The following is a 72,089-nucleotide window of genomic DNA, read 5'->3' on the forward strand; positions in this document are numbered from 1 at the left end:
CAACAGGATCCCAAAAAAGCCCAGGAAACCATCAGCATCTGCAGTCTTTACACTGCAAAATGACTTTCGTGTCACCCCATCGCCTCTGTAGGGTCTCACTTCCCTTAACATCCAAAGTGACAGGGACAAGTAAGATGCATTTCCCCATGGAGGTTCCCATTGAGTGTTGGACCTTTGCTTTTAGTGTAGGGTTGAACCTCTCTAGCTGGCAGCCTCTGCAGACACTGGGCAATATGCAGGCAGCAAGGAGTCTGGGTTCAGTGTAAGTGCAATGCTGCCCATGTGCCTTGGTGGGATTTGCTGCTGGGATGAAGATATTTGGACAAAATCTGCAGGTCTCTGTGCAGTAATTTGTCCAGTTTGGAGTCTTGCCTTGAGGAAAGGGCAGAAGGGTGTTTAAGGGTGTTGAGAGAGGGCCAGCTCCACACATCACATCTCAGTATGCACTGTACATAAAAGTAAGAAACCAAAGATTGACTTTCCCTATGATTTGATTTCTTTTAAAGCAGAAAAAAAGAAAGGTGACATTCCCTGTGCTGTGCCTAGGAGCCTTTCACCTTCCTTTGATAGCCACCCTTAGCTAGATGTGCTGTAGGCACGTTCATGAAAGACTCCTAATGGGGTTTGAAGAAAGTGCTAATGTGGATGAGTTTCCATCCAGGACACATTCAGTTGCATTTTTCCACTCCTCAACTTCATATTCCTGTTCTTAGTCACTTGTCTTGAGACATCATACTTCACATCCAGACTTTGCCTCCATCACCTATACGTTTCCTGCCTCTGCTCACATCTTAATCTGACGATCACTCTTTGTGGCTCATTGATGTATGAAACGTGATAAAACCAGTGCCTGCAATATGTGGTCAAGTACATTTTGGATGATCTTCTGAATTGCAAAGCACTGTTTGTGTGAGCCTGGCTGAAGTGGGGCTGTCATGTCTCCAACCTCCCTGAGGTCCCCCAAGAGACCATGGTGTCCTCCTGAGGACAACTCACACTCTAGGGCTGTGAGCAGGGCAAAAATCCACCTTATTGACATTGCTTTTGACCATGCTAATGGACATAACCAAGGGCCATTGTTGATAGCCACCAAAGGCTTCGATGTATCAGCTATGTGGGAAGTCACTTTGGAGAAGAGTCATGAGCATGACCCTGATGCTGGAGAAGATCCATCTACATGAGGGAGCTCCAAGTGCACATCAGCTCCATTTTAGATGGGCAGTAGAGGGCTCAGACTGAGCCATCCCACCATTCCTGAGCCACAGAGCAGGCTGACTACAGACCTGAGAGAAGCCCCTGGGGTATGTCTTTATTCTGTGTTGTCTGAGAGAGACAGCAACAAGAGCAAGAAAGGGACAGAAAAGGTTGGGGATGACCAATACCAAAAGGAGCTGCTTTCTCTCTGTATCACAGACTGTTGTGCACTAGAGCAAGATGGGTTGCAAGTGTTTCAGTTGCAAGTGAAATGAGAAATGCATCACAGGTTGGAATTACAGAAGAGAGACCTGCACACCCATTGGCGTCAGTGTACACATCTGGACTGCTCCTCTGGCCTAAAACCAGGTTATGTGTAAGGGGCAAAGCTGTGGTCACTGCAAACAATGATGGGCAGAGAGTCAGGATACCCCATCCTGCTTGGGAATACCACAGTCTGCTTGTCCCCCAAAGCAAAGGCCTCTCCTGGAGGTCCTGTCCAACCCTGTAGACCTACAAGCTCCCAACCCATTATCTAGAGGATGAGCTGCCAGCTACTGCTCAGCAGTGTCCTTTCTGGGTGCTGCCTCTGGGTAGGAACATGACCCTATGTACTAAGGCAGGGTTGGCATCTTTTGGGGTTTGATCTTTCCATTAGATTTGATGGTGGTGTTTTTAAGGCAAAGGAGACATCCTGGTTTCCCTTCATAGTGCAGCTTCTTCCAGAGTGAAAGATAACCATCCACTGGAGGAAACAGCTCTTGTCCTAAGGCCATATCCACCCCACATCTTCCTCTCCCACTGCGGCTCGTTAAGATGGGATGTGCCACCGGCTCTTATTTGAGGAACCCATGATCCCACAGAAGGAGCTGACCTCTGCGTGGGGGATGCTTTGATAACCTTTGGGCAACTGCATTTTATACCTGATTGCTGCTTCAAGTCCACCTGGCAGACCCACAGATGGTATCCCTTCACCTTCCTGCTAGATACCTCCAAAGAAACCATCAAAAGCTGTCCCAGTGGCTTCAAATATCTGTTTCTCTCAGGCCGCAGCAGTCTGTTAAGTCATAGGTTTGATAGTCAATGGTTTCCGTGAAGTCATGAGGGATCCCAATGGAGACAGACTCCACCTCCGTTTTGTAGGTGGCTGTCACCCCCCCTTTGCTGGAGCCACCCCGGATTTTATTGGAAAGGCTGTTCATCTTCTCCTTCAGTTGGGTGGATGCTGGTTTCTGGAAAGGAGTGAGCATTTTCCAGCCCTTGAAGCTGAGTGTTCGCCTCTTACTGGGTCTCTCCTGCAAGGAGGAGTTAAATAGGAACGAGCTGTTCATGGTGTTAATCCTGGGCCTCAGGTCTGTCTCAGAGTCTTGCACTGAGCTGTTCATGGAGGCTCCTCTCCATTGATGGTCATAGACGCGCCATATGGGTCTTCTTCTGCGGTGGCATTGGCACTTGAGCAGCCTGATGAAAGCTCGCTTGAACTCTTTGCTGGAGCATGGGTAGATGATGGGGTTCACGCAGCTGTTGAAGTATCCCAGCCAGAAGATGACCTTGAAGACAACTTCTGAGGGCTTCAGAGAGGGGAAGAAAGAACCTTGGAAGAGATGACAAGAAATATGGTTAGAGGAAGGGAAGGGGATGATGGTGCAGGGTTTGGTCAGAGCAGTCTGGAAGAGGAGAGACCTGTGGAAAAGACGTGATTCTGACATTAGGTCCTTGCCTAACAATGCTGTTACAATCACAGTGAAGAGCTGGCCACTGCAGGACTGCAAGGCATCAACCCTAAGGTGATAAGAATGGGTAACACTAATGTCTTTGGCAGGAGCCTCCTAGTCCCCACTGTGAAAAACCTGCTAGCAATGGACCCAGCACCCTCAAACACATCTGTGAGCCATCATGGCAACCACATGGAGCTTGGAGGGAGGCTGGAGGAAGGCTGCACAAGTATGAGGGGTGGGGATGGAGGACTTTTCTCACACCTTCTCCAGACAACCACCCAGCTACCGCCCTCCCCAGTCCAACACATGCTGTGTTTTGAAGGGGATCCACTCTTGGGGAGAAGGTCCTGGTGCAGGACCCAACAGCCCCATGGCCAAAGTTGTTTGCATCACCATGGGCTCAGCCATCCCGCTCTGAACTGATGCAGGTTACTTGTACCCAAGAGATATCCTCCACGCCTATGTGCCAGGCTGCTTTCTGAGACCTTAGAGAAGGGGATGAGGGCATCACATTGGGGAACAGGTTTAGGGGTCCCCACACTTCCCTGGATTATCAGCACAAGGCCAGCAGGCCCCGTCCCGTTCCAGATAAGACAGATTCTTGGTAGCTGCTTTTCCTATCTGTTGCACTGCACAATTCACCCTGCAGTGGAAATGGGTGGATACAGCCCTGTCACCCTCACAGATGGAAGAGCAACACCTCTTCACCTCCTATATGTATTTTGGGTCATCAGTGTCACACAGCCTCTGTTCAAATTCCATACTGATGCTAATGTAGACTGTTAAAGTGGGCTTAGATCCACCACTCCAAGATCATACCTGCTACTTGTAAACTCTTGATCTGTTCCAACCCCTATTTATGCTTTAGTGCTGGAGGTTCCTGGTGGGTTTCCCTTGATGGAAAACCAGGAGGTGTTTCCTGCAGCCAGAAGATGTCAGTGTTGCTCCCGCATGGCCTCATTGCTCTCAGCATTCCCCACTCCCATCTGAAACAACTTTCTGACTCAGCCTTAATTCCTTGTAATTTTAGCTGGATGATGACAAATCGTGCTGCCATGTGACCGAGCGTTGATTTGTATTTTAGTAAATAACATTAGCTCTGGATATCGTTATTATTTGCCCTGCGCTCAAAAGCCTGGTGTCAAAACAGTAAAGCAAGTGCCAGGAACAAGAAATTCGGGACTGACACTGCATAAAAGCTCCCCAAGCTGACTGCTGCGGGAAAAACATCATCCAGGAAACCCAGAGCACTGGTTCCAGCAGAGCTTCCTTACACTCGTCCCTAAGAAGTGGCCAAATTGCAGCCAGACTCAGCATTAGTTATGTGGGTTACTCCATCATGGGGATGTGGGAGAAGATAGACAGATATCGGCATTTACTGATGGTTAGGAGGGAAAGCATAGATGGAGCCACACAGAATGTTGAAGGCCAACCTACATCTTAGGGCTGGAGTACACAGTGGGTGTCAATATGTGCTAAGGAGGCATTGGAGAAAGACAATAATCAGGAATGTTGTCTCTGTGCTAGCAAGCCCTAGGGCCCTCATGGAAATGAATGGTATTTGCAGTTAAATGAGCAGCCTCTGATGGTGTAGCTTGTGATTTTGAACAAAGCAATAGCGCTGGGGTTAGGTTTTGTAGAGGCAATGATCCCACCTTGGTTGTGTTTGATTAAAGGGGTTTATTCTTTCTGGTGCAGTGGTGAACTTTATAGGTTGGTGCAAGGCTGCTTGAATCACCACATCCAAAGCAGAAACAGCACCCCAGAGCATTTAACTAGGAGCTTTTAAACACCCCAGTGATGCTAGGGATAATCCCCCTTTGTGCTGCATATAGCATCTCCTCTGCTCTTCATCCACCCATGGCTTTGAGCCTCCCCAGTTCACAAACTGTCCCCAGCCCATCACCCTGGACCTACAAGCACCACCTGATGCTTTGGGCAATGAGGACCAATGGTGGCTTTCCAACCCTAGCATCAATTCCTTTCATCCATCTCTCCATTGTGAGGGTGATGACACACTGGAAAAGGGTACCCAATGAAACTGAATGCCCCATCCCTGGCAGTGCTCAAGGCCAGGTTGGACACAGGGGCTTGGAGCAACCTCTTCCAGTGAAGGTGTCCCTGCCCATGGCAGGGGTCGGAGCTGGAGGAGCTTTAAGTTCCCTTCCAACACAAACCACTCTATGATTCTATCTCAGGTCTTGGTAATAGTGGATGGGTCTGTTTCCCTGCTCAGACTCCTGCTCTCCATCCTGCCTGGGACCAGCCTCTACCCTGTGCTCTCTGCAAGGCAATCCCTGTCTCTCAGTCCTGACATTGTGTTGTCCCAGCTTGACCCTGCCATAGCTCGGTGTGATTGTTTGCAGCCAAAGCAGGTGAAGGACTTCATTAAGCACATAATCCTCTTCATTCCTTTGGCAGGGAGAGGTTTTGTGCCTCAGTTTCCCCCCTGGAAAATGATATTTATCCCCATAACCCCTTTCGCAGCGCTGCTGTGAGCCCTGCTTGCAGCACACACTGGGTTCTCAGAGGAGCTGCAGATTTATGTAGCATTTTTTCAACTTTCAGAGTGAGGAAAAGAAAACAAAAAGCTATGGTAACGAAGCAAATAAAAGAAGGGTCCCTTTAGAAATGAGACCGGTGATTACTGCTTGAGCCGGGCTACTTAAGAGATTGGTGCTTGCTTAAACAGCCCGATGGTTGCTAAAATAATAACACATCCAGTGTTTAGCAGCTCCTTGAAGTTTCTGTTGTAAGAGCTTTGTCCAGATAAAAACCACAAATTGAAAAGAATTAAAACCCAACTGCATGAATCCTCTGAAGTTCAGCTCTGGCTGGTTTTCACTGGCTAGAACCTTGTGTCCATCTGAAGACAAGGGGCTCATTGCCATCCTCATTACCATGCAAATAAGCGTGCCCCTTGGAAGAGACGTGTGCTGAGTGCGTCCATAGTTTTCCCATTCGATCACACTGGGATGAACAGAACTAGGCAGGGGGTCCCCCAGAACAGGTCCTTGGCTGCTAGCTTTGTATATGCTGGAGCATCTGACTCTTGATAGGCACTGGGAGGCTGCATGTAAGGAAGAGTTGAAAGGACTTATTTAGGGTATGAGTAAAGAATGGAAGAAATTAGCTTTTGATTTCATGCACACAATTATGTGACAGCATTTTGAGAGAGGGAGAGGTTTTGGACTGGGCTTTTTAACAGTTATTATGTGAAAGCATAGATACTATTAGGATTCATGAAAGGCTGTGTGGAGTAATGGGCACTTGAAGAGCTCAGGAGGAGTTGGATGAGTCCAAGGTCCAGAAATAGAAAATATGAGTAAAACCTCAGGTATAGGAGCGGAGACTGTTGCACCAGCACTAGATACCTCGGTGTAAGAGTAATTTTTGATGATCTGGTCCCAAAAGCATCAAAGCCAGAACAGGGCAGTATCAAAGAACAGGAAGAACAAATATTGTAGGACTGTGATATAACAAAGATTTGTGAAACCTGGTCTTGTTTCAAAGAGGAGCTCTTCCTGCTCGCTCATAATCAGCCCTCTGGACACCTCTCTTGAGCATCCAGCTCAACACGTGGACAAAGCTTGGTGTGCTCTCCAAAGGAGGAGGTGGTGACACTCACCTTGGGGACATCCACCCATGGGGTGGTCTTGGTGTGATGGACACTGACAACACATGCAGTATGTGTGCTGGGAAACAACAACCCCCTGCCGTGCTGGACCATCTGGGACCCCAGAGCCCTCACAGGGAGAAGACAACAGGGACTTGGCTTGTCTTTGCTCTGCTTCAACATCCAACCTAATCAAATTCACATGTTTAACATAGAGGCAGCCTGGGGAGCAGGGATAGACCCTCAGAGGTGAACCTTCTCCACCCTGACTGACCACCCAGTGATGCTTGTTCTCATGGTGGATAGAGGATCCTGGTTATATCTCAATGTAGAATACTATCATGTAGGATAGGACACAGAGCCTCATCCTTTACATTCTCCACTACCTTGTTCAGATGACTCCATGTTGGCTTATGAGATCCTGCTGAAGACTTTGTCTTCTAATAAACGACACGGTTTAGTGTTTGATGTCCCTGCCCATGACAGGGGATTGGATCTAGATGCTCTTAAGGTCCTTTCCAACGCTAACTATTCTATGATTCTATGATTCTAATACTGCTGAGGGCTTGAAAGTCAATTTGGAGCCTTTACAACTTTCATCAGTTTATAGAAGTTCATTCCACATCTTGCAAAGCCTGAATCCTAGTGAAAGAGCTGGGTCTGAGCATCAGCTGTGGGTCCTGTTGTAACCCTAGAGAATTACCCTCAAGATCACTAAGAAGTTAAGAAAGCTGCAGATGAGCTCAGGGAAAACCGTCCTGCATCGTGCAAAGAGACTGGACTCAGATCAAACATGAGCTGAAGATTGGATTTCATTCTCCTGGTGATGCCAAAGCTGAGCTGATAAAGTATGTGCTCTGAAGTGAAAGCAAAAGAGTGATTTATTTGCTGTCCTTACCGTGTGTGTGCACAGGACATATGTATTGATATGCTCTGTGTGTGCCTATGCATTTTGTCCCCTAGTTAATACCACTCTAACTCACATCTGGGGCAAAACCATCCAGGTACACATCTCTGAAGCCATGGAAATGGTCCCCACCACTGTTGCACCCTGCGTTGGCTGGGAATGGCTGCAGGATGCAATCTCCCCTCCACATATCCAAACACACATTCCATTTATTTTTTAGCTTGTTTGACTTAGCACAATCTCATGATCTTTCCTTGCCTGCCCTTCTCCACCCTGCCCTCCCCATGACTCACTCGAAGGTGATATCACTTGGATCGTTTGGAGAGTTGCTGGTCCCAGTGTTCAGCCCTCCAAAAAATAAAGCAAAACAAGAAGAAAAGACAAATGCACAAATGAAAATGGACCCAGTCCAAGCTAAATTCTGGCCCTGGCTCCCAGTACACAGCCAGAATCTGTGAGCAGGCTTGCTTTGTGCTGCAGTTGGCAAGGGCATCCTTGTTTTAAAAGGTCCCTGCTTTAGAGCATGTACTAGAGTCCATGGCACAGAAATGCTGCAGACGTGATAGCAGGTGGGAAAAACAACGTGCCATAGTCATGCCCCAAGGCTGTCCCATCAGGAATATGGGAAATGTGAGGACAAGCAGGATTGATCACACTGACAAGGGGCTTTGCTGTTGCTTGGGGTGGTCTCTGTATCAGGAACCCTTTATCCTTATCAGGATAGCTTTGTATCAGCCCCTGGACAAAAGTAGCTTATGGAGAGTTGGACCTTGCTGGTGTTGGTGGAATGCCATGGAGAAGGTAAATAGAAAGCTATTATTCACTGCCTTTCTACAGCAAGCAGCATCACAGGAGATGGAGACTACTGGTAGTAGGTTAAATGCAAAGAAGAAGAGAGAGTTCATCTCACAGCGTGTTGCTCAGCTGGGGATGTCCCTGCTGCTGAATGACTGTTGATGTTAAAAAATGATTGGCAAAACTCATGGAAAAGAGGAAAATCTACTCAAGGTGCAAACCATTCTGTTCTTGAGTAAGGAAGCTCCAGAAATTCATATGTAGGGTTAGGCCATAGGTGTTCCATCACCCAAGCTTCTCCTGGATTGGGCCTCAAAGGTCAGGAGGGCTCTGAGGACTCTCTCAGGATGTATTAGAGCAGTAAGTTAAGAGAATTTCAGCTGGCATAGGAAAAACCCTGGTGCAGGAGGTACTGTAGCTGCAGAAGCTCACAGTGGGCTCTCCTGGCCAAAGGAAGAGTCATTCTCTTTGTTCTTTTCTTCTGGTTCTCATAAAATAATTAAATCTGGTCCAAGGTAATCATAAGCTGCCACTTTAAGGTCATCATCCAGCTTGCATCCTTCCTTGCCAGCTCCTTCCCAGGCTCCCATGATGGCCAAGCTTCTTGATGCAGCTGCCAAGCTATGGGAGGATGGGCTGGACATTAGCATTGATTTTTGCCTATGTGTGGAAATGGGAGCCTGAGCTTCTGACCAGTCTTTCTTGACCTTCTCCTCCATCCGCTGTTGATTAGCTCCATCCCTGGCAGTGCTCAAGGCCAGGTTGGATGGGGCTTGGAGCAAGCTGCTCTAGTGGAAGGTGTCCCTGCCTATGGCAGGGGTTGGAACTGGAGGAGCTTTAAGGTCCCTTCCAACACAAATCGTTCCATGATTCTATGACCACCTCCACTGTACATGTCAGGGTCCCTAGAGGGTTAACACCTCCTTGCAGCTAATGGTGTGTCTTGGAGTGATGAGGGAGTTCACTGCCCTCCCAGGATGGATCCAAGGGCTGCTTGGCATGGGGAGGAGGACAGCATGTTCACAGTGACTCCAGCGTTTTCCCTGTGGGACGATGGTGTTGGGATGTCAGGCAGAATTCCTCAGGCCTGTGAGCCTTTCAGCTGACCACATAAACTGTGTCACAGATAAGTGACCCCTTCCATTATGCCAGTGAAAGCTGCAGAGAGCAGTCTGCGTGCCTCAATGTGCACAGAATGCCTGCTTAATCATAGAATTATAGAATCGTAGACTGGTTTGTGTTAGAAGTGACCTTAAAGCTCATCCAGTTCCAACCCCTACCACAGGCAGGGACCCCTTCCACTAGACCATCTTGCTCCAAGCCCCTTCAACCTGGCCTTGAACACTGCCAGGAATGGGGCACCCTGTTCCAGCACCTCAGCACCGTCACATGGAAGAGCTTCTTCCTTATCTCCAACCTGAACTTCCCCTGTTTCAATTTGAACCCATCACCCCTTGTCCTACCAGTTGGCTTGATCCAACTTCTGCACCTTGATTGGCCAAAACCAGGGGTAAACCATCCCTCCCTGCCTATTTCTGACCTTCCCAGCATTGTTGCATTGTCCCATGTTGATGGTTGGAGAGGCTTTCCCTGGCCATGCCAAAGCCCATGGTAGGGTGTGCATATCTGGAATGCATGGGCCTCGTGGGGAATGAGGGCAGCCTGTTGTGTGGTGCAGAGACCAGACTGGGAGGGGGTGAAGGGCTATGGAAAACACCAACACTCTCAAGCAGGATCTCAAAACTGAGGTCTGAATGTGGCTTGCCTGATAATGCAGTAGAGCCTTGTTTTGACCATTTACTGCTCTAATTCATGGTCCCCAAACCAAACTGGCCCCTAACCTCCAGGCAGTACAGTCCTAGTGATGTCTCCAAAGCTTTCCTCTAAGTTGCAGCACATCGGCAGGACTTGACTTAAACAGGGGAAGTTTAGACTGGATATACAGAGGAAATTCTTTCCTGTTAGGATGGTGAGGCACTGGAATGGGTTGTCCAGGGAGGTTGTGAATGCTCCATCCCTGGCAGTGTTCAAGGCCAGGTTGGACGAAGCCTTGGGTGATATGGTTTAGAGCGAGGTGTCGCTGCTCATGGCAGGGGGGTTGGAACTTGATGATCTTAAGGTCCTTTCCAACCCTAACTATTCTATGATTCTATGACTGAAATTGCTTTTCATTCCCCTGCACTTTATTCCCATTAAAGCTCACGTTAGAGCTTTCCTCAAAGCAACCCCATGAATCCGGACCCCTGATGGGAGTCATTGCCACGAGGATGTTTCTGAGGTATCAAACCCCTGAAAACTGTATCTTTTTTGTGAATCACCAGACTGAATTTAGGCATTTAAGGTCTCAGACTCCTGGCTCATGGGCATCCAAAGTTACTCTTGATGGATTTCACCCTTAATGTCATTGGTCTCTTCTCTTAGGAGGAGTTGACAAAACTTCTCATGCATCAGTTTCTCTCCTGTGCAGGATAGCACTTTCATCAGTGGAAGAGCTTTGTCACTGAGCCTGCCACAGTGGTGAAGAGTGACATAGTGAAGAGCCCCACAGGTACATCTACACTAATACCTAACAGAAACCTAGCTAGTCTTGGGTTGTGCACAGCTTAGCATGGTCCAGCTAGACCTCTCCAGATGAATTTGGCCCAGGGAACAGCTCACTTCAGAGACCATTCCCAAAAAGCCTTAAGGACCCAACTATGCAGCCCTCCGACATTGTCCCAGCACCCTTAATCACCTCCATATGCCCTCACACCACATCATAGGGCGTGCAATGCAAACCATGTGTTTCAGAGGGCAGATCCACTCCGGTGGGCTGCCACACAGCACCCCCTGCTCTTCCAGAGACTCCACCAGAGAGTAATTACGTTGTAGGACCATTGGGAGACTGCATGGGGCCCAAGAAACGCTTCGGGCCAGCTGCTATGAAGGAGTTACTCTGCTCCAGTCTGCTCTACAGCCCTTGCTCTGGGGGATCGTGACCATAAATTGGCTCTTTTGTTCTCTATTTCCTTGTTGCTGTTGTTTCAGCAATATAAGTAACCCCTAGAAGTTAGCTTGGCTCCTGAGCAAGCTGTAGCTAAACTCATTTGCTGGATACCACTGGGAATACGCTTATGTAGGTGGACGAGGGGACCCATAGAAGGTTAAATATGCCAGGATTCTTGGGAGGGCATTGACCTTTCAGTAGGGAACACAGTGCTGAAAGCAGTAGAGGTAAATCCCCAGAAGATCATTACATTTATTGTGCTTTCTTTCCAAGGACCTGAATGTCCCATGTTAGCACTACACACAAAGCTTCATTGCCTTGGGTATACTGAATATCTTTCACTCGGGATCTATAAAGGAGAAAGTTGTGCTCAAGATAATAAAGGAACCATTAAGGGATTGTGGCCTGCTAATGCAGAGGGGTTGATGTATATATATATAGAGCTCTGGGTCTGTAGAAGGGCCAAGAATGGATTCCCTTCAACTGTGCTCCCGTGGTGAATACCTCCTCCTGGCAACCCATGAAAGCAGGACTCTGCTTCAGTCTCTGCCCTCCAACATTAGTACCAAAACTAGACATGAAACTTTAGAAGCTGTAGACACCCATGAGCAAGGTCTGCAAGGAGAAACTGTCCCAGCAGCACACACTGATACCACCAAAAGGAGCAATGAGTGCTGGTAGTGGGTGACTCTGTATGGGCACTGAGATGCGCATCTGCTGGCCTGATGCGGAGTCATGGTAGGCATGCTGCCTTCCAGAAGCTACAGAGATCTCGCTGGGTACCACAGCTTGTCAAGGGTATAGACTACAGTTATCCATGGCTACTCCTTCATGTGGGTGTGAATGACAAGGTTTTGAAGATGGTTAAGGCAATGCTTTCATGAGAGAATGAAGAGAAGGACCAAATATCTCCTTTTCACATTGTGGAAGGCAATGGTGGCACATCAGCTTTCTCATGCCTGTTGTGAAGCCAGGACCTGGGCTCTGTCTAAGAACTGCTAATGACCATTAACTGTGGGCCACTCATCATCATGAGTGCTCTTCTTACTCTGTGGTGAAGAGCATGGCTCGTTCAGTGTTGACAGGAGACAGTATAGAAGGCTTGGGACCTCCAAGCTTGGTGTTAGACATTGCCTTCACCATGCCCTAAAACCAGGCTTGTCCTAAAAGCAACCCTGCCCTGCCCAGGTGTTGCTTTTTTAGCTGCTTGGTTCCTTCTCCAAGATGAAGGGCTGGGCAGTAGATTCAGGGCCACAGACAATGCTGAACACAGAAGGGTCAGTAAGGTGGGCTTTGGAGTCACAAAATGAAGATGTGAGCTTTTTTCATCTGGCTTTTAATGCAAACTCCCCTAAAGGTAGTATTTTTGCAGTGTTTCCTATGCTTGGGAAAGACACATGTGTATCCAACTGCCTATTCCTGAATAATTCACAGATTTTTGCGACTCTTACTCCAGATTTGGGGCCTGACTCCAGTCCCAAAGGGATTTTAAAACAAATCTTTAGATCATGAGACTCAGAAAAAAGACAGAAATAAAATTGGGAAAATAATAATAATAATAATAATCATCATCATCATAATCATAAAAGCCTGGAAGATCGGCCAATCTGTCAAATCCAAAGGAACATCTCAGGAAGGTTCTTATTTGCCAGACGCTAATGGAGAATAAGAGTCTCCTGAGAGAAGGAAAAAGTAATTGTATCCCAGTCGTGTGTCAAGAGCTCTGGTCTTGCTGTGTGAGCAGGAAGACTGGAATCCGTGTGCTATAGAGTGAGCACGGCAGAGACCACAGTGAGATTCTTCCCTGTGTAGCTCAACACAGGAAACACGCTGCGAAAAGAAACGTTCCATCTGGCTCGGGATGGGGATGAACACAATGGCCTTGTGGGGTTGCTGGGTTCCCTCCAGGGCAATGCACAAAGCAGCGTGTCAGTCAGAGAGGAGCATTCCCATGGCTTCCTGAGCGTGAAGGTCCTGCTGCATTTGAGGCTGAGAGTCTTCTCTGCAAGATGGCATCTCAGGCACACTGCTGGGTAATGCAGCCAGCATGACCAGCTCTTGGGGAAGGGAAGAATTTATGGGCAAGGGGACTAGCTGTTAACTGCAGCAGGAGTAAGCCATAGGTAGAATGTCTCATGGGCAGAAATCCAACCGTAGGCATAGGTTGTAAATAATAATAAGCAAAGATGTTTTGCTTACTGCAGGTCTCAACCTGGAGAAGAGAAATCTGCGTGGAGACCTCAGAGCAGCTTCCAGTATCTGAAGGGGGCTACAAGGATGCTGGAGAGGGACTCTTAATCGGGGACTGTACTGACAGGACAAGGGGTGATGGGTTTGAACTGAAACAGGGGAAGTTCAGGCTGGAGATAAGGAAGAAATTCTTTATTGTGAGGGTGCTGAGGCGCTGGCACAGGGTGCCCAGAGAAGCTGTGGCTGCCCCATCCCTGGCAGTGCTCAAGGCCAGGTTGGACACAGGGGCTTGGAGCAAGCTGCTCCAGTGGAAGGGGTCCCTGCCTGTGGCAGGAGTTGGAGCTGGAGGAGCTTTAAGCTCCCTTCAACCCAAACTGCTCTGGGATTCTACGTTGCTTCTTCAGGTCCTGTGTGAGATTGCCATTATGACACCAAACTATGTAAGTTCTTGGACTTGATTAACTTTGTCCGTTACTGCTGGCTTGCATAATGCTCTCTTTCGATTGGCAGTAACTCTTTGCAGTGGGAGACTATGTTTTTAGCTTCCTGATGCTTTGCATTCCTGTCCCACTGGTGCAACTTGGTTGGTTAAACACTGGAGGCTAGAGCCATGTTAGACCCCCCAGTGTATCTTCATCTACTGCTAATGTTTCACAAAGGGTGTGGGTCTTCTCTAAATTGCCTCGTATCAGCCAGATCTGTGCAGGTGACTCTGAGACCCTGGAGTGGTTCAAATGGCACTAGAGAGTGGTGTTTAGGATACTGAATTAAACCCTAGATGGGATCTCATTCAACTCGTGACAAACTACCTTGGGCTTTGACATACCCATCTCCCAGGCAAACCTGTGCAGTGCCAAGTCAGAGCTGGAGCCAAAACTGCCTTTAATCTGGTGCTTTTACGCACAGAGAAGCAGGGAAGATTGGCTGCTATTAGCTCCTTGCTTTGGAGTCTTGTTCCAATTGGATTGGGGGGTAGTGGATCACGCCCAAAAGTCTTCCTCTCCTTACTCTGTGACATGAAGAATTGCCTCAAGTGATCCCTTTTTAGGAGACCCAGTACAAGCCACCCAGCAACCCAGGACATCACTATCATCAGTGCCTGCCACAGGTTTCTGTTCTTTTCATGGTGGGCTGCAGGATTAGTTATAAAGTAAGTTCTTATGTGGGATTTCTCAGGAATGGAGGCAAAATTCATTGTAGGGTTGGTTAGGAATATAACCTTCACATCCCTGTCTGTCCAAAACCTCCTGTAGAAGGAGGTTTGCGGCTTATGGGAGAATTTCTACTTCTTTGAGGTCCCAACTAGCTCCTATTGGCAATCCAATGGATCTGAGATTCCATCTTTTGCCCAGGCACATCAATGGGTGACCAACCAGCTCAGACACTATCCTGATATACTCTGAAACCATCCTACAGGGTTTAGCTTTGAAAGCCTGGGATAAACAGAGGAAAGAATCAATGCTCCTGGTTGGATGGAGGTTGCAAGCTGTAGAAGGGACAAATGATGGGAGAGGTTTCCAATAGATGTTACATCAATGTAACATCTAATCAATATTAGGAAACATTGCATGACCTCTTTGTTAATGTTATTTCTGGGGACTACTCCTAAAAATCAATAAGAACTTCATGAACATCTGCATTATTATTTAGAGAGAAAAATATTGTATATAGAGGGCAGAGAACTTACTTAAATCCATGCTGAACTAAGAATAAACCCCAATAACCAGGGAAGAGAGGTGCTAAAAGGGACTTTGGAGGGTCAGTTGAAGATTCACCACAACAATCTACTTGAGAAAACCCTAGGTATTACAACAAGAGAAGCAATAACAAACTTCTAAGTAAGGTGGTAAGTTAGTAGAAGCACTCAGCCCTGTGATAACTCCTTTGACACATATATTTAATGTGATATCATCAAAGCTTCTTTTGCAAGCTAGCAAAAATGTTTCTTCAGCCCTTGCCACAAAAGCTCTCTGCTTCTGTGTCTATAAATACTGAATGGACATAGCACAAGGTATAAACCAGTGGTTCTCCAACTTTTCTGAACCAAAACCTGTTAATTCTCTTCATTTTCTTGCAGAATGGATTGATCCCTTATACTCAATAGTTTTCTGTGAACCGTTTACCAAGCCTTCATGGACCATCTAGATCTGGAGACCACTCTTCTAGCTCCTGGTTCTTGCATTCATTGGCAGAAAAAATGGCACTTTGTGGTGAACGCTGCAACTGGCTTCTTCTGTGCTACTCCTTTTGATAGCTTCCTTAAGCCTTCCCTTGCAAGTAATTGCTGTTCCTCTCTGGCTACTTCAAACATAAGCCTGCTTTCAACTCACCTCCAAAAGAAATGTCCCTTTCTATCAAGCTGTCTCCTCCACTCTGTTCAGAAGCATTGAGAATGTGTGTTTTTTCCAACTAAAGAGCAAGCTTGGGAAATCCTGTAGAAAAGGATGGAGGGGAATGATTCTCAAGCAAGTCATCCAAGACTTGGAAAAACCACTGTGTTTGCTGGGTCGGACCCAAGACTACTCTTTGTTTTTCCAACTCAGAAGTTCTTTTCTCTGCACTTGGTTTTCTAAGAATGTGAACTCACCCGCCCCGTCCTGTTTACAAGCTCGTAAATATGTCGATCAGATTTGGCTGCAGGGTAGGCCTTGGAAGGGCTGAATCCTGCTGGGAACACATGGCATTTTATGTACAGTGAGGCCAGATCTGAGCTGCACAAAAGAAAAAGGCAATTTTTCATTGGCCCAACCCAAATGAAGACAAAACTCTTCCCCAAAGTCAAATGCTTGAGTCTTGGCTTTAATTTACAGCGCAGGGTGAGAAGGACTCACTTTGAGTGCGTGAGCATTGCCAAGACCCAAGCAGGGATAACACCATTGATCTAGAGGAATGATGTTACAATGGAAGGTTTAGTTTAGCTCATTGCTGGCAATACTGGTGGCCCCCAATCTGGAGAACTTGCTAGTGGCAGGAGGCCAGCGTTTGGAAAACACGCTATCAAGCAGAGGTGTGGGAGCTTCCTCAGTGCGTTTCCACCGTGCCGGTCCCAAGGACATTCTGTTTATATCAGAACTGGTCAGACAGGACGTCACTGGCCGTGGAGCCTGGCACCGCAAGCACTGGCAGCCCATGCCCTGCTGCTGGCTGTGGAGGATGCTGAACAGCATCCTCAAGAGAGCCACACCACCGGGCTGGGGTGCTGCGATGTCGTGGAGGAAAGGGTGGAGAAGAAGGGATGGGGGAGGTTGATATTTTCAGCTCTGATGAAGGATTCAGGACCAGCTTTCGCAGGCTCAGGAGCGGTTATTCAAGACCAGCCAGCCAACTTCTTGTTTCTTTTCAAGCTCGGAGGGGAAAATCCTCCAACGCCTGCCCTGTTTCCGCACCCAGCTCCAAGGCACAGCCCTTCTGGCTTCAGCTTGCATGGAAAAATCTGCAGTTTCTCATCACTTACATTCTCTTTCTGGCTTTTTTTTTTTTTTTCTATGACAAGAAGGGAAACTTAAAATAAATTAGTATTTCCGTCTTCTCCCCCAACCTGGAATTATTCAGGGGAGATAGATAGCAAAGAGTTGCTGTGTCTCTCCTCAGCTCTGAAACCCAGCTTTCAGCTGATTACCAAGCTCTAAAACCATTGTACTTCAAAAAGAGACATTTCCCCCCTCTCAGAAAACAATGGGTCAATGTAACAGGGCTCCAAAAATATAACAGGAATGGTGAGATAACAACATCCTCATTGCTCCCAACAGTTCCTGAAGCCCTTAACTTGAAGGGATAACGTCTCCTGCTTAATGACGCATTGGTTGACTGCAAAGGATCCTTCTTAGTCCTTTCTCCCTTCTCCACGGGAAGGGTCATGTCCTCTGTCTGATGTGACCAGCTGTGCATCTCTTATCTGGTTGTTCAGCAGTGATGCACTTAAGCTGTATCTCTGTGGACGCAGTAAACAGGGACAGGATAAGGGACCAGATTTCGGCATCCAGGCTGTTAGCATGGACCCTGGCATAACTCTGGCCAGAACGTTGTGTAGTGGTAGCAGAGCCAATAGTTTTACCTGCATGTAGGTCTCTGTTTGGGAGTGTTCAGCTGTGGCAAAGCCAGGCACATGGCCAACAAATCAAAACTAATCCCTTGTATTTGCTAGTGGTGATGTGATGGGGGAAACTCCTTGTGTTTCATGGTGTGCAGTTGAAGACCAGTCCTCGAAAGGGGTGTTTGCCACCTAATGCTTAGCAGGGGGTTCCTGCACTTCTGCAGCACACACAAGGCTTGTACCCCACAGTTTGTGGTCCACAGCAATACATCTGGCAGCATGAATATGAAGGACTGCATGGGTAACACCACATCAGGAGAGAACCGAGCCTGCGATGCCCAGACTAGAGCAGTCTCCAGCAGAGCTGGTGGCATAATGCAACCATGCACAATGGTGTAAGGACCTGTCAGTGGGAAGGGTGGCAAGCACAGAAAACCCAAACTATAGACAGTTTTAGTGACCTGAGCAATCCATCTGGATGCTATGGCTAAATAGTAAAATGACACAAGTGGCAAAATTGCCTGCCTGGTTGTCTTAGCCATAGAACTGAGCCTAGAACAAGCATCAAAACAATGCTGGGAAAGATAAACATAGCAGCAGACCAACCATCATATCCTGGTGGTTTTGGATAAGCTTTACAGTTACATGCAGTTTTAAGGAGATATTTCAGGAGAGAGAACACCAGAAACTTGCTGCATTGCCTGGTTTAAATGCCTGCACAGGGCAATGGGATCTCTGCTGAGAAGAGATGAGTGTCTCAAAGAGCTTAGTTATGGTGATGAGGCTCATTCTCCACTGACATTCTCCACTGACTGCTCCATCTCTGCCCTACCTCTATTTCTTTTTTAGCCACTGATCCTGAAGGGAAAGGATGGAAATTAGCATTCAATTTTCCTGCCAATTTGAGTACCTCCCATGAGATATCTGCCTGCCTCTCTCTTGCCTTTTCATTAGGTAAACAAGCCTTTTTGCCTCCTGTGCTCTTCACTCACTGCTCAGAAGGAATATACATGTGATCTGGGGTGCACTCCCTGTCTTGACGTAGCCTTGACTCCTAATTAACTTTGGGATAAGCTAATTTTGCATATTCACTACTTGTTCGAGGGAAATGGCCCTAAGTGGACTTTCTGACCCTTCTTAGGGAAAGTGTTGGTTTTGTGGACAAGCCCTGTCAAGGCAGACATCATCCCAGGTAATTGTTATGTCATCTTCTTCTATCATCACTAACTAGTTTCTGACTTGCCCCCTCCCTTTTAAGAAACTTTGATGGGTCTTCATATCAAGGGAACAAGAAACTGTGGCATCTATGTCTGTCTATCTCTATATCTATCTCTATATCTATCTATCTGTCTGTCTATCTATCCATCTCTATATCTCATCTCTGTCTCTATCTCATCTCTATCTCTATCTCTATCTCTATCTCTATCTCTATCTCTATCTCTATCTCTATCTCTATCTATCTCTATCTCTATCTCTATCTCTATCTCTATCTCTATCTCTATCATCTCTATCTCTATCTCTATCTCTATCTCTATCTCTATCTCTATCTCTATCTCTATCTCTATCTCTATCTCTATCATCTCTATCATCTATCTACCTCTACCTCTACCTCTATCTATCTCTATCTCTGTCTGTATTTGTATCTCTGTATATGTATATATGGGTATATGTGTGTGTGTATGTGTATGTAGATGTAGATGTATATCTATATATTTATATCTATATATCATCTATATATATCTAATCATATATATATATAACTTGCTTTGCTTGTGCACTTCAACCAGCAGTGTTTTCTAAAGGAAGGTAGCGTGGGGGTCCAATGAGGGACTCCCAGTGGGTTCCCAGGATGTCTTGGTCAGTAGGTCTTCACGCAGAGATGTTCAGTCTTGTCTTGTGCAATGGATCTGTGGCTGGATAAAGAGATTCTATATTTGCTGTGAGACAGGACCCAGCTTTCCTACAATGCAGATCCCCTACAAATTGCCTCCAAATATTCAAAGCACCAAAAAGAGCAACTTCCCTGGCAACTGAAACCATCTGCCTCAGATGCCAGTGACACGCTTCTTCAAGACTATCAATTAGCTTTCAACTAGAGATAGATATCTTGTAATATTGGGTGAAGCTAAACCATCTGATGATCCCTCACATAAATGTCAAGGAACAGATTTTAAAGGTAGTTACACATTGAATTCTCATTAAACTCATGGGCATTACGCATGAAAATATCTTCTCAACACAAGGATGCCCAGTATCAATCCCAGCATTGCATACATTAGCAATGCTGGCAGTTCTGGATCAGCATTTGTGTACTCCCTGAATAGTAGCATATGGGAACATTCTGGTGAAATGGTTCATTACAGGAATATCTTCCCTTCCTGTTACAGCTGATTAATTGCTCTTACAGATACCTCCCTCACAAAAAAGCTGTGAAGGCTACTGGCAAAAAGGCATCCGTGTTCTACCTAGGTAGTTATGGCACAAGCTCAGATCATAAGAAAGCCAAGAACAGAAACAGAGGATCTAGACCAAGGAAGACTGAAAAATGGAGGTTGCTCATATGGAAAATTGCCTCCCATGTTGGTGCCCACAGTGCAGAAAATAAGCCAAAGATACAAGAAATGCTCCAAGGAGCTCTACAAGACAGCACAAGGGACTGGTAAGCTTGACTTTATAGAGCATGAGATTAAAGGATCTTGATCTATTGGCATTATCTGGGAGAAACTGAAGCAACCTGCTCATTCATTGTGGTGAAATACAGGGGAAGCTGTTTCTGACAGCAAACATATCTTTCACCTAGCCAAGGAAGGCAGAAAAAATTAATGACTTGAAGCTATAGCTGCATAAATTTACTCTGGGAAGAAAGCATCATTTTTTAATAGCAAAGATAACTAGGGACATGGTTTCTCTGTTGTTTGCAGTCCTGAATTAATGCTGAATGTCTTTCTAAGGAGAAAACTGGTTTTGAGTAATGGGGGATTTGAAGAAATTACTGAACAAGGTGCTTAGGGTTATAGTCCTGTGTAAATCACAGTAGGCAGTTGGAGCAGCCCATCCTAGCCTTGTAAACTACAGCTGTGATGAGCAAACTCCATTCCAAAATGGGGTAGGTCTGCAATATAGAAGAGCTGTAAAAATCACCATTATCACAGAGGGTCTTCAGATGTGGTAGGTGCAAGAACTGTTTGGGAAACAGCTGCTCTGTCCCAGAAACTGCTCTAATTGGGAATAGCAGTGGGCCTTTACTCCCTGCCACAAGATCTTTCCCTGGGTTTTACACACGTAAGCTGTGATGTCTCCATTTCTATGCAATTAGAGGCACTGACAATGAGTCAAGCATCTGTGTCAAGGGGTTTAATTGCGTGTAATGAAGGTTTTGCTTGTTGGGGATCATGTCAACATTTAATTAATTACAGTGAGCTATAGTGTTGGTATTTGAGACCAGTTAAGTGTCTCCACACTCTCACACCCAGAGCTAATATACATTGGTGTGCTTTGTAATTACCCACAGCTATGAAGCAACAAGCACCATAGAGTGCTTTCTGGGCCTTTCCTCTCAAAGCAAGCTGCTGGCACTGGTGGCATGGTCTGCAAGGACCTGCGGATGCCATGAGCAGAGACCTGAGCCAGATGTGAACAGTCATTTGGCTGCCTGCAGCATTAAAGATGCAGTTTTTGTTCTGCTGAAGAAATCAGTGTGTGATGTGCTAATACAGTGCCTTGCAGCTCTGGGGATAGCTGGTGGGAGCAGCCTGGGGTGTCCTTGCGATGTACTCTTCAGTGCCTGCCTGATCTGCTTTGTATTTGTGGGGCCCACAGCCCACTTGTGAGTGGTTCTAAGGGCTCCCAAAGGAGCTGGAAGAACTGCTATATGTATTTATCTTATGTTATATATTGGATGCCAGAGAGGGACTCTTCATCTGACAGTGATAGAACAAGGGGTGATTTGTCCAACCTTAAACAGGTGAGATTTAAGTTAGATATAAGGCAGAAGCTCTTCCTTGTGAGGGTGCTGAGGCACTGGCACAGAGTGCCCAGAGAAGCTGTGGCTGCCCCATCCCTGGCAGTGTTCAAGGCCAAGTTGGACACAGGGGCTTGGAGCAAGCTGCTCCAGTGAAAGGGGTCCCTGCCCATGGCAGGGGTTGGAACTGGGTGAACTTTAAGCTCCCTTCCAACACAAACCACTCCAGGATCCTATGATTTATGTAAAACTCCATAAAAAAAGAGCTTTTCCAATAGCAACCCTTTCTCCTGATCTTTGAGCTTTCCTCTTTCAGTCCAGTGGAAAAAAGTATAATCAAGAGAAGAAAAACCCCCAAAACAACGAAAATAGCTTGTTAAAAAAATAATATCTCCCTCCTCCTTCCTATATCTTATGCTTTTCTTTTGACCCTGTCAAAGTGGTCTCTGTCACCTTTTGGGGAGAGTAGACAGCCTCTGCCAATGACTCCTGTGCTTTCCTCTCTGCGTTTGTGTCTCACTCTTGCAGGGATAGGTGCCAAAGGACACACGCTTGCTCCTGGCCGTGCCCAAATGAGGACAATCAATACCAGGGCAGCCCTGCCTGCAAGCACTGGGAAGAGTCTGCTGGCTGCTCAGTGGCACTGGAGTCCTGCACGGTATCAGCACAAGGAGCTGGGATGCTTTGTGTCCCGCATTCCCACTGCTCGGCATTGTTTCTGGGCTTGATGGTGGGCAGGTGACTGCTTTGTTTCTCCGTTCCCTCTGCCTGATTCCTCTCCCTAAGTTATTTCCACCTTATTTCCTTGGCTTTTTGCATAGGCTTTCACTTTGTTTCCTTTGCTATCTTGTTCAGTGCAGGCTACCTGCGGCCTTTTCCTTTGCCATGCCCCTGCCAAGTATAAGGATAGAAGTAGACATCCTCAGAGCCACAGAAATGGATTTTGCCATGCCACAGATCAGCTTAACTCTTCAAGATAAGCCACAGGGACAAAAGCAAGTGATGGGATGGCATCACGTAAGCTGCTAAGCTGCTCTTATATTTCCCAGGAATATACTTGTTTCCCTCAAGAAGGATATCTCAGCCCCATGAAGATAGGTCAAGGAGAAAGCAAGAAAGCTCTCAGTGCATCTGTCCCTTGCATGCCTGCCCATGTAGATCCATGCAAAAGGGGGTTGTTATTGTGGCTTTTTTCACCTTATCTGAGTTCTTTGACTCCAGGTACCAGATACCTTGGAGCAGATATGGGCTTACTCTTAGAAAGGTCTCAAATCAAATAAATACTCAAAAAAGATCCCAAATAAAATACTTTAAAAGATCTCAAATCCCATGACTGCAGCACAGAAGCACCTGGGATATTATTTAACCCTTTAACCTTTATTACACCTTTACTTGCATGTGTGAGTCTTCGGTAATGACCACATTGCTTCTGCCTTTGAGAGGTCCCTGTTGGCCCAGAGGAGATGGGGCTGCTCTCCTCAATGCCTCAGTTGGGGTGAGTGTCATCTGGACCTCAGCAAGGGGCTGAGGGAAATCCTTGAGGGATAGAACTTCCAAAACCTGACTGCTCTTCTATGTTAAACTGGACAGCTAGAGCTGGTCCAATTTCCAAAATGTGATGATTAGTAACATGATAATAGTAATAGTAGTAGTAATAATAATAATAAACATAATATAAAATAATAATCTCTGATTGATCTGCCAGTTTTCCTCAGTGGTAGATCTCCATCTGGAGTGCAGTCCTGGACTTGTCCTGCTTGGCTGGAAATGGGGTACATGAGACTATGAAAACTCACACCCATGTCTCAACACTCCTTCTTTCCAGGAGTCATTTCTGCAGGTCCATCCAGCACTTCAGATCACTCCCTCAGTGCTGAATCCCTTTGTTGGGATGAGCACTCTGTTATGCTGGGCACCCAGCTGCAGCTCTGAAAGTCCTCATAGAGCCTGGCCTGGCCTTATGTCTCTACTGCCTGCCAAGCAATCACTGCTGATGAGTGCCTCAATAAATACCATTTATTCCAAGTGTACCTTGGATGCTGAGCTCTCTGTTGGGCTAAGCCTGATGACACACAGCATGATCTCCAGCCATTTGTCTCCAGAGGAAAGCAGATAAGTCCCCTCATCCCAGCTCTTCCAACAGTATATGCCAATGGATGCTATTTCCCAATTACGCATCAGGCAGTGTAGCATCACTTGGATCCCTGTGTCTTTTCAGTATATGCATATGACTTCCAGAGTGTGTGACTCAAGATAGCAGGAACAGGGCAGGAATTACTGTTTGCAGCCAGAAAACTCCTTTAGTATTAAAAATCCCCTTGCTTTCCTAACTGAAGCAAGCTCTTACTTAAAATCTGGATGGATGTGTGTCTGTATTGGGATGTATGCCTGAAGAAAAAGGTGTTTGGGCTGCTGTTGCTGTATATGGGGCCCAAAACACAAAGAATATATGAGGCTTGGTACTTCTGCCTTCAACCTTGGACATCTGGAGGTGAGAACATCCCTAGTACCCTTGAGTGGCTTTTGATCCTTCCATTACACTTAAAAGACCCAAATCACTCCACTCCATAGATGAATTTTCCATGAAAGGAGGGATTACTTGGATCCAGAACTGCACACATGGGGCTGCCCAATGTCTGATTTCTAGGGTCGAGTCTTTTATTCTTTTTTTCCACTGTGCTTTACGTTTGAAAGCTCAGATTAGCCCAGCTGTGCTTGCCTTGGTCTGATAATCTGTTTAATACCTCTTAGAACTAACTACAGAACATGAATACATTGTCATTACTAATACTATTAAGTCCATGTCTGAGCAGAAAAGAAGCCTCTCGCCAGGCATGGAGTTGATCCTGCATCCAAGCAAACCCACTTTGGTATCGGCACAAAACATCTTGTGGCAGATGCTGTATTGATGTAGGAACAGATAACCAGGACTTGGCTGAAGTGCATCACTATTGGAAGAGTCAATATCAACAGCAAAGACAAATAGATTGCACAAGGTGAGTTAGAGGCTCCTATGTACCTCTTTAATCCCCTTGAAGAGGAAAGGTCAGCTTGTAGCAGACATTTCAAGCTGTTGTGTTGCTCAGGCTGCTTCTGGACAAGCACAGTCCCCAAAACTTTGCTGCTTCTCCAAACTTCTCCTATGAAGTTATTTTGCAGACCTGAACTGCAGCTCAAAGCAACCCCAGGTGTCAGTGCAGGCTCACCAGGCAGAAGGAGTCCCTGCCCATGGCAGGGGTGTTGGAGCTTGATGATCTTGAGGTCCTTTCCAACCCTAACTATTCTATTAGGACAGCCAGCTCATTCCTCCTGAGTTTAATTGGATTTCATCCCCTTCGTGCCAGCAAAGCAAACATGAAGGAGCAACCTGGTTTTTCACAGCCCCATGAATGTAATTCCCCAGTTAAAAATACCTGGTAAGGTGCTACACTCAACTCTGTTCTGCAAAGCAGCAAGCTGTTCAGCAGATGTGTCTTTACTCCATGCTTAGGGAAAATCATGGACAAATGAAGAGACTGACATGTCTCACTCCTGTTCCTGTAATGAAATGGGAATAGCAGCTCGCAATCCTTCCTTGATAGTGGCACATCCATTTAAAACAAAGGATGGGCTCCGTGGATCCCAGTTACCTCTGGAGGTGGTGGGTACTATAGCAAAGAGCAGGAGAAGCAAGAGACTTGCACAGTGTTCACCTAGGTACAAACACGAAATCAAAGCTCACTTAAAGGTGGAACTGTTGGAATAAATAAAGGCAATGATATGGAGGGAGTGGGCAAACTATTTGTACAATACTAGACTGTGTTAATCTGTATGGTTGAATTGAAACAAACTGCTTAAAAAGAAGGAGATCCACTGAATGACAGAAAGGAAGCATAAGACAGATGATTACAGTGACCCAGAACAGCCAGGACCCAGATTATCAGGGGGCTTCAAGGGTAAGATTCATCTCACAGACTGACACAAATTAGGAGGTGCATGAGAGTGAAAGGCTCAGTGCTGATGCCTGTGCAGCAGTGCCTTGTGCTGCTTGGCATGACATGGGACATCCAAAACTTGCACACAGGACTGGCTACTGTGGCACAGGATCTGCTGCTTTCTGGAGGCTAGCTGGGACTTCCTAGTACATCTTTAATGGAATCAGAATGACATCCCATACCACCTTGTCATGGTAATGAGAGTTTTGGTGTGTGGTTCCTATGTGAATGCCTGTATGTGTTCACCTATCTTCTGGAGCATTTCTATGCCAGCCAATTTTCCCTGCTTGTATATTCATTGTGAATTTGAAGCTTGCCTATGAACATCCCCACTACTAGAACAGACAATAAGAACTACTTTGGGCCATGCAACCAGCACTAGACATAGTGTGGAAAAGGAACCTCCCAAGGTCCATTCCCAACAGGCAGCTTGCACAAAGCCACCCTGTTTTGAAGGCTAACAGAATTCACTAGCAGAGATAAAGGCTGTCATATCCCAGGTGGCTTCAGCACCTGGGAATTTCCAATCTATTCCAATAAACGGAACTTCTAACTTCCATTTATTTTACTGATAAAATATTTTACTGCAGATTATTTCACTGAAAATTTGACACATGGGTGCACACCAACTGTCCAATGATACGGGCTTAACATACTGGAATGAAAGGTTGAGAGTGGAATACTTTAAGGATAATAAACCATATCACTTATAACTTTTATGACTTGTATAGTTCTCCATTTGGATCTGATTTAGAGACACAAAATAAGTGAATTTGGAAGGGATCTCTGAAAGTATCTAGTCCAACTGCTACTAAACCCATGGCTAAGCAGCTTTTCTGTGCAAAAGCGAAGATCAAGGCGTTGATGCCCATCTCTTCCACTGGGTTCCAAGTGGCTGGTCAGAAGTCTGGATTTTTTTCTAAGTTCCTAAATCAAGCAAGGCATGGCAAAGCCATGGTTAAGGGTGGCAAAATTCCAGCATCACATGAATGACACTGAACTTCTAACAAGTGACAATATTGACCAGGCCATATTAAAAACCGACTCAAATCAGGCTTTGTATCTAATGTATTTTAAAGTGAAATAATTACTTCTGCCTAACAGATACCCTGATTTCATGCATTTAACCTGCACATGAGATAGCTTGTACTCCTTTGACAGTTACGCTGGTTGGAAACATCTGCTGGTAAAGCATACTTATGGCCAACTCACACTATAAGGCAATCAGCTCAGCTTCAGGGAAAGCATGTCAATGTGTGTGTTGTGTATAGGATAGTCCTAGAGAAAAGAAAGCCTGTTACAAGGCACGTAGGGCCTAACGTAGGGCACAGTTACAAGGCTGAAATGTTAATCAGGACTTGTATTAGGGTCAATTTATGTCACACAGTTTATACTTGCACTGCTGTTGGATGCTAAAGCTTTTTCCTCAATGGTAACCCCCACAGAACAGATTTAAAGTGATGCAGGTACTGCCTGAATTACATGAGAGAGCTAAACTAGACTTGCACACTGGGAACAGGTTCATACCAGGGCAACCAGAAATCCCCAGGTTATGGCAATATTCTACTACATACTCATTCTACAGGCCAGATCCGTTTTCTCTAACACAACAGATGGAAAAGATCATCTCTTAAGACAATTTCCAGCCCCAACCATCTGTATTTCTACAAAGCCAGTGGTGCAAATCATAGAATCACAGAATAGTTAGGGTTGGAAAGAACCTGAAGGTCATCTAGTTCCAACCCCCAAATCCCCAGGGTTTTAATGTGACAGGATGGAAATGTTAAGACTTAGCTTTCGCAGAGTGTGTCAATCTATGCTTGGGAGCAGAGCTATCTGGAAATCTGGTTTCTAGGAAATTTCAGTGTTTGATATTTGCTTTCTTTCACAGAAACAGAATGTAATAATAAAAATAATAAAAATTTCCAAGGAACTATAAAGTAGAAAGAAATAAGAAGAATTCTAAGAACTTCAGTGCACTTGATGTCTGAAAGGGATGTGTCCCTAGAAAACTGATGCAGAAACACTCGTTAATCCATGGAGACAACGATGCCAAATGTCAGCCACCACAAGACAGATCTGCACTGTAGGGCAGCGTCCCCCTGTTTCTCTTCTCAAGCTTTCCCAACCACAGGGCACCAAAGATGCAAAGTCCTTGGCCAATAGCATTCCCTGGGCTGAGCAACACAGGAGATCAGGTAATGTAAGTCCTTGGAATTTATGGGTCTGGGAATCTGGAGTGTCTTGAAGTCCCCTGAATTAACATACTTGTAGCAGGAAGCCTTGAAGCATGAGAAAACTCATACTTCTGGAGCCAGGATGCTCGGGGCTTCCAGGTTACTTGTGTTGGATCCAGGAGTCAACCCCGGGTTAGAGCAGAGCTGCCAAGGCTTTCACTCTGCTCTTTGCATGGTAAGAAAACCATGGAAACTTGGCACGAATGGACTGCCCTGGAGCTGTGAATAGTGATTGAAGCAGAGGTTGTTAAACCTAGGACATTTCCACTTGGTTTTCCAACTGGCATTTTCCAATGAAATTCTCCCTTTTCTGGCCTGCATCCAGACCTGACACTTGGGCATCTTGTGAGTTCAGCATCTGCTTCAATGCTTCACTTAACTTTGGGCCACTGCACCCAGGAGAATGGCAAGTGCTTTGCAGGTGTGCAAGAAGCTGAATCCATGCCTCAGGTATCACAAGATGGTCAAATGTGACTGATTTGTATCTGCTGATGACACTGAATTGACATTGGAGAGCACAAAACCTTCTGGCATGAGGAAAGGAGAAGGGGAGAGGTTGCACAGATGGATCTTTCCTCCATCCCCATTTTAACCCCTGCCTAATGGTTTTCTTTACTTGTTTCTCACTCCTTCCTCACTTCTGTAACTCACCGTTTCCCAGCCATTTAATGCAGAAGATGCCGATCAATCACCTGCAGGCAGTTAAAATGCCAGTTTTGTATTTGGAATAGCCATTTTCAGGTTTGCAAATGCAAATACATGCAGGTCTGAAGGACATTGTGCTTTGCAGCAGCATGGATGTCATCAGACATTTCAGCCCTGCACCCCTGACTGCTGTAAAAGCCAACACTTCCATTCCCAACTGTGCTGGACTAGGCACAAAAGTAAGCTGCTGATTTGGAATACAGAAATAATGCAAGCAGCATGAAATAGAGGTCTCTTATTATTTTGATGACTGATGAGAATGGAGGACAAAATGCTTCTACTTAGAAAATTTCACTGTTTGAAGAAAGGCCTTCCAGTAATTGGAGAAGATCAAACCATGCCGTGACAAATGGACATTGGCTTTCAGATTGTCCTAGGGCAAGATTTACCATTTGGGCTCTCTAATAAGGTAATTTTGATTTCTCTACAAAATCAAAGCACAGAGGCGTTCTACTGAGATGCAGAATATCTCACACTGACCCTGTGGAGGAGACAGATCATGGCTGCCCATCTAAGCCAGAATTTCCAGATGAATCCCAGTCACAGAGCATCACAGAATGATAGAATGTTTTGGGTTAAAGGGGCCTTAAAGCTCATCCAGTTCCAACCCTGCCACGGGCAGGGACCCCTTCCACTGGAGCAGCTTGCTCCAAGCCCCTGTGTCCAACCTGGCCTTGAACACTGCCAGGGATGGGGCAGCCACAGCTTCTCTGGGCACCCTGTGCCAGCTCCTCAGCACCCTCACAGGGAAGAGCTTCTCCCTAAGAGCTCAGCTCAGTCTCCTCTTGGGCAGGTTCAAGCCATTCCCCTTGACCTGTCCCTACAGGCCCTTGTAAAGTCTTCATCTTTCTTAAAAACCTCCTTTATATAATGAAAAACTTCTGTAAGAAGCTTTTCTTCTCCAGTCCGAACATCCCAACTCTCTCAGCCTGGCTCCATCACCGAGGTGTTCCATCCTCTGGCCACCTTTGCAACACTCCTCTGGACCCACTCTGAAAGGTCCATGTCATTCTTGTGCTGGGGATGGATGCAGTACTCCAGGTAGGGTCTCACCAGAGAGGAGTGGAGTCGGACAATCCCCTGCCTCGACCTGCTGCTCACACTGCTTTTGGTGCAGCCCAGGATACAGTTGGTTTTCTGGTCTACGAGTGCACACTGATGGATCATGTCCGATTTTCCACCCACCAGTGCCCCCAAGGCCTTGTCTGCAGGGCAATCCTTCATTCTAACATCCTGTCCTGCCCTTGTATTAGGCTGTTAAGACAAGAAGAAGGAGTTGGGTGACATGAGAGACTCCCCTGGGTGCTGTCTGACAAATCAGTCCAGATTCTACTGATGGAGTCTGTCCACAGGGAAGGGGGATCATTGAACCAGCTGGGACATTGCTTCCTATAGGAGACTCTGTGGTGAAGGTGGTCTCTGCTCTCCTCACACCCTGGGACATCCATGCTTCTTTGTTCATTTCTTCCAACCTCCCTTGGCTTGTTCCCTCAGAGACCTCCCAGAGGACTAAAGAGGGCTGGTATCAATTAGCTGCATAAGACAGCTGTTTATAATACTCTCTTTGATGTCCTGGCACAAGGAAATCCCTGGATGCTCCCTTCAAGAGAGAAGAAACTGTCGAATTTATGGGCTGGCTCTGCAGGCTGATAGGGCTCCCTTGGTACTTAGTCTGAGAACCTTCATGGTCCCAAGTCTACCCTTGTTCCACATCTCTGCCATAGGTATCCCAAATGTGGCCAGTATGAGGAGGTGTGAGTGATACCATCTCTGCCCAGAGCTCCAGAGAAGGATTTTGAGGTAACATTGGGAAGAATTTGGCCCCAAGGCTGAGCCTGACCTGGTGCTCGGCCCTTGATGCTGCTCCCACTGACATCCTGCAAACCAGTGATGTCAAACTGATCCCTCCTGCCTGGTGGTTATTCTGTCAGGGTTGGGTGACATCCATTCTGTCTGCCACTGCTAACAGTCTGTGACTTTCCTTTCAAAGAGGTCACTTGCTCCCCTAAAATAGCTTTTGGGATATACAGAGCAACAAAGGTGCATTTCAGGGAATCATTCTGCAAAGGGAAGTCAAAAATAGGTACGGCCAAACAATGTCATTGTTGTTCCTAGCAATAACATGTGTCTGCTTCATTATCCAACCTTCTTAATTATTGTATACACAATGAAGAGATACCCAAGAGCTTTCCAGCCTGTACCAGGATATCTCTCCTGACACCATTTTCATTGCAGCCTCCCAGAAAAATAAGACAACTGATGGTATCAGGGCATAAATATATATTGGTTGCTTCTTTCATTCACTGAAAAGAATACAGACCGGAGGAAACAAACACAGATTTTCTTATAGCACAGACTCATCCAATTATTTTGGCCAAAGCAGATGGGAGAGAAAGAGATTATGTGAAAAATAAATGAAAAGTTTCAGTATTAAAACTTTTCTAAGCAAAACCTTTCTTTTGGGGTATGGAGGAACAGGCATCACAAACTATTTTGTATTAAAATTGCCTACATTTAAGGTTACAAATCAAACCGAACCTAAACAAAGCACAAAAGGGAATAGGACACTATGGGTCAATTGGAGTTTATTTTTCTTTGTTGAGTCAACAATTCTTCCTCTTCCTTCGTTAGATCCTAAACCTGCTGATAAAGGACCATTATCTGCCTTCTGGATCTCCCTTGGGTGATGCACCAACCTCATTATTGAGCCTTTCACATCCACATTTTAATGCTTGATATTCCTCTGTTCATCTGCTGTGGACCTCTTGTGATAGTCCCACAACCTAATGATGCCCAGAAGACAACAATTTGCACAGCTGAGCTCTCCAAGCCAAGGGAATAAAGCCTTTAGGGTGAGGAATTCCCATTTTACTATGGGAGTTCCAGCTCCTACACGCATGTTCCCGCAGTACAAATAGACTTTATTAGCAGGAATAACAAATAATTACTTGCTCCCAAATGACCACATTCTTGTATTCTCTGTTGTTTTGCTATTTGTTTGGTTGTGGGTTTTTTTACTGTTTGTTAATGGCAATAAACAGCTCAGTTTGCTTTTCTGCAGGGCTTTGCAGGCATTCCCAAACTTAATGGAAACAGCTGTCTAGTGGGACGCTTTTTGCTCCTCACCCCTATTTCGGATAATAGAGGCACAGCTACTGCTTAGCACTGATGTCAGCTTTGGTGGCATCTGCCAAAATCTGCAGGACCCAAATGCCAGTTTACCTGTCAAAACCTGCCAGAGTGTTCCTGGTTTGTGCAGGGAATAAGATGGATCAACATGAAATAAAGATAAGAGAGGAAGAAATGAAGGGAAAACTTGCTAGTGCTGAAACTTTCCTGAGTCACCAACCTGGCACCAGCAGAGTTGGTTAAAAGAGGTGTTCAGAGTGGGATGGAACCTGACAACCACTAAATGAGGAAGGATTCAACCTTGTGGAGGAAGGATTCAACCTTTTGAAGGAAGGAAAGCAGCTCTGGGTACAAGGATCTACGCAGGTATGAGGGTGACAACAGTGGTGATGCTTGTGATGACAGTGCAGACACCTGAAGTCTGCATCCATGAAAAATGACCTCACCATTGCTGCCAGATACATGAACAGGATTTCTTCTAATATGAGGAGATAGAGATGTCAATTGCTATGGAAGCAATGGACAGAGGAGGAAGAAAAGCAAAGCCACAATCCCAAGGGGCTGGGATGTGCATGCAAAGAAAGGTGAGTCCCAGGGCAGATTTGAGGCAGTGTAAGTGGGAGAGGATGGGACAGAATAGATAAGCATAAGCAAAGGGCAAGCCAAGAAAACAGGTTCCTAAATTTTTCATCTAAGGGGGGTTCCTAACCTTGAGATCCTTTGCTCCTGTGACTGGTGCAAAGGTGTTTTCTTTTTCTTAGGTAAAGACGGAATCTGTGATCAGCTACATTTAGGAATGTGTGATCACAATATTTAGGGACTGTAGTGACAGGACAAGGGGTAATGGATTAAAACTTAAACCGGGGAAGTTTAGATTGAATATAAGGAGGAAGCTCTTTACTGTGAGGGTGGTGAGGCACTGGAATGGGTTGCCCAGGGAAGCTGTTAATGCTCCATCCCTGGCATTGTTCAAGGCCAGGTTGGACAGAGCCTTGGGTGCCATGGTTTAGTGTGAGGTGTCCCTGCCCATGGCAGGGGGTTGGAACTGGATGATCTTAAGGTCCTTTCCAACCCTAACTGTTCTGTGATTCTATGATTCTATTCTATTAAAGAAAACCTATCTTATTACAGCACAAACTAACTTCTAATGCCTGTCCACCTGAGAACCTTACTGGTGGAGTATTTAATGAGAAAGAATAGGGAAACCAGGTCCTGACACCACCTGTGGCTGTCCCAGTCCCTCTGTCTCTCTCTTCCCAAGCAAAGTGGTTTCTCATGGATTGTGATGCCTTTTTCAGATATATGTGCTAGAATTCCCTCCTTGACGATTGCAGTCTGGAATGAGAGACCCCACTTGGAGCATTGTGTGCAGTTCTGGTGTCCTCAACATAAAAAGGACATGGAACTGTTGGAACAAGCCCAGAGGAGGCCACAAGGATGCTCAGGGGCTGGAGCACCTCCTGTATGAAGATAGGCTGAGAAAGTTGGGGCTGTTCAGCCTGGAGAAGAGAAGGCTGCGTGGAGACCTCATAGCAGTTTCCAGTATCTGAAGGGGGCCTATAGGGATGCTGGGGAGGGACTCTTCATTAGGGACTGCAGTGATAGGACAAGGGGTAATGGGTTAAAACTGAAACAGGGGAAGTTTAGATTGGATATAAGGAGGAAGTTCTTTCCTGTTAGGGTGGTGAGACACTGGAATGGGTTGCCTAGGGAGGTTGTGAATGCTTCATCACTGGAGGTGTTCAAGACCAGGTTGGACGGAGTCTTGGGTGCCATGGTTTAGTGTGAGGTGTCCCTGCCCAAGGCAGGGTGGTTGGAACTGGATGATCTTAAGGTCCTTTCCAACCCAAACTGTTCTATGATTCTGTGATTCTATGAAATAAAGTCTCCTTGGTCCCCTGCAAGCTGCTTTACCCTTGAAATGCAGGTCAGTGCTGGGCTGGAGAAGGAGAAGAGTTAGAGCAGGCATTTGGAAATGACCAGAAATCAATATGGTGAAAGAAAAATGGGCTTTCCCAGATAGTTTTTCAGAAGTGCTTGACCCAGTCACCATGGTGACCATGAGCGGGTGTTAGGGATGCAGGATGACTCATGTCTGGCAGTGGAGCAGCAGTTCTTGATCCACATTTCAACACTGGCTGCTGGAAATCCCCTCCAGTGACAACGGGAGCTATTCCAGATGGGTTTGGGAAGGGGGGTCCTTTGGAGAGTCCCTTAGGGAGAAAAACTGCAGCAAAGAAGATGGGCTTATGAAATAAATCCTATGCTACAACCTTGAGCATGCACTTGGGCATGGCAGGTAGGATCCATGTATTTCTTTAGACACTGTCCCTTGGAGATCTCTGTGGCATGACTAACAAGAGTCCAAACCCAGTGCTGACTTAACAGACACAACACCAAGCTGCATAGGTTTCATGGTGGCAATCACAGGGGACACCCACCACCACGGTGAGGGTGGTTGCCTTCTCCTTCTCTTCTCTGGGTGGGAGGTGTGATCTGCACTCTTGTTGCTAACAAGGATATCAGGATTACACAAAGGACTCCTTGACCAGACACTGTTTTGTCTGGTGCACTTTCAAGGGTGTGAGTGTAAAGTATAAGATTGGTCTCCCAAAGCACCCAAACCATCAACGATATCTGAAAGGGATGCAAATGCAGATGGAACAGTGGAGGAATACGGATGATAAAGGCAAAAGGGAATTCATTAAGTGGGATGAATCTTCACTTCTTCAATGCAGCAAAAGGAAGCTACAGGGGAAGAAGACCTTCACTCTTATGGAAGGCCACTAGTCATCCGTAACCGTGAAAGCCAAGGCGAGAATATAACTGCTTAATGAAGAAGACCATATGGACACCAGACTAAATGGTTGCAAAAGAGGCGCAGATATGTTCTCACTGCAAACAATAATGTGTCTAAGAGCTGGATGCAATAAGATCCAGAATGCTCTCCTCAGAAACACAGGAGCAGAAGGTCACGGACTGGGACACACATGGAGCTCAAGGGATTTTGGATAGGATTCTGCAGTATGGTGATCAGCAGTGGCAGTCCGTATTATCTGCCACCAGAGCCACAGAGGGGTGCAGATAGGAGGAGAAACAGGGAGAGGAAGAGGAAGATGAAGCATATACAGCAAGAAAGTACTTGAGGGATTGCCAATACATTTGATGGGATGGCAGATGCGATCACATTTCTGGCTATGTTGCTCTCCAACAGCTCTTCTGAATTCTGCTGTGAGTCACCCAGTTCTGCTTTGAGCTGTACAGGCTTGCTTTTGGAGCAAATTATTTAATCACCTGTGGCTCCTCTAAGTGCATGCTGATGGATGTGCAGCGAGAGTACACAGTGAGAAGGAGCAGACCCTTTCCAGCTGAACGTGTGGAATAAATCCTGACAGGCTGATGGCCATTCAGTGTAAACAGTCTCCACTCAGCCCCCTTGCCCTCGCTGCCTTTGACTCAAACAGTTTCTGACGCTGGGAAAGTTCTGTTTTCAGTGTGAATACTTTCCCTTGCCCTGTTGTTGCAGCAGGAAAATGAAACCACCCACATCCAGATTCCCCTGACCTTTGGGGGAAGTTCATGGATCCATCCTGCGGGAGAGCAGTGGCCATGCTGGGGTCATCAAGGGATGGTGTCAAAGCCCAGGAGGAGTCTGCACATCACACGTGTCATGCTGGCTGTTTCTGAGCTGGTTCTCACATCTCAGCATTACTTGGTGGGCAAAGACCTAAAGCTGTGATGGGACAAGTTTTGTGCACACCATCACCCTATCCAACAGCCTTACTATTACTGCATGTCCTAAATGGAGAGGATGGAAAGTAATTCCGTATTTTCCATCTATTTGGCCAGCTGGATCTTACTTCCCTGGGTAAACATGCCAAAATGAAGGAGCCTAGAGGAGAAACATACAGGTCAAACCAGCAAAAGCACTTAGATGACTTCTCTGTCACTGCCAGTCATCAAAGATTAAGCCATTCCTTCGAAGACTTTTCTATACATTTCCTACTATTCCTGTGCTGAAGCATTAAGCATTCTTTTAATGCTTGCCAGCAAAGTAAAGGAAGCCAAACTGATTCATCATAAGCCACGTAAGAAAGCAGTAATGGCCTCTTTATTTTTGGGACATAGCTTCAGAATTAGCCTTTGGAAGGGTGCATCTGAGGGAAACGTATTGGCATACCAAGATTCCAAGCTTCAGGGCACAACCTACGCTCCAGTCTATGCAACAGAGAAAGAAATGGTTGTGTGGGCAGGTTACCAGGAGTATTTTCCTCAAGGGTGTCTGGGTTTGCTTCTAATTTCTTGGGAAAGAAGGCCAGGATGCAATCCAGGTCATACAAAAGTAGACATGGAGGTTGTCTCTGTGGCTTGAACCACTGGAGATAAATGCCTCATGGTTTCTGAATGTCCCTCTAGGAAAGCACAGGGTTTCTCTAGGGCTTGTCTTGCAACCAAAAACCCCACATGGTCACTTCGTCTGCTTCAGGGGATTTTGGACAACATGGGGCATGTAAATTGCAATCCAGACCTGGTTAGCCTTCTAGCTCTCTAGACATGGACAATAACTGAAACTGAGGCATCTAGCTCACATACACACACCTACCCATAGACCATTACACATAGATGTCTTCACCTGTGAGCCTGGTTCTACCCCTAACCTGTTCAGCTACCTGCAAACCAGAAGCAGTTACATGACTTATTTGTCAGAGGCATGGATGGAAAGGGAAACAATGGTAAGGAGGTGTTCAGGGAAGGGGATCAGGGAGGAATGCTGGTGGCCAAGGAGGCGATCAAATCCAATGGGAGCTGGTCCTTTCTTCTTGGTTGCTCTCCTGGGATAGCAGAAGCTATCTACCAATAGCTATACCACTATTTCCTTTCCTTTGCTTCAATGCTGACAAAACTGCAGTCTGCCTGCACGCAGAACCCACTGGGTGCAATCCTGCCTCCCACATCCATCTGGATATGTTACTTTGAGCTCCTCTGGGTTAGAAATAGCATTACTGTTTGTACAGCACCTAATACAAAAGGAGCTGAAGCACATGTCTAATGGGCTTGAGCTCCATTAAGGTTCTCAGACAGACCAGCCTGTGAGAGCCCTGAGGTGCTGTCACTGTGTGGTGTCAATGGAAGGGAAGCGCAACGTGATTTAATCCCAAATAACTCTGCTATTGCAAACCAGAAGAAAGGGCAAGATGCACTGTTTGGAAAACCCCATGCTCTGCTCCCTCTTCCTCTGTCTCTGCTTACCTCTCAGCAAGGAACACACGGAAAGCAACCCCCTATTCTGTGTTGTTTCCCCTAATCCCCAGCCTGAGTGCGCTATTGAGGGAGGCAGACAGGCCTGTGGCTGCCCGCCAGCTCGACTTCACAACACATCCTCACAGCTTTCCAGATAATTCCTATGGAAGGAACCCTGGGAACAGAAATAGCCCATGGCTGAAAGGCTTTGCTGGTGCAGTTTGACAAGCGTCTCCTAGAGAACTTGGCTTGGAAGGCAGAAGTTGAGCTGGCGGCTGCTCTGAACCCAAGTCCTCTGCTCTTTGCACTCGAAGTAGGTCAACGAGCATCTAATGGTGTCTCCACTGTTGTGTTGTGAATGTGTGAGCCCCATGCCCTTCCAAATTGAACACACATATGGGGTGCGAATACACATGTCAGGTCTCCTGCTTGGGACTCAGGCAGGAGGGCTCTCACCTAGGGCAAGAGATAACACCATTACCAGCTTCATCTGGTGACCTAGAGGCTCCAAAGTGGCTCTGACTCCCTGGATTTTGGAACCAGTGCCCTCCATAATCCTATGGGCTGTTTCTCAGTGATCTGAGGAAATCTGCAGCTGGAAAACAACCAAGGATGAAATCTACCATGAGTTCACTGCGCTTGTTACCTGCTCCCTTCAGTCTATCCTGAAAATGCCTGGCTCCAGACCATCCTCCTACTGCATTGAGGGTTCCTGTCCATTTCCCAGTCATGTTGCCCTAACCCCTTCTTGACTCTTTGCTGCAAGAAAAGTGTGCCATGAATATATCCCCATTTCTCACTATAATGTCTAAGAGTGAGAACTCTTATATAGTTTCTATACTACAAATCAGCAAATTTAGGCTTTAAGCTATGAATTTCCACCTAAACAAGTTTCTCTGTTATCTTTTCCTGTCTAAATGCTTTCACAAAGATCTTTTTCATGGCAGAAGACCATGGAGCTTCAGTATAGCAAAACTGATCCTTGCATAGGAGATCTCTTGCATGTCTTCCTTATGTATTTTGTGTTCCCACCATGGACACATTTTGGAGGATTTACACCTTGGCTCTTAGGCTTTTCATCACCTGCAACTTTGTATTGCAACAGTATTGTAGGGGAATGCAACCAGGAGTTCCTTAATTCAGATCAGATCAGATGAGAGAACCTTTGTGATTTGCTCCAGCCTTTGACTCACTAGGGGAAATATAGATCCCATTAGCTGCTGAACAGAACAGGGCCTGATTCCAGGTCCTGAACCCAAATGGCACCCACCAACTCGTGTTTTCACTGCTCCAGGCACACTTCTTGGTGAGATTTGTGTTGGAGAGAGCTAGCTGGGGCCATTCCCTACTTGCTATCTCCTGCTGATCTTCCTTTATTGAGTGCCATCAATCTACCCACTGTGAGCAATGGAAAAGTCACCTTGGACTTGTCTGGGGCAGGGATTTCTCCCAGCAGGAATCCTTTGCAAATGTTTTAGAATCATAGAATCAACCAGATTGGAAAACACCTTTAAGAACATAAAATCCAACCATTCCCAACACTGCCAAGGCCACCACTAACCCATGGCACTGAGGGCCTCGTCTACACGGTGTGTGAACACTTCCAGGGATGGGGGTTCCACCACCGTCCTGAGCAGCCTCTTTTGTGGGTTTTGGTGTTTTCCTTTGGTTTTCCTTCAACTACTGGAGGGGATAAAAATAAAAGTGGCATCTCAGTGTCCTTAATGGCCGAGTTGTGAGTTGGAAACCTCCTAGCAGGAGGAAATGCCCTGTCTTTAGCGAGCTGGCAGTTGGTTTTCTGCCACCAGACCTGGTGATTTCTCTGGCTCAGCTCCAAACGCATTAGCTAAGGAGGTCTCTTAGAAAAAGGCTATTCATTAGGAGTAGCTAAAAAGCCATATCCTGTTCCAGCCATTTCAGTAAATCCATTCTTGGGCCAATCGCACCCATAGTTTAAGGTGCAGGGAGAAGTATGTCTTCTGTGACTTTCCATGAGACAGTTTTATCCAGCACCGAAACAGGGGAAGCAGGGCAGGCAGAAGGAGCTGGTGTGTTAGCAATACCGAAGAGCTACCAAGTGATCACAAGTATGTAAGTGGTGCCTCAGTTTCCCCACACAAAAATGATGATCATAGAATCATAGAATCAACCAGGTTGGAAGAGACCTTTAAGATCATCCAGTCCAACCCCTACCCCAGCACTGCCAAGGCCACCATTAACCCATGTCACTGAGGGCATCACCTACACCGTATATGAACACTTGCAGGGACTGTGACTGCAGCCCTGCCCTGGGCAGCCTGTTCCAATGCCTGAGCACCTTCTGGGGCAGGAATTGTTCCTCAGCTCCATCAAGCTGCCCTGGTGCAGCTTGAGGCCGTTTCCTCTTGTCCACTGATGAACAGAGTTGAAACAGCTAACTCTCTCCCTGGTGACATTTGTGTGTGTTCCCCTTCTTCCTATTTAGTCCTGTGAACTATGGAGCTAACACCACTGGGATAAGTTTGTTCTCAGCACACGTTGCCCAGGAAGATGGGAATGTTGCCTCCACCACTCAGTCAGGTTTCCTTTAGTCATGGTAGGTACTCACTGTGACAGTCAATGCAACAAATCAATACCCACCAGAGACTTCATTTTTGCATTGCAGTGGTTGGAATTTGCTCTGGAGAAAGGAGGCGATGAGGATATTTGTGGATGTGTGCTCAGGTACAGGTGCAAAGTGCTGAGAGCTCTCTGGATGGCAAGTGCTCATAAAAGCAAAGCCTTCAGAAGGAAAAGCTCATCACTTACTGCTCCTAGAGGCATTTTAAAGCAAATATTTGCAGCAAGTAAGGATGGCAATTAGCTGCCAAATTGGAAAGCAGCTCTCCTGTGGAAGCAACTCAGCCAGCTGCTGAGCTTTAGTACTGAAGCTATTCCTCATGAGCTACCCTTGCTCCCAAATCCCAAACCCTTTCAGCTACAACCAAATTAAGAGCAGGTGGGTAAGCAAAAACAAGACCATAAAGCACATTTGGCTCTTGGAAACACTCTTGAGAGTTAGAGTATTAGGAGAGAGAAAGGATGGCTCTGTTCTGGGACTCAGCAAACCCTCTGTTGTGGGGTCACCTCAGTGAACCTTAAGGTCTTGCCACCAACCTTCTTAGCACCTCACAAGCCTCACTGCATCCTGAGCCTCCTGTTCCTCCTCCTCCTCTTTAACTGTGCCTTCTAGATCTTCAACTGTTTTCCTTGCTCCCACATCCCAGTTCTTGCACAGAAACAAGCTACAGTGGATAAGGGGCTCCACCATAGTTGGCTGTCTCCAGCCCCATGGTCATATTCAAGAGGTGGGAGGGATAAAATGACAGCACTCATTTCTAATTGAAGACATGGGGGAGAGATGAGTGCTCTCACATACTCCACAGAGACCTTGTCCACAGGGACCTTCCACCCAACAAGTGTTACTTGGTAATCTGATGGATCCTCATAAAAGATAGCATACTTGGATTACCTAAACCCTCTTTTGACAGGTTGCCTTCAGCTGATATTTTATTGTAGACACTTTCACATTAAAAATGGCTCAAAATAATCATAAAATCTTAAAGCCACTGAGATACCTTGTGAAATCCGGAGAAAACCCTGTGCTGATGTGGAAGTGCAAGTCTCCTCCAAAGAGGAGGATCCCTAAGCTACGAGGATGTGAGTCAATGCACTGCTTTGCTGGGGAAAACGCAAGGTTTGCTTCATGGAATGGGCGCATTTGTCTAGTAGATACAGTGATAATCCTGATGTAGCACCTCCTCTGAGGAACAAAAAGACAACACCCTGAACTTTACATCAGCCATTTTCTCTAGGTACTGGCCCATCAACATGTCACTGACACCTGCACCACCATTTAATAGCCAACACATAGAAGAATAAGCCACTGATTATCCTCAGAAGAGCTCTTTCGAGTAGATGTGTGCAGTAGATCTGCCTTGGTGACAGCTCAAGAGAAGGGGAATGACTATCTCAGGGTTATGACCCCACACTTAGCTGTGCCTCATTAGCACCTGACAAGGAAAAGAGGTAATTTGTTCACAGATAGAGCAGGAAACCACATTTTCAAAGTGTAGTTAATACAGAGGCTTTCCTGGGAAAAGCTTTGCTCAGAGATTAAAGCTGATTCACAACCTACAGAGAACTGATTGAACACAAGAAGAGTCAAGTTATCCTGTTAAGGAATGGTGGACAAAAACACTCTTTTGTACCCTCAAAGCCAGATATCTTAGGAGTACTTACAGAATCAACTGGATTAGAAAAGAGCTTTAAGATCTTCAAGTCCAACCATTCCTCTAGGATTTCTTAGAAGTTTTATGTGTAAAAAGAATAAGGAGGTGAAGCAACTTGGGTTGGTACAAATGTCTAAGTACCTCTTGGTTAGAAAACTGGATTTTTCCCTACATACATTTTGTGCCAGAAGCTATTTACAGCCTTGTTTTGCCCCAACACCAACCAACCAACCAACCACTGGAATATTCTGTCAACAATAGCATCATTCTTCTGAGAGCTGCAGTTCACTTGCTTTCCTATTACTACTTGTCTGAAGATTGGTTTAACCTTTGATACAACATAGCCAGCACTTGTATGTTGGCTCAGTGGGAGACTAAATGTGGGCGTACCAGGAAATGTAGACCAGTTAGTAGGATCACCTTACAAAGAGCAATAAGGCCCATATGTATCCAGTGATGCTCCATATAAAAATATCCAGGGGTATTTTCCTGAATTGAATTCATGTGGAAAGAGAAATTTCAAAGAAAACCCCTGTTTCTCCAGGCAGCTCCTGCCCTCATCAGCCACTTGAATTTAGGAGTTTAGATTAAACAGACATTGCTGCAGGCACCACTCGAGATCCCACCAGTGTCCATGGGTAGATGATTGCTGCAAATCTAGTGTGTAAACCGCAGCCTTTGTAACTGTTGATTCTGGGCTTCAGCTGTAGCCAAGATGTATTTTCTCAAACAGAGGACAAATATTTTAAGAGATTTTCACATTCTTTGCTTTGAAGTTGGGTTATTTGTTTAAAAATGTCTTGTTTAACTCTACCACTATGGCGAACGTTGGTTTCTATTGAACACAGAAAACAACGTCTTGCAAGGAAGTTATACTGTATGCTGTATAATGAAACTGCTAAATGAGCACTAAGGAACTTGCAAAGTTAAGGACTCAAAAGATTGAGTAGGTCAAAGCAAAAATCACATTTGCAAAACTTCAGTTTGTCACATGTAAAGAGTTTAATTTCAGGATCATGCTCTATTTGTGCAGTGTCCCTGCCACATCAATTGCAAAGAGAGGTGGTATTCAATTGAGCTTGGTTGAGTATCCCCTCACAGGTCATTATGTGGCTCCACACTTTACAAACTCACCCAGCTCAGCTCTGCTCTGCTCTGATGACAGAAGTACTTGTCTCCTCATGGGTATCTGAAGGTACTTAGCACAGTCATGACCAAACAGTTTGCAAACAGATATACTTTTCACATCTCTCCAAGGAGAAGGTGCTTTAGAGCCATTTTACCATCCCAACTACAAAGCAATGCCAATTCCTGAGCCATTGCTGTTAATGGAGCACTTCCTATTCTTAAAGTTTAACTCCTATCAGTTCCAAATCCAGCTAGAAAGGTGTTGGACTTTGGCAAAACTAGTCCCATTTTTGACTTCACACTGGGATTCATCTCAGCTAGTTGAGATGTGTACCGTGCACCTTGGAGCTGGTGATCTTTGCCTCCCTCAGAGGCACTGAGAGGACAGTGGTGTTTTTAGGGTGCAACTCATCTGACTGGCTTAGATAGCAATACTAGGATGAGACAAGCTGCAGCCTCAGAACACCTATTTTTTAGTGTTGATAATGTAGAAAGCTGAAGAGAAGTTGGCTGAAGACCATATTCTGTTGGCACCCAATGCCAGGGCCTGTCTTGACACTGGAGAAGATGGGAACAGTGTGGAAAGGAGCAATGCAGGGGACTGCAGAGGAGCAGAAATATCCATCAGATACCATCAGGTCATTGCTTTTAAAGGTCTTCCTCAGCAATCTCAGTTTGCTAAGCTGCCCGTTCTTGCTAACACCTCAGAAAGGTGCTTTCTGCACAGAAGCTGGCCATATTGGGCCACCTTTGACTAATTCCTGCCCTGTCCTGACATGAAGCACCCCCCCAGCCATGAAGGAATAAAATGTCAGATCTTTGCTCTGACTCATGGTACTGCCAGAGCTTTTTAAACTCAAGCACTTCTTATTAGGAACCAAACAACTGTCACCTTTCTCAGCTGTGTTTGCCTCATTTCATCTCATATTTGGCAGAACAAATTCAGCCACTTACAAAGACACAGAATGGAAAATGTTACCTAATAGATAACATTTGGCACCAGAACTAGGACTTTATTCTAGAAGGGTCCCCTAATGTTCATAGGTACTATCAGCCCTACCTAGAATATAACACTGTAATGACCTGATTGAGCCTGACTGATCAATGGGAAGATAGTTCATGCTGCTTTCTCAAGGAAATATAATCTTCTGAGGAGCCTTGAACCAAAGTGTTGTATTTACTGACTAAAACAAACACACTTCTAATTAAAACCCTACAGGTAGCATGGAGCATTTACACCCTTACTTGCTAACGTGACACAGTTGCTATTACTTTGTTCATACTGTGGTAGTAAAAACCATTTAGAACCAAGCTAGTAACAAGAGATTAAATAACCACCTTACGTGATCATACCAAAGAGCATCCCCACCCTTCTATTCAATTGTTGTGACATCTCATTAACCAGATTAACAGAATTAATAAGCAAATATTTATCCAAATATAGATTAATGGAGATAGATCAGGCTAATTAAAATATCTTTCTCAGAACAGCCAGGACAAAGTTTTCTGTGTACAAATATAATAAAACCATCAGGCGCAGCTTAATATAGATGCATTTAAAGTTATATGGTGTATTTTGGTACTGCTTCCAAAACTCCTGTTGAGAGGTTTTATAGCGTTTTGCCCACGGAACCAGAGCGGTTTTGAGTTTTTCAGGGTCTATTTTTTTCCTGTTTGTGATACATCCATTATAGCAACTGCATCCAGATGCGTCAGGGTAACATAAAATGATATAAAAACAGACATTTGGCTTTAAATAGATTTATTTGGTGGTGTGGTGGGTGGACTGGAAGCAGAGTAATCCCGTGCATAGGTCATGGGAGATCTGGGTTCTATTCCCAGTCACTTCAGTGAATCACTGCATTACTTTGCCAGGCAAACGCATATGTTCAAACCTGGGTGCCCAAATGATTATTTGACATCCAGAAAGCTGTATCCCTTGTAACAGCAAAAAAACTACTAAAACCTTACATCTGTTTCTGGCCTTCTACACAGGGTAATGGGTAGGAAGGGAACCACATGCACTCATTTAGGCTCCAAATGACCAGGTTTTGCTGGCTATTTCTGAGAACACGTAGATAGTTTCTCTGTTGTTTTGTGCTCTGGTGGCTTCAGCACTAAGGCTCAAGAGGGGAATCAACACCATCAAATGCTTTAGCTACTTAATTTACTCACAGCCTCATTATCCATGTGCCTACTTGGAATTCTTTCCTGTGCCCTTCTGCAGGAAGTCAATATGTTCTCCCTGGAAAGAAACCCGGGTTGCTTTCCCATGGTAATATCTCTAGACAGACGCAATCAGAGTAGATGAGTCCCAGCCAGGTCTGTGCCTGGACTATTCCTCCAGTGCTACTCCAGTTGTCCCTATGCCATGTCCACATGCATCCCTGCTATCGTGCCCTAGGAATGACATTCTTTCAGGCTTCAACACAAGACTAATGTTATTGCTGACACTCTGAACTGGAAAAGAAGAAATCACATTTGAGGACTTCTAAGCAACTCTATCATTTGCCTTGGAAAGCAATGGGCTTGCCTTCACTGCAGTGCTTTAAGAACAGTCTTGGAAAACAGATCAGGAATGCTTTGGGGCCAAATGATCTTTCCATAAGAAACGGAAAACCCCTCCCATCCCCATTTTTATAGGAAGCAGGTATATTGAGGACTTTTAGACTCTCTCATTGTGTTGTGCTTCACTGCACACCCAACACAAGACACAACCCACACCAGAGTTATGTGAGTAATTAGAATTCCATCTCTTGTTGAACAAACAGCTGCTTAAAGAGTCCCATTAGCCACAGAAACTGTGAATTGTGTTAAAAGTCCTGGTGATGGCATCCTGTGCTTGGAGATGTGTCTCACAAACCTGAGTGAGATACAATATTCAGCTGATCAATAGACTGTAGAGGTATTGGGGGGTTTGAGCTGATGTAAAGAAACTTCGTAGGTTATTTAAGCATAAAGAAAAGGCTGACAATGTTTGGCACATACATAGATCCTGTTATTTAAAATTATTGCAGCTTCTCAACCATGATGTGATAAATATTACTCCTGTGTTACTGATAGCATCATTGATTAATAGAATCATAGGATCCTGGGGTGGTTTGTACTGGAAGGGAACTTAGAACTCCTCCAGCTCCAACCCCTGCCACAGGCAGGGACCCCTTCCACTGGAGCAGCTTGCTCCAAGCCCCTGTGTCCAACCTGGCCTTGAACACTGCCAGGGATGGGGCAGCCACAGCTTCTCTGGGCACCCTGTGCCAGCGCCTCAGCACTCTCACAGGGATGAACTTCTTCCTTATCTCCAACTTGAACTTCCTCTGTTTCAGTTTGAATGCATCATCCCTTGTCCTATCACTACAGTCCCTGATGTAGGACTCCTCTCCAGCATCCTTGTAGCCCCCTTCAGACACTGGAAGCTGCTCTGAGGTCTCCATGCAGCCTTCCAGAATAGGTTCCAACCTAGTGGAAACTATTCTTCAGAGATGTGTGAAGACTCACACAGACATCGGTGATGGAGCCAGCACTGAAGTTTCCCATTGCTCAGTCACTGCTAAGTAGAGCTGCGAGTCTTTTCCCAGCCGATGAATTTCCTTACCCCTAACAAGCTTCACCAGTCAACGGCGTCACTGACAACTTCTTGCAATAGAAAAGAGTCAACACATTTTGGTATTTTCATGAGAAAAGAGATCACTTGTTTAATTCTCATGCGACAGTTCAGTCCGGCGTGTATCTGAGTGCTCACTGTTTAATAAACTGCCATTGAAACAGTGTTCACTTCAATTGAAAGTGATTTGTGCTCCTCACAAGCATTTCATTTTCGTTTTAAATGTGTATCAATATCACTTCCACTTGTCTCCAAAAAGTTTCATCTAAGTTTGTTTAAAAGGCAAGTAAAAAAGCCATTATACTTCACCATTTACTGCCTGCTTTTCAAGCAGAATTGACTCCAGCATGATTCAGGTTCTGGATTTACAGTGAACTTTGCTGCTTTCTCTGCCTCCTGAGCTTTAACATCAGAGATCAGACCTTGCAGAAGCCTCTGCTCTCCTCCTAGAGAGCGTTGAGTGATTCTTGGGCTTGAATAGGAAATTGCAATTAATAAAAAGGGGGGTGAAATCAATGGCAGCATATTTCATAGTCATAAAATAAATGAAGGCTTGCTCTGTTTATATTACACATATAATAGAGCAGGAAGTAAAGATCAAAGCCATGTTTATAAAGGACTTGGCAAGCTGTGTGCTTGGAGGAAGAGAACGGGTTCATGCTTAAAGTGTTTCAAGCATGAGGCTTGGATTTTAGGTGGCGCAAACGGGGGTATCTCCTTTTAATCCAGTGCAAGGGCTGTGATTTACATCGGTGGAGAAGCTGGTTCGAGGGTTTCGAGGGAGAACAGATATGGTAAAGCAAAGTATTTTTCCTACTGAAAAGCATTTGCTCTCTAAGTATTGGGAATAAATCAGAGGATCAGGATCCCAACTCCCAGCTTCATTTGCTGCATAAAGGTGCGAATGACATTCAGAGCTGGTTCCTGCCCTGGACAAGGAGACAAGGACCAGGCTGGGGCTGCCCACTGAGCCCTGCCTTCAGGTACCAGCATCTCCCTGAGCCCTGCAATTCCCAAACTATTTGCAATGCACCTGATCAATGAAAGGGAAACTGAGGCACAGCCAGATGGGATAATTCACCTTGTAGTGAGAGAAGTTGTAGTGAGTTATACCAGAACCCCCATCCTCACAACAGCAACTTCACCCCTGTGCAGAGCTGAGATAAACTCACAGATGCCACCCTCACCCTGAGAGAGGAACTGAAGCACAGAGGCACAAGACAGCAACATGGTGATACCAGGCACCCACAGCCCTCATCCACCACCCAGTGACACCTCAGCTCCCAAAGCACCATCAGTCCTGGTGAGTTATCCCACTGGGGATTGAATGGCCTCAGTTAGGTATCTAACACCCTTGGGCTCTAGCAGTCCTCAGGGAAGCAGCTACAGAAGCTGGAGGGAGAGCAAAACCTCAGCAGGGCAAAATCTATGCTCGTGGTGCAGTGTCCTTTGAGTTGAGAGGCAGCTTCAAGCAAGAGGATGTGAAAAGTCCTGATTAAAAAGGCAGAACTAGCTATCATGCTTCTCTGGCTGCTGAGTCAGTTGGATACAAGTCCCAGGGGGGCTGTGGGACCCATAGGTCCCACCCAGCAGATGGAGCGATGGATGCCTCTGCTTTGCTGAGCTCTGTGCAGAGCCCAGCATCAATATTCAGGTTACATTAATCCCTTTTCCCCTGCTCTAGTTTTAGCTGCTCCACTCCAGGGGGTTAATCAAGTCCTGTGCCTGTTACTAGGTGAGGTGGCAATGCAGAGCACTGGCTTTCCTGCTCATCATGGACCATGGGTAGCACTGATGCTGAAAGGGGACACTGTGTTGGCCATCGCAGCTCCCCAGCGGGCTCTGTGCTCCTCTGCATGCAGGGAGCTGCATCCTTTCACCGCAGCAACAACTTGCCAGAACTTCAGAGCACAGCCCATGGGACATCCTCAAATGAGGACCCAGTGATACAGGCACCATGGCAGGGCCAGGAGCCAAGGGCACAGCTCCTGAGGGAGGTGAATCAGTCCTGGGGGATCACTCAGGACCATCAACCATGTAGATAAGACCTGGTCCTGCTCCAGGTCCCTGCACAGCACTGGCATCCCGGGAAGTCAGTGGGACTTAATGCTTCAGGCTGACATGCTCCTTGAGGGGATCAAACCTCACTCACGTGCAACAGCATCACCAGTTCCCAATGGAATTGGAAATGGAATGGAATTGGGACCACGGAGGCGTATCCAGGTGCCCTTCCCCGAACTGGGACAAAGAGAGGCTGGGATAAAGGATGTTGAAGCTGTTTGGAGACCGTTGTGCCACAATTCCAGCCTGTTTGAAAGAGAGCTGCTTCCTCCTTCGCCTGCACTCTGTTAATGAAGCTGCTGAGTGCAGAATGAATTAATTAAACCAATTATTGTGCTGCTATTTTATTCGTTTGCTGTTTACTTTGATTGATTATATGGCTCTGGTTAATAAATATTGAGTAAGTGTTAATTAATTGAGTTAATTCCTTGCTGGTTTATTCCCCTACCAGTTATCTCCCTGCAATGAGTTCTGTCCTGAAGGTTTGTCCCACTGAGCAGGTCCCCCGGGGCTCCGCCATGGGCAGTGGGGCTGGGATAGGGGGATAGGCTCACTTACCAAAAGGCAGGATGAAGAAGAAGGGGAACCAGCAGAGGATGAAGACACCCACGACGATGGCGAGAGTCTTGGCTGCTTTCTTCTCACGGGAGAACTTGAGGAGCCGGACAGAGAGGGAGCTCCTCAGGTTGTGCCCCTTGCTCCGGGTGCTGGAGAGAGGCTCCTCCAGCACGCTGCGGCAGTGGATGCGCAGTACCACCTCCATGGATTTATTCCTCTCCTTCTTGACCCCTGCTTCCAAGCTCTGGGTGGTCCGCCTGGCCACCACGTAGATCCTGAAGTACATCACCAGGATGACCATGAGGGGCAAGTAGAAGGAGAAGAGGGATGAGAACAGTGCATAGCCCGGCTCCTCAGTGATGCTACAGATGCTCTCATCCGGCGGTGGCGGCTCCTTCCATCCCAGCAGTGGCCCGATGGAGATGACCATGGAGGAGAGCCAGACCACCACGAGGATGACCCCCGCCTTCTTCTCGGTCATGATTGTGGGGTACTTGAGGGAGTACTTGACACCGATGTACCTGTCCACGGAGATGATGCACAGGCTCATGATAGAGGCGGAGCAGCACAGCACATCCACCGCTGCCCAGATGTTGCAGAAGATGCGTCCGAACACCCAGAAGCCCAACACCTCCAAAGTGGCCGAGAAGGGCAGCACGGTGGTGCTGAGCAGCAGGTCTGCGATGGCCAGGTTGACGATGAAGTAGTTGGTGACCGTCTGCAGGTGCCGGTTGCAAGCCACCGAGAGGATGACAAGGATGTTCCCCACGATGGCCGAGAGGATGAAGACAGCCAAGAAGACCCCGACTCCCACCGCCTGCACGTCCAAGGCGAAAGTCAACGTGGTGCCGTTGCCCTCGGGGGTCTCCTCCCCTTGCAGCCCCCAGGACCGGTTGGCACCGCTCTGGCTGCCCTGTCCCGTCCTGTTCCCACTCAAGCTGCCATTGCTCAGCTCGGGGAAAGTCATTGTAGAAAACGTCCGGGCTCCATGGAGAGCGAGGAGAAAGCGATGCCGAGGCGCAGCCCCCCCGGCATGATCCCCGCAGCCCCCTCCGAGACTCGCTCAGCACCCTCGGCGGGGCAAGGCAGGGTCCCCGCAGCCGGGATGGAGGGATGGAGGGAAGCGGGATGCGCCGCTCCGAGCCTCCCGCCCCTGCCCAGCTCCCGCTCCCCTCCGCCGGCTCCGGCCGCAGCTCAGCCCCGCCGCCGGCCCGCCCGGGGGGGCAGCGAGCTCGGTGCCCCCCCGCTGCCCTCGCATGCTCCGAGGGGCTGCGCCCTGAGGCTCCGCTGCTCTGCGCGTTCAACGGGGAGAGCTCCGGGAGCGGCGAGGGGACGGGCCGGTGCAAGGGGGGGGGACGGGACGGGAGCCCCGCGTCAGGTGCCGGAGGAGGAGGAGGGAGAAGAGGAGGAGGAGGAGGAGGAGGAGGAAGAAGAGAGGGCGGTAGCAGCGCTGCTCTGCGGGACGAGGCGAGCCCGGGGCAGGGTGAAACCGGCGGCAGCGCAGACCCAGCGTGGGGGGCGTAAAGCGAGATGGTGGGAGGAGCAGGGAGGCACTTGGGGGGCAGGACCCACTCTGGGGGTAGGGACCACTGTGAAAGGGGCAGGAGCACACGGGAGAGGGGCAGGAACACGCCAGGAGGGGGACCGGGATGCACTTGTGGGTTAGACACCCATCCCATAGGAGAAGGGACCCCAAGCACCCATTCATCGGGGGGGTGTCAGGCAGCACGGGGGTGCAGACACGTCGGGGGGAGGCTGGGGGTACCTCTACAGAGCCACCCGCCGTCGCCAGGGGGCAGCAGAGCGCAGGGTTTGCCCTTTGGGTCCGGGTCCCTCCCTGTTCCCGGGGGTCCTGGCTCTGCGCTGGAGAGGGGTTCACCTTTGCATGAAGACCACCCCTGCCCTGGACCACGGCTGCGGCATCCCACCAGGAGGGTGCTCTGAAAGGCTGGAAGACCCCCCCCCAACACAACATCCCATCAGGAGGATGCTCTGAAAGGCTGGAAGGTCCCCCCGACCAGACACTGCATCCCATCATGAGGATGATCTGAAAGGCTGGAAAGTCTCCCCCACCCCGACACAGCATCCCACCAGGAGGATGATCTCCAGGGCTGGAAGGTCCCCCCCAGACACAGCATCCCATCAGGAGGATGCTCTGCAAGGCTGGAAGGTCCCCCCCCCCCCCCCCCAGACACAGCATCCCATCAGTAGGATGCTCTGCAAAGTTGGAAGGTCCTCTCCAGCCCCATGACCCCACCAGGACAATGCCCTGAAAGGCTGGAAGGCGTCCCTCTCCCCAGAAATAGTATCCCACCAGGAGGATGCTCTGCAAGACTGGCATGTGCCCCTAGCCCCATGATCCCACTAGGAGGAGTGCTCTGCAGGGCTGGCAGGTCTCCTTTCTTGCCTTGCATCCAGGGCTTGCAGCAACCATCCTTCCCCTGCTAACCCTGGTCCTCCCATCCTTCCACTCCAGCCCAGGCACCCCACTGGGGCTGCAAACAGAGGCTAGCCATCGTTGCTTCCCCCCAAAAGCAGAAGAGACAATCAGCATCCTGCGCTCAGGCACAGGGTATGATCAGGAGCTCCCATGTCTGTGACTTAACCCTGCTGCGACACTGGGAAGCAGCAGCTTGTGTTTAAAACATATAGGCACAGATTTCTGGCTAATTTAAACGGGGTGGTTTTGTTTTCCCACTGATAAAAGCAGATCCTGTTTACACTGGTTTCCTCCCGCTGGCCCTGCTCTCCTGCCTCCATACATTGCAATGGGGACTGACCCCAGTGTTGAACGGGGGCTCTCCCTCGGCTCCTTTCTACTGGACACAGGAAATACTTCCTTGGAGTGTGTTTATCCATAATTTGTCAACTTTTCTCTCTTCAGAATATGATTTTAAAGGGAAGTCCAAGTGGACAGCAAAGTGATTTAGATCACTGCTGCACCCTCAGAGAAGAGATCTGCTCATTCACTGGCTATGAGAGTAGACAAAAAGATACAATAGCATATTTATTCCCTCATTTTCCTTGACAATCATTGCAGGAAATGACACATTTTTGATCCTCCTTAGTTCTTTCATGCATTTTCTCTTCCTTTAGATTTCACCCTCCTTCCTGGAGCTGGGGTTTTGACCCCGCTGGGAACAAACTTGATAGAGCAACTGGAAAATACAAGCAAAAGGAACAAATACTGTGCAAGTGATAGCTCAAAAGGATGGTTTTGCTTAAAAAGAAACTGCTTCAATTTCTTTTTTAATGTGAATTAAAGCCCAAACAGCCAACACTCGAGGTCAAATCAGCCATTTTCCCTCTCTTTTGCTGAAAACATGTCAACCCCCAAAATGAAGTATCGCTTCTTACTGGGATGCTAAACTCAGCATGGGATGATCTCAACCCATGGAATTTTGTATCTGTATCTTTGCAGCTATGCAGATTGCTGTCCAGATAAATATATCTCCTCTAATCTATCCAGTGACATGCAGAGATAAAGAAAACATGGGCCTTTCTCCAAAGTTAAGGCTGGACTGAACTTCTCACGTACAGTGGGGATTTAACCACCTTCTTGGTCAGAAAAGAAAGGTTTCTCCCAAATGACACAATAGGAAATGCCATTAGGGTGAAGACTGAATCTGCCCTGCATCTTGCCCTCTTTGGGTGAGCTCTTCTATCCTGACCTTATTGAAGACAACTTGCCCATGTTTCTGAGAGGGTTGGGCTGGTGTGGGCTACAGGGTTTGCATGGGATGCAGGTATGGCATCATCATCTCATCTATCCCATACATGTATCTCATGTATGTGGGGGGTAAGATTGCCACCTTGAATGCTGATGAGGGACCTGCCCCAACCATGCATAAAACCTCTGAGGTTGCATGGATGCCTTTCCCCTCCGAGCCAGGGCAGGAGAAAGCACATCACATGTCATCACTGCAGCTCAGCTAGTGAAAATCAACCCATTAAGATCCAGTTACCTCATTGCTTTCCATCTGTCTCTTGTTTCGGTCTAAACCAGGGCTATTATGGTTAATTGAAACTAATGAGGAGCAGGTTTATACTAATGCACTTAAGCCCAAATAGAAGTGTTTGGGTAGGTGTGCATGGAGGAACTGAAGGGCTTGAAGTAAATACACATGGAGAGCTGCAAGCCCACGGGACCTTGCCAATCCTTTCACATGGAGAAGATGAGGGTTGATGGGCACAAGTTATTCCTGGGGAGATTCCAACTGGACACAAGAGGAAAATGTTTCACAATAAGAACCAGCCATAGGAATAACCTCCACAGGGAAATGGTGGATGCCCCAGTATTGGACACTGTTAAGATTGGGCTGCACAGGGTGCTGGGCCATGTAGCCTAGGTCATGCTTTGCCTAGAAAGGCTGGACAAGATGATCCTTAAGGTCCTTTCCAACCTGAGATTTTAGGTTTATATGAGTCAGTCTGTGGGCTTGAGGTGGAAGGAGGTGCAGCTCTTTTCTCCCTGTTTTTTTGGGCAGAGGTTATCCTAGGGCTTGGGTACCTCCGTATAGTGGTGGGAGCAGGGCTCTTTAAATAGACACCTGATGAACAGTGTTTGTCATTGTGGTTATGGGAGGAGTGGTGAAGTGTGTCTAAGTTGTTCACCTTTGCTGGTGTTGCTATTTTGACTCTGATGTGAGGAATTCTTTGGTGTAAATGAGCTTTGTGATGAATGATGAATGTGTGCTTTAATGGTATTGTTGTAGTGTTGCAATTTTATTTGGAGTCTAGGAAAAAACAGGCTGTGCTGAATGCTTATTTCTTAATTAATGAGGTGAGAAGGATAAGGAGAAGGAAATAGCTTATATTAGCTGATGGATAAATGGGGGAATGGAAGGATGGCATTAAACAAGGTGGCAAAGCATCTCTGAGGCCATCAGCAATCAGTGCCTATTGATATGCATGGGCTATGGGCAGTTCAGGAGGAGCAAACCTCCACCCCAAATCTCAGACACAGCCTAGTACAGTGGACAGGGGCCAAGGAAGGAGGCTGTATTTTCTGTGTGCAAGGAGAATAGCTCTGAGTGCCATGCTGATATCTGGGAAGCCAGTGCAGGTGGGATGAGCAGATAGAACAAACAGATAAGTGTGGCTTATTGGGCTGGTTGGACATGTTTGTTATTTCAGTGGGATTGTTGATGTGTTCAAAATGAAGCATTCCTCAGGGATGTTCTTTTTTTTTTTGTCTTTAACTCTGTTAAGAGCCATATAATAAAATGCTTCAATACCAAGAACATTTTAGATCAAAACACTTTTTAGCATGGGGGGAATAAACAAAACATAATGCAGATTGCTTGAGAAACCACAAACAGATTTAGCAGTTATCAGAACAACTGCTAACGATGATGTAAAAAGAGCAGCCACTGATGTATAGAATAAAATAGAATGAATAATAGCATGAAAGATAAATCACAGCAGAACTAAGTAAATAAAAACGCTACAAAAGGTCAAAATTGCAATGAAGGGTTTCTCTATTATCACAGCAAAGTATTTCTGTTGGCAGTTTGGTTTCTTTGAGAGATTTCACTTCCTGGGACATCAGCATTTATTTGCCATTATTCCATTTTTAACTACTGGTTAGAAATTGAGACCATCGTCTGCCTCAAACGGTGGGTATGATTCGAGCCCTGACTCAAAGCCCTTCTGATGTGGAATGTCTCTCATGGTTGACTCTTTTGCTCATAAATGAAAGTCTTGAGAAGCAGCTTTTGGAAAAGGATACCAGACTTGGTGATGGCCTGCAAAGAAGCTGTCATGATGTCTTTCCATCCTAGCAGTCATAAGATAACCATAAAGCTTGGGAAAAGTCATAGTCCCAAGAGCTACTGTTTAAATGAACAAGGGATATGGGAGCTGGGTAGAGTGATGGAGATGTCAGGAGCACTAGAAGAAGGGGAGGGTCTGCAAAGAGGATCTTGGGTGCTTGGCTTTAGGACTTCTCTGTGGCAATGCATTTCTGGGTCTTTTTGCTTGAATCCTCATGTGGTTCAGCTTGGCTTCTGCAAATCCCCCCATCAAACCAACAAGGGGTGTTCCTATGAGTGATGTTAGCAGTTTCCAAGTCTGGGAATATAATTTCAACTATAAATACAAAAAGTTTTTGGAAGAAGGGGAGAATAATGCCTCCCTGGCAATCAGGCAGGGTATGAGGGTCTTGGGCTTGGATACCACAGTGTCCAACACTGGGCATGTGTGTGAAGGCACCTCCAAGCCTGGTCCTGCTATAGACCTATCCATGTGTCATCCTGGACACGAGGGCATGGATATGGGCAAAGGGGAGGTCAGGGGAGGAGGAAGGTGAAAGTGGTGTGGCCACAAGGAAAGAAGAGTGTAAGGCAGAGGGTGGACGTGGGTTGCTTGGTTGGCAGAGGTGAGTTGATCTATGTGTGCTAGTCCAGGCCAGGAGTGTGCTTTAGAAACAAGGTAATAATCTTGATTCTAATAAACACCAACAGTAATTCAGTTTGCATAATACATAAATATTTATTTATCAATCTAAATCTAAGTGTAAATGTAGATAAAAATGTAGATATAAATGTGTTGATACAAATATAAGACTAAATATACATATACATGTAAGTATTAATATACATATGAATATGAATGTAAACATACAGGTATAAAAGTGAGTATAGGTATAAGCACATAGAAGTCTAAACATGATAAATAGAAATTATATAAATAAAACAACACATACAAACAAATATACACTCACTACTTCTATAAATTTAAGTTATGTTCTGATTTCTCTCAGTAAAAGAAAGAAATCTGTTTCTTTCTCAAGTGAACACAGGGACCCCCCACGTTTCCACCCTCAAATTTAGCACAGATAAATGCAAACAAATATGAATACATGCAAGAACATGAGACTGAAGTTAAACTCTGCAGACCGGGTGCTGTTCCTCAACTTTGCCTTCAGTTAGGAGTAACCAGAGTTACTTTAGCAGCTCCTTCACGACAGATTTACAAGATCAGGGTTTAATGTGTGTGAGGTCTGGGGTTTTTTTTATAAGCCATCAAAATATTAATTTGAAATTAGAAATAAATGTCAGTGTCACTTATCACCCCCTGACTGGCTTCCTCATGTCCACCTTGAAGTGGGAGTCAATAAAACATGTGCTTGATGCTGGCTATCTGTGGGCAAGGTCACATGGTGAAGGTACAGCCATGACCTGAGGCTTGATGCGCGGTGCAAATCCATCTGGGAGAAGATGCTTCTTGCATTAATATCTTCGGTCACCAGCTTTGTTTGTCTTTTATTTGGTGTTTTTTCAGTTTCCTTTACGATTTAGTGCCATGCATATTACAGAGTCCAGATGTTAAACAGTGGAAGTTGAGCTCGTACTTAGATGAAAGCACGAGTGTCTTGTCCTTTTGTTTGGAAAGCAAAGGGGATGTGGGGGAATAAACCAACAAGGCATCATTCTTTTTCTTGCTTTTAATGCCAACAGTGAGTGGCAATGCTTAACAGGGGCTTGATCAGTAAAAAGAAGGGCATTTACCAGCCCTCTGGGAACACATCCAGGCACTTATTCCCCCCACAGAGATAAAAGAACCATTCTGTTTTATATCTTATGAGGAATTTGGCCCAATATACAAAGATGCTGACCTGATGGATTTCTCCTTCATGCAGCTGAAAGAAAATCCTCTTGGCAGAGGTTTGTCTTGCCAGTTGAGATGACACTGAACACCAGCCAGCTTGGGCTCTGCTTATGCTCCAGATGTGGCTGGTTTGGGAACTGGTGTGATACCTGAGAGTGTTCAAAGGCTGGACTGAGCTTGGCCACCTCTCTGCTTTAAAACCTCAAAGATCTTTTTTGGGTCCATAGCATAGGTAATTAAGGTCTGAGAGAATTACATCTCCTCTGTGTACTTCTCTTTTTCCTTCTGATAAGTGTAACCCATTGCAAAGTGCAATCTATGGCAGCACTGAGAGCTGGAAGAGGATATTTCCTTATCCCTGATAGTCAGAAATGCATTTCTGGGTCTCTTCACTTGAACTCTCATGTGGTTTATCTTGGCTTCTGCAAATCCCCTTGTTAAACCAACAAGGAGTATCCCCATGAGTGGTGTTAACCCAACTGTTTTCTAGTGTGGGAATATTGTTTCTAATAGAGAGGTTGCACATGCATAAATACCCAAAGTAATTAGAAGAGAAGAACACTGTCTCTAGTTGTTGTTCCAAATATTGCAATCTGATGCAGCCTACAGAGTTAAAAGTGGTAATGGATTTAGCAATAGGCGTAGCAATGGGCATGTAAAAGCATTAGCCAGATGTTTGCTTTTAGCATGACACATGTCGGATAGGCTTGCTCTTTTCCCTTGGCTCTAAAGTGACTGCTTGGCTATACTCTGATTTAGAGGCCAGAAGGGAATATCAGCTTTGTCTTGGCTAGTAAAAGTGAGAAAACATTGCTGATAGCTCTCTAGTTTGGAGGTGAACTAGGTCGGAGAAGCATTATTAAGATAGGCTTTGCTAAAGGAATGACCTTACTGCAATAACTAGTCTGTTTGGATGGCAGAATCAGTTTCTTATTGGTTATTCCCAAGTGATTCAGGGCTGCTTTGTCACTGCAGTCAGTGACCTCGGCCTTCCAGGGCAGGGCTTTCTGTTAGCAAGCAAAGCCAGGGAGGAGCACAAGCAGTGACAGATAAAAGTATGCTTCCAGAGCTTGAAACAGCAACTGCTTTGGGAGCCCCTGACCATATGCAGATGTATGTAGCAGGTGAATGCCCATCCAAGGATATAACGCAGAGGATGCTCTTGCTAGGCTTAAATCAGATGCTTTGAATCAGACTTTCCAGTTGTCTACTGTCAGGATGTCTATTCAGACAGGAAATGGTACAAAGCTGCAGTCCCCAAGTTCCTTCACTGGTGGTTTTAGACAACATGTTTAGGTGAACTTTTAACCAGGGTATTTCTGTAGCTGGAACTTCCCAAGAAGCCATCTGGTAGTTATAGCATATACCCTATATCCTCATCTCCCAGAGCGAAAAGAGTGGGAGATCCAAACCCCAAATGTGGGATCAGATCTCCATTCCCTCTGGTGAAGGCCTAGCCTCATTTACTCAACGTCTTTAAAATTACACATCCCAACTGGAAGGAAGGGGTTAGAGATAGATTTCAGAAATATTTTGCATATTATCCCCCAGTTAAAGACAAAGAAACAAAGGTATTAACCAAGAGCCTGCAGGGAAAGGAGCCAAATATTCTGTCTCCAGTATCAGATTTCCTGGATCACCATGGTCCCCAGTGAGCAGGGCTCAGTTGTCCCAGTCTTTTGTGTTAGGGTGGTGAGGCACTGGAATAGGTTGCCCAGGGAGGTTGTGAATGCTCCATCCCTGGAGGTGTTCAGTATCAGGTTGGACGGAGTCTTGGGTGCCATGGTTTAGTGTGAGGTGTCCCTGCCCATGGCAGGGGGGTTGGAACTGAATGATCTTAAGGTACTTTCCAAGCCTAACTGTTCTATGATTCTTTGATTCTATGATCTTAAGGTCCTTTCCAACCCAAACCATTCTGTGATTCTATGATTCTATAAGGCTGCAGGTTGCAAGAGCTGTGAGAGTTGAACATAGCCTGAGGATATCTTGGCAACATTCAAGGTGCAAACAGCCACTATTTTACAGAAGCTCTCTTTGCTTGGAGTTATCCTACATACCTCCGTCCTTTTCCTTGTTTGAGCATTTCCCTGGAAGTCAGAAAGTCCTTGTTGTGGGGACACTGACAGAAGGTGATTGTCACACACTATGCCAGCAATGTCCCAGGTGTAAATCTCAGGGCATTTGGTAGGGTCATGCATTCTTCTGGTGATAAATCCACAGGGTTAGAATACATTACTACTCTCAAGAGAAAGCCAGGTCTGACAGGCAAGTCAGGAGCAAACTCCCAGAAGGTACTATCCAAATCAATCCTTCTGACCTTGGCTATTAGGGAGCTTGAAATCTAATGAGTCAATCAGACAGGAGACATGACTCCCAAAGACTCATGGAAATTACTTGGGAGAAGACAATGAATAATCTTCTTGCGTCAGCCAGCTAAAGAGCTAAATCAGGGCAAGGGAGATCAGTCATTATTAAAACTATCATCATTATTTTTAGTAGAGGATACAATATAACTATACAGAGAGGAAAAGGAGAGAAATACATTTCCAGAAGTATGTGTGTGTTATGAACAGCTTGGCAGTCACTGGGAGATGATGGTGCAGGTGCAGATCAGAGGCAGCAATCTGGAAAGTGAGGTAGAGAGAAGTTATTGAGGCCACATTAAAACCGATGGGAATGCAATGCAGGTATTTTCTAACTCTGTTCCAGGAGGGAAACGGGATTTATTGTTCGCTGTGCAGTGTTTGGATAAAGAAGCATCTATAAAATCCTTGCTGTAGAAGTCACACTGCGGCACTATCAGAGAGGGGAAGCCTGGAATGGTTTTGAAGTGTGCAGCTGCTCCCAGCTCCTGGTTTGGAGCAGTGGCTGGTTGCAGGCCATGATGCAGGAGCAGAAAGGGAAGTGCAGTAATCTAATACAGATGTTTCATCAGTGAGTGAATCTTTGGTTTTGACAGCAGTTCTCTGGCATTCAGGAAATTATTGTGGTTAGAGATTAATGCTTTCTACTGCTCTGCTTTGCTTCCAAGGATGAAGGAAAACAAAACATGAAAAATGAGTCCAGAAGTTATCAAAAGCTGAGGGGTGGTCTTAGAGTTTGTTTTCCTACCCCATGTTTAAAGCTGTATTTGCTGGAGAAAGTGTGGGAAGCAAATGTTTGCCTTAGCATGTAAGATGAACATAACAACCAGCTAGAGACAGCAAAGATCAGAACTTGGGTCCTCACCATCTAAGGGTGCTCCCTAAATCCAAATGATTCCATGTGATGGTAGTACCTTAGCACAGCAGTGAAAGGAGAAAGGGTGAAGGTGAGCAAAATTAGAATGAATCCTAATAGCTTATTGAATGCTAGGAAGAGAACTTGCTTAGGAGAGCTCTTAGCACCCATTCCTATATTTTTCAGCATGACAATGTATGAAAATTGATCTGTATAACAGTGACCCACCTCTGATCACTTCTTATGCTATGAAATACCTGGCGGAAGTACTGTACTGGTGAGGCATTATGGATTTTTCCTGCACAATGGATATACCTTGGCAGTGATGGCTGTGACACTGCTGCCAGATGATGAGTATCTGAGGATGAATATCTTCTTGGCTGCAGATTGGCTGTTATAGCAAAATGCAGCCAAAATTTCCAAGAAATGAACTAAAAGAACGAAAAACAGGCTGGTAAGTACATCAAACACAGATATTTCACTTCTGCCTCTGGTTGGAGGAGGAGTAATACATCTATACGCTCTGGTGAGTGTATAGGTGGTTTATACTCACCAGAGTATATAGGTGTATTTCTACCTACCTGCTCTGTTGTGATGCTCTTTCCTGGTGGGCTTGCTACTGTCAGAGGCAAGACTTTGGACCTTTTTCTTCTCCCAGCAAGTCCACTGTTCACGTTTGTACCAGGAAAAGAGGTGTGAAGCCACTGCATGAGAAGATGTGCTAACCTTTTCCCCCAGGATTTCCAATGAAAAGAGAATCAAGAAATAATTGGAGAGAAAGCAGAGATAGAACAGCATGCCACAGGCCAGGCAGCAGGACTCTGGTAGCACTTAGAACAGATGTCTGCTCTCCTGAGTCTCCAACAGGTTTCATCTTTTCATTGTCCTGATGCAATGAAACTTCAAACACATGAAACTGATAAAGAAGGGAACTGAGGGCAAAATTTAATATGAAAAATCCCTTTGTGTTCATAGCCCGTGTAATTGTTTTTGGAATATTTTCATGGGCATCGTCTAATTCTCTGAAAGTAACTAACTGGATTCAGAGTAAGAAAACCTCCTTGGACTCCTGGACGTAAAATTAATCCTGGTTTGTTCTGTTTCTTTACAGCATGTTGGAATTGTGAAACTGTGTGTGGTGAGAACAGTGTGAAGCATTCAGCTGAAGGAGTGCTTTAAGGTGTCGGCCGCAGGGACTGCCGAGTTTGTCTCTTTTCACACTAAACATGCAGAAAGCTCTTGGAATTATAATCGATACTTCCATAAATACGTAGGATTTCTATGAACCAACCCAAAGGTCAACAGATTAAAATGGAAAGTTAACAGTGGAAAAGAAGATACAGAATGCTATTAACACAGCATAAACCCTTAATATTTGGACTTACATCTCTAATACTACGTGTAAGTTTGACACCCTCAAAGAATATATAGGAGAACTACAGAAGAGAACAGTGAATCGATGCACCTGTGAGCAACAGTTAAGACTCCTTAGTTTGGGAAAGAGATGCTTAAAGATGAGGATAAAAACTAAATGGGAATGGAGGTGGTCAATAAGAATCAACTATTCCCGATCTCTTTCAAAGTGAAACTTAGGAGCCATTGAATTAAGCTAGTACATGTCAGATTAAAAAGATACAACTTCTTTGCCAGAGGATGTTGTGCCACAGAAAGTTTATTTGGCTCCTGGAAAAGTTTGCACAAGTATTTGAAGAAATAGATTACTAAATTACATCAGATTCAGGAAACATTCTGAGCTGAAAATAGTAGTACGTAGTGAGAATGCACAAGGAAATGTTGTGATTTCGTGCCATGGTCGAATTCTCCCAGTGTTCAAGACCAGGTTAGACAGAGCCTTGGATGACATGGTTAGTGAAAGGTGTCCCTGCCCATGGCAAGGATTAGGACTAGATGATCTTAAGGCTTTCCTTAATTATTCTATGATTCTATGACTAATAAAAGGCACACCTTTGATTCCAGTTAGGGCTGATGTGCCTCACTAAGCCGCCCAATCCATTCCCTGATCTACCCCTAGGAATAGTCTAGGGCAAGAGATGGTTAGACTTGATCATCTTAAAGGTCTTTTCAAACCTATTTGATTCTATGATTCTAAGAGTGATGAGGTCAGTGCACTGAGGCTGTGTGTGCCAGAACCAGCAAGAAGAAAGGTGGATCTGCCATCGTACTGATCCCACTCATAATCCCATGTCTGTCTCAGGGGGTGTTTGGCTCTATATGCCAAGCTGAAAAAGGTGGGGAGGATCTGGAACATTCTTTTGAGAAGCAGCCTTCAAGATCTGTCACAAGACAGACAAAGGCTTGTATCTGAAATCTGCCTTGGTCTTCTTCTCTTTTCGGGCTGTGTGCGTTGTATTTTCCCATAATGGCTGATTCAGGATCACTAGACTGGTTAATGAAGTGGAACGATTTCATGAGAGATGAACCCAGACTGGACTTCAGCCAAGAAACATAAATGGTTCAGCTACCTGATTAGGAGATGAGCTTAAGCCAATTTGCAAGCAGAAACAGGGTCTGTGGGATTTAAGTCAATTCTCATTGTGGTCATTGTCTCAAGATGTGAAACATAAGAGAGATGGATCTCTATGTGGCTGGCAAAGATTAGAAGATGCGTTGTTTCCTTCTCATATGATACACTTAATTCCCAAGTATCTGCTGGACAGCTTGAGTGGATTCTTTGCAGTGCTGACTTTCCCAAAGCAATGCTGTATCCTTCAAAACTGTACTCAGAGCAACACGTTCCTATTAAGTAAAACTACACTGCTGAGATACTTGCTCGATTGGAGCTTGTTTCCAGAAACCAGGTTAGCTCCACAGCAGCAAATCACAGTGATGCTTGTTTAACTAGGAGGTGTAGCTAAAGCAGGACATGCCAGGTAAGACCTGTGCCAGGTGTGATACACGTTCAGGTGTGTGGGACACTCATTGAAATGATGTTGAACAAGTTGACCAACTCAGTACTTGATTCATTTTGTACATTTGCATTGTGTGCTTGCCTCTAACTCTTGGCACTCACAACCATGAATCATCGTAGACACTTCACTCAAGATACTTTTTTTAGATGCATTGAAATCAAGGAGAAGAGACAAGCATGGCATACTGATAAAGGTGCAAGATGCCAACAAAATCCATAGGCAGCAGTGCTTTGCCTAACAGAAAGTAAACTTGAAGCTTCAAAACGAGGTTTACATTTATGGGTAATTATACAAAATTAGTGATTGGATTCTGATATGAAGAGCAGTTTGGGCTGAATCATGGAGATCAACAATATCCATTAAACAAAAATTACAGCTCATACTTTTACTCTTCTAGTGCAAATTTCTTTGAATTGGATAAATCTCCTTTTGTTCCCAGCAAAAAGCTGTCATTGAGGCTCTTGAGTTAAGGACCGGTGTCTTTCTTTCCCTTGATCCTGACTTTTTAAACACCAGTGTGTAACAATATGTCTAATAGAGATGGTGTCTTCAGTAAATGTTAAAATAACAGGAAAAGTCTCCATGCACACAATGGAAGGGGAAAGATGAGAACAGTACGGCCATGCAAATAATGCAAGTCACATAGCTTAATGCATTACCAGGAACTGCTCAGACAGAAAGGTGATGAGCATAATACAGATGAGCATGCAGAATGGGAAAGAAACCAAAGAGATAATCCATGCAATCAGTAACGTTCACCTTTTAAGCCTATCCAAATAGCAGGATCCAACCAATTTTCCTTTTATTGTTCCTCTGTCAGCTGAATGCAGAGCCCTACATTGAAATAAGCTAAATGGGAGAAAGCTTCTAATTGAAGCAGTACAAGAAATTTCCTAGAGGATTTTAAAACATCCAGGACTCAGCCTGTAGAAAAAATACAGCGCAAAGAGATTCGAGCACTAATGAAGCAGACAAATAAACCACAAGGAATATAAACAATCCAGCCAATGACCTAGCGAAAAGCTCTTCTCTGTGGAGCTTGGCCACAGTCTATGTAGAACTGTACCCAAGAACAGAGCTGATGCTGGAATTGGAACAGCCTTGGCTTTCCTATAAAGCTGGGATGAGAATGACCTCCAAAACAGCACCAGCAAGGGCTCAGTTCTGCTGAAAGCAGCCTTTCCTTCTGTGTGCACCAGTTGGCTTTCTTTGATGTTTGATTTGGGTTTAGTGTTTATGAGGGGTGCCAGAACCGATATGCTTGCAGAAAGGAATAACTTGATGAAATATAACAAGGGAAAGTGTAGAGTCCTGCATCTGGGCAGGAACAACCCCAGGTTCCAGTATAGGCTGGGGAACGACCTGTTAGAGAGCAGTGTAGGGGAGAGGGACCTGGGGGTCCTGGTGGACGACAGGGTGACCATGAGCCGACACTGTGCCCTTGTGGCCAAGAAGGCCAATGGCATCCTGGGGTGTATTAGAAGGGGGGTGGTTAGTAGGTCGAGAGAGGTCCTCCTTCCCCTCTACTCTGCCCTGGTGAGACCTCATCTGAAATATTGTGTCCAGTTCTGGGGCCCTCAGTTTAAAAAGGACAGGGACCTGCTGGAGAGAGTCCAGCGCAGGGCAACTAAGATGATTAAGGGAGTGGAGCATCTCCCTTATGAGGAAAGACTGAGGGAGCTGGGTCTCTACAGTTTGGAGAAGAGGAGATTGAGGGGTGACCTTATTAGTGTATATAAATATATAAAGGGGGAGTGTCACGAGGATGGAGCCAGGCTCTTCTCAGTGGCAAACAATGAAAGGACAAGGGGTAATGGATACAAATTGGAGCACAAGAGGTTCCACTTAAACCTGAGAAGAAACTTCTTCTCAGTGAGGGTGACGGAACACTGGAACGGCTGCCCAGGGGGTTGTGGAATCTCCTTCTTTGGAGACATTCAAGACCCGCCTGGACACGTTCCTGTGTAACCTTATCTAGGTGTTCCTGCTCCGGCAGGGGGATTGGACTAGATGATCTTTTGAGGTCCCTTCCAATCTCTAACCTACTGTGATACTGTGATACTGTGAAAGGTCTCTTGTATAGCAACAACTCACTCTTTTGCTAAACACTGACTGTATCTTTGGCATGTGCCACAACCATCTTCCAGCTCTCGGTGTGAAAGATTCACTTTACAGCTTTGAATTCATTTATGGAAAACTAACAGAATTAGTCTTAGTGATACCTATTAGTCATACCTGTTGGATGTGAGACAGGAGTTCTTTGATGCAGACGTGTCTGGGAAGAAGAGTACAGCAGGTACTGTATATAAAGAACCCAGAAAAATCTGAACTGTAATAAGCATAAAATTTTGATGGGCAACTAAAAAAAAATCCAACCAAGGAGAAAAGGAGATGTTATGACTTTTAATAGAATAGGTAGGAGCAGGCTGAGGACATGAAGATAGAAGACAGCTTGGATGAGACTGAAACAGTAAGGTTGGGTCTGGAAAAGAAGGCCAGATACTGATAATGGCCTTCAGAAAAATGCATTTCTCAAACTGAAGTAGTTAAGACCCAGGAGGGAACTATTTTAAAGAGAAAAACTGTGGAGAACTGGCAATGTGTTAAGAAAGTTTTGTTAAAGAAGGCATGCAGACTACCTTATTTGGTTTACCTTGTATACTTATTTGGCCAAGCAGACCTTTAAGGATCTCAGAGACAGGTAAAAAATATACAGGGTTCAGAAAGTTCATCAAAACATTACTGACAAGTTTATTAGACAAACACAGATATAGAGGGACAAAAATCAGTTGGGCAGAGTAATAGAAAGCATCTGATAAGAAGAATGAGATAAATGTCCATGACGTAGTTGCGCCTCATCTCAAGACAGAGGAGGATGTTAGGCAAAGACACAAAGAATAATGCTGTCTCAGAAGTGATTGGGTGTTTGGCACAATGGACATGACTGAAAAGAAGTTAGGTTACAATGGGAGAATAAAAGATAGGTGATTCTAATGATCTGCCCTAGACAACATCCACCCATGTGTATTCTGAGAGCTAGTTGAAATAACCCATCTAGTGACCTTTGAGGACACTGAGTGGGAAGGGAGATGGCAAAAGACTAATGCAATGCAACCTTTGGAAAGAAGGGTGAGGTGATGCAGTGAGTTGGCATGATTTCAGTTTTCAGAATAATATTGAAATAAATACTTGGTCTGTAAGAGTGAAAAAGACAAGTGAGGGATGAATAACAGCCAAACACTTATTTCTTCTTAAATAACAAGCTGTGTTGAAGAAATTGGATTTCTTATTCTTTTTGACAAAGCAATAGGCCTGAAGGAGAGGAAAAAACCCATAGATGTCAAATATTATGACTTAAGGTCTGGACATTATTTCACTAGATAGTTTCCTATGCAATTTTGGGAAAGAAGGATTAGATAATGCTACTATTTATTATAGCTGTGTTTGACTGGAAAATAGCAAAGCATTAATAACTATTCTTTGAGAAGTATCAGACCAGAACAATGCAGTAGGAAATAAAAGCATAAGCCTGCTGTAGCACAGGTATCAGTCAAGGTTTTAATTCATGACTTTGCGATTCTACAGACTGATGGCATTTGCCATCCATGTGAACAAGCAAGGTCACAGGACTGATGTCCAAAACTGTCTTGACAGATTGGAAAAGTCATCTGGAAAAAATGAAGTCCAATTCAATAAGGCCACATGCAAAATTCTAGCCCTCAGAAGGAATTGCCAACTCTACAATAGTCTGAGTGGCAGCAGCCAGTGCAGGAGAATTGTGGTCATGGCAGGCACACAGTGAACATTTGTCAGGAATTCACATTGCTGTGGAAAAGGAAACTGTGCTGAAGAGACAGGAATCCATCAGGTTGTAAGTCATTTAAGTTCATAACAGCTCTTTTTCTCACTTAAACCATTCTAATATGACATAATAGTCTTAAAGGGTGGTGAGGTGCTGGCACAGGTTACCCAAAGAAGTTGTGAATGCTCCATCCTTGTCAGTGTTTAAGGCCAGGTTGGTCAGAGTCTTGGGTAACATGCTTTAGTGTGAGGTGTCCCTGCCCATGGCAGGGGGTTGAAACTGGATGATCTTAAGGTCCTTTCCAACCTAAACCATTCTGTGATTCTATGATTCATATTGCTGTGAATCTATTGGAAATCAATCTAATTTTTCACCACTTTATGATTTTTCAGGATTTAGGATAATTTATTTACTCTTCCTGCACTTTTAATTTGGGTATGAACTAAAAAAGACACAAGAGAGACAATGGGAATGTTGTCTAATGATATGATCATGTCTATGACTGATTTCAGCACAGAAATCCTGGTAACTTTGGTCTACAGAAAGTCTGTGGCTTGTGATGAGCTGTGCCTACTAATTCAGAAAGATCATAGAATGGTAGAACCATAGAATGGTGGAACCATGGAATGGTTCATGTTGGAAGGGACCTTAAAGCTCCTCCATTTCCAGCCCCTGCCACGGGCAGGGACACCTTCCACTGGAGCAGCTTGCTCCAAGCCCCTGTGTCCAACCTGGCCTTGAACACTGCCAGGGATGGGGCAACTACAGCTTCTCTGGGCACCCTGTGCCAGCGCCTCAGCACCCTCACAGTAAAGAATTCCTTCCCTACATCTAAAGATGCTGAAAAGAATGAATTGAAAATGTAAAATAATTAAAGCAAAGAAAGAAAAAGGACGGGAAAGAAGGGGTAAAGAGTTAATCCCTCTTTTGTGTGGATTGCAATATGTGCAGACAAAGAGATAAGGGGGTGCTAAATATCCCAAGTTCTTTAACGTTTTGATTGGCATGAGCAATGTAAATAAGTCAGTTATGGTTAGAACTTGTTCCTACATGTCCAGACAGCTCTGTAAAAATATAGACACTTAAGGAGGGGTGAATCCTGCCAGTGCTTACCCAGACATGTTAAACTGCTGAGTTCAACACCGCTGCGTTCAGGACAGTGTGCCAGGCATGTCCCTTAAACAGATTAGTTTGTGATCCTTGGTCAACAGTCTTTTGAAAACATATCCAATTCCCAGGCCCTTTGGAAACCTTACCTGGCATTAATTCCATTTGTATTTACCAATGCTGTAAATTAGAGGTGTCACATGGACTGATAGCTGCAAAAAAAGGCTGTTATTTTTCATACTCTATGGGTAGGAATAACAAGCCTGCTTAAGGGCCAGAAAGCACGATTTCCCATTTTGGAAGAATTTAAAGAATTAATTATTTGGCAGAACAAATGTACTTGTAAAATTAAGTGTCAGAACACATTTTGCCCTTTGATTCCCTCTAAAATTCTCAGCTAAACCAACTTACCCCAGATACACAAATCACATACATCAGCTGTCTAGCAGGGAAAGGGAATGGTAGGTCAATGAATAAAATATCCCTGGATTTTTAAAGAGATGAAGTAACCTGAAATCTTTTTCAATCCACAAGCAATTAAAAATGTTTGATATGCATTTTTTGTCTTGGTTTTGTACATGTTTTTCCATGGTCATCAAAAACTTTATGTCTGGAATACGTGAGAGTTATTCATAGCGAGTTTGTCGAGAACGGTGTATGTACATCCACTTCTAATCCCAGAATCCAGAAAATATCACAGTAACTTGGCAGACAACTATTTCACTAGGAATTACTGCTTATTTCACTAAGAATCATTCTTTCTCTCTAGTACCATGCTGAAAATCCCAGCAATGTATATGAGGATTTATGTGCATGCCTATATTTTTTTAGGTATTTATTCATTGAACATACATTTTTTTTGTTTTGCAGTGATTTACAATAGACTGCATCAAGCAAAATAATTCGTTGTGAAACTGAGGGGAAAAAAAAAGCAGAAGAGCAACTGGAATTCACTGAGGCCAAGGAATCTGGCATCCACATCCCATTTTGGAACCACTAAAGATTCCCAAGACAAAAAGCAGCTTGTTTCTGGGACATATCACCCAGTTTACAGTAGCAGCAGATAAATTTAATAGTGAAAGAAAGCTTCCAAACAGCAGCAGTGATAAAACCAGGTACGTTAGGCTATTTATTTGTTTTGTGATATATCTCTAACCTGCCTAATGCTGCAGGAGATGGCATGCTGTCTTTTCCTTTTATTTATGAAGTAACTGTGTGAACCTGATGGCTCCAATATTGGACCACCTAAATTATGACTGTATTTAGATGTAGATGAAACCCAGAGGGTTTTCTCGCAGCTCATACTAATCAGAGCAGTTAATAAGGGAGTGATTGATGAATCAGGTGCTGATAGTGTTTGTGCTGTGATTACAATTTGGTAATTCTGGGGTTTATTTGCATAATCACCCCATGCCAGCCACAGTGGCCTGACATTGACTGAACTTGCAATAGCGCTAGGAATAACCAACTGATTGAGTTACTGCAGCAAAACACTTTTGTTTGTTATAATGCCTTCTAGACACGGGGTACACTGAAATGCTTCACAGCATTAAAGTCACAACAGACATCAAAGTGAAGCACAACTTCCCTTGGGGGCTTCATGCTTTACCCCATAGTTGACCATGCAGGGCATTTTTAGTGCTGGTTGCAGAAGATACAGTCTTTATAGGCTGCTGAACACAATATGGGGTGGTGGTAGAGAAGATGAAGCCAAGGGAAAAGGGTTTCTATATTGGCTGGGTTTCTATATTGGCAATAAGGCTTTTAAGAACATGAGGAGTTAAAAAAAGCTCTCTGAAACCATCAGGAAGTCTTAGAACATCTTAGCCAGCAGCCTGGGTAGAGAGTGTCAGGGAGAGGCAAAGGGTATGAAAAACAAATACAGACTTAAAGCTGTAGCTGCATTGGGATAACTGAAGAGATGGGAGGATGGAGGAGATGAGACCAACTTGTTGGTTTGCTGGTGAAGAGAAAGGAGAAGGCAGTGACAGATGTGTCTCTTATACCTGGCTTCCTATTTTTGCACAATTTAGGGTGTTTTCTGTGAGGAAAAAAAAAGTTATCTTTGGACATGTAAAAGGAATTATAGTAGATTTTTTTTTAATAAAGAAGTTACCAGACACACTCAGAAAACACAATCATGAGCAGTTGGCAGTCTGTAAAATTCAAAAGAGCTGCAAAAACATGTTTGCACTGAGGAAAAGCATGGAGAACAAAAGTGAGAACAAGCTTCTTCCTTTAGTGTTGTCCACCTTATATTGTTGGGGCCCTTTTGAAGTTACAAATAAAGTGGTTATCCTTGTCGATATAATTATGTATAACTGAAAACCAAGGGAGATGACAAGGAAAACACATCATCTGAATCGTCCCTTACAGCTGCATGAATGGGACCTGTGTTGGTCAGGATGTCAATGGGCTGAAGCATTGGAGCTGTGGATTATGAATGTGACCACCAGAAACTACAAGACTGCACATAACAGAAGCTTCTATGAACTGCCAACATGGTAGATTTTGTTCACAAATTCCTTTCAGTTCATACACTGGGGGCACTAACATCACAGGGTAAACTGAGGCTTTTGATCAGAATAAGATCTCTGGCTACTTCTGATATGGCCACTAAACTCTGTGGCCACTGCCCCTGGTAAATAGAATGGAATATTAATAGAATAAGGATAGAATAAACCACATCAGACTAGAATGGGATGGAACTATAAAGAAATAATGAAATGTTGACTATTAAATGCTGCATTTATTTAGCTTGGGGTTGTTTTTAGAAGAATAGCACTGCAGAGGACATCTGGATCTACCAGAGATGGTGAAGTTTCACCCAACATCTGGCATCCTTAGAGCACTGCTGGCAGCCTGCTGCTTGACAGAGAGGGATTAATTCCTGTCCAATGTGGTGGCTTTGGCATGGATCAACATGAGGGATGTCAACACCACTTATCTGTTAAACCTCACCAGAGTTATACCCACCAGAATTATATGACCTGGAGGGAGAGCAGACTTCCCAAGCAGACAGTCTGTAGTAGATAGAAGCAAGTCACTGAGATTTTACACATCCGCCTTGCTTACAAAGGCGCTGTTCTGTCGTTCTGTTTTTACTCCATGGACAGGTAGTTTAATTTGCCAAACTGTAATTATGCCAATATTAATTAGCTATAATGAGTCAGTCATGCAAAGTAAAACCTAACCACCGGGGAGATATTAGAGGTGATGTACTTATTTTTTATGTGCATATTAATCTGCTGACTTTAAATCTAAAGAACACTGTTTGACTGAAAAGGCTTTCATTATTAAAATTAAGCTGGAAGTTATAAGGCATAAAAGATGCTGAATGTGGCATCAGTGGCAGCAATGATTTACAAATATCCATTATGAAAAACAGAGAGAGGTTGCATTTCAAGACTTGAATTATTCTGTGAACAGTAACTGATTAACTCGTATTAATCTTATGTTTGCTTGTTTTCTTGACCTGTGCGAATGGCACAGGCATTCATTAGCATTTGTCACTTATACCCATTAAGCAAAGATGCCAAGGGAATGAATAACTGAGGTTATAAGGTTGGAGGGGAAGAAAGGATAACCAATGTCTACTTAGCAGAGTGTACTTAAGCAAAGGACTGTGAAGTGCAGCCGTGCAATGTTTTAATTTATGTTCAGTTTGTCCAAAATCACAGCATTTCGCAGACTTCACTGTGCTGCAGATGACTCCACTGGTACTGAAAACAGGTTTGTCACGTTAATAAGTATTTAAGCTAAGTAAACTATATAGTTGCTGACTTTGAGATATGTAAAGATCTCCCAGAGACAAATAAGATAAGGGTATAATCTGAAGCATTTTAGGAATCTTGTTCTTAGTTTAAGTCCAAAGGGATAACCATGTGTCTTTTTTGAGCATCCTTTGCTGAGCGGATTTGAGCTAACCCTCGTGACTCTGTTCTCCATGGAGAGTGCTGTGCCTAATCCATTGCAAAGCTGTCTGTGCCTTTCACTAATAATCTTATTGACTGAGCCCAGCTCTGAAATTTGGAGTGCTGTTAATATTGAACTGTGCATTTATGGCTATTTACATAATATGAAATAGTGCCATCTCACAGCGGCTCATGAGTTGGAGAGGGGACAGTGTCACAATCCAGCAGAGAACAATAGAGGACTTATAAGACCATGCCACTGTACAATCAATAACCATTAAATAGCCAAATACATGGGAGCAATTTACAGAACCCACTCCCCCCTTTGTATATAATGAGAGTCTCAGCACATAGGAGGTGAACTGGAGATAGCTGTGAAAGGTGTCAGGTCACAGACCACTTCGAATGTCCAATAAAACATCTCAGGCTCCAGCCGTGTCAATCAAAGTGCTCTTATCCCAGCAAGAATACACTTTAAAAGACAGCACAGCACACAGCATTCACTTCGCTGTTTTAAGCTGTTTGCACATTCAGCATCATGGAGCAGGAGAGCGCCAGGACATGGTATTCACAATGGAATCCATTTAGGAGATGTTCACTACATGAGAAGAGCCCAGAGAAGGGAGATTTGATCCAATTGCCTGGGCTGCAGAACAGCTCTGAACAGACCCCTGTAGGGTCAATGACTGGTTGCATTAAAGAGCTAATAAAAATGGCCATAAGCTACAAAGCACTGAACTCTAGTTAGCTCTTATCCTCTGGAAAATGAGACTGATTTTTCAGGTATTATGTTAACAATTACCCCTAAAACAGTTTCAATCAGCCAGTCCTGTGAACTCTGACATGTACCCAAAGCTCTTTGTCCCTTCCATCTGCCATCCAACCTAGAAATCATGACTATCCCTTCAGCAGCTTAATCTTGCACAACAAAATGCCCCCAAAGAGTCCTTGATCTAAGCATGGGCTCAGAAAATTGTTACATCAAATTTTAGCTAAACCCAGTCATATCAGTCATTATCCATTCAGGTAAACTCGGAAATGGAAGGGAGAAAAAGGGCAAAACCTGAAGGAAACCAATTTGAAAGCTGCATTGCATTGTTCCTGGGAAAGCAGGCAATGCGCTCATGCAAGTCCTTGCTGGGACAAGTACATGGGATGGGATCTGCACTTTTGGGTTTCAGTGCATGCAATTCAAGGCCAGGTTGGACGAGGCCTTGGG

At 45.3% G+C, this 72,089-nt stretch overlaps 1 protein-coding gene and 1 long non-coding RNA gene across 2 annotated transcripts; one reads left to right on the forward strand and one right to left on the reverse strand.

Annotated features, from left to right (window-relative positions):
- Window positions 1-6: 6 nt before the first annotated feature.
- Window positions 7-49,677, reverse strand: ADRA1D (adrenoceptor alpha 1D). The gene is made up of 2 exons (XM_061365536.1): window positions 48,288-49,677; window positions 7-2,788 (listed from the first exon to the last, which is right to left on the reverse strand). The coding sequence occupies exons 1-2, from the start codon at window positions 49,252-49,254 to the stop codon at window positions 2,220-2,222; spliced, it is 1,536 nt and encodes a 511-aa protein (XP_061221520.1). The 5' UTR covers window positions 49,255-49,677; the 3' UTR covers window positions 7-2,219.
- A 16,056-nt stretch (window positions 49,678-65,733) lies between these two features.
- Window positions 65,734-69,078, forward strand: LOC133218758 (uncharacterized). Its single transcript, XR_009727259.1, has 2 exons — window positions 65,734-65,918; window positions 67,840-69,078. It is a non-coding gene; the product is annotated as an uncharacterized LOC133218758 (long non-coding RNA).
- Window positions 69,079-72,089: the final 3,011 nt, after the last annotated feature.

Source organism: Neopsephotus bourkii, unplaced genomic scaffold (assembly GCF_033783945.1).
Source record: "Neopsephotus bourkii isolate Nb327-2 ecotype Australia unplaced genomic scaffold, CSIRO-AGI_Nbou_v1 NB_121, whole genome shotgun sequence".
NCBI lineage: Eukaryota > Metazoa > Chordata > Aves > Psittaciformes > Psittacidae > Neopsephotus > Neopsephotus bourkii.

Bases quoted from the DNA above. Each gene is read 5' to 3' on its own strand.
- ADRA1D (XM_061365536.1), bottom strand. From the start codon at position 49,254: ATGACTTTCCCCGAGCTGAGCAATGGCAGCTTGAGTGGGAACAGGACG. The intron at 2,789-48,287 runs GTAAGTGAGCCT...ATCTCTTCCAAG, and splicing joins CTTCTTCATCCTGCCTTTTG to GTTCTTTCTTCCCCTCTCTG.